Source organism: Argiope bruennichi, chromosome 10, assembly GCF_947563725.1.
Source record: "Argiope bruennichi chromosome 10, qqArgBrue1.1, whole genome shotgun sequence".
Taxonomy (NCBI): Eukaryota; Metazoa; Arthropoda; class Arachnida; order Araneae; family Araneidae; genus Argiope; species Argiope bruennichi.
In genome coordinates, this window is record NC_079160.1 from 82,404,322 (window position 1) to 82,465,641 (window position 61,320).

Consider the following 61,320-nt stretch of genomic DNA (forward strand, 5'->3'; position numbering starts at 1 on the left):
TCCCAGAAAGATGAAACAACTCGAGGTGATAATCACTGTAATTTATTAATGAGCCGGAGTGAATTAAATATCTGCTGTTCGAAATGGAACAATGCATGATTCAAATGTTATTTGCCCATTTCATTCTGCTGCGGCAGTATGAAAAAGGATGTGACCATTACGTGGATGCGACAGTTAGCGTCAGAGAATGTTAATTCCAGTGACATGCGTGATAATGTTTACCATGTGACTTTAACGTCACATGAACTAATTCATCGAATTCAAATTAAAACATCTGTTTTCATCTATTTTTTGTTCTGTTTTGCAGTTTCGAAAGTGTAAGTTTGAATGAAGGTGCAAAATACTTTCATTTTCATACTGTCCCGTCAAGCATACAGGATAATCAGACATTTTATATGAAGTAAGTATGAATATTCTTTTTAAGTTTTTCGCATTTGATGACGAAAATGCTGGATATTTGTGCTATAAAATGAATAAATTCTTTTATTTATTTTGTAAAAATATTAGCATCACAGCTTCCATGTTCTTTTTTTAATAATAAAAATTGTTATGAGTTGAATAAGACTGAATGATAGTGCATTACACTATCAGGCCTGGCCTATAATTATGTTGCATTACAGGCTAGGCCGTTAGACCTAGAATGCTTGTTTAAAAAATCTCTATGTCTACTAATAATAATAGATGAATGGGTATTTACCTCTCTCTCACTCTTTGTGTGTGATAGTGCATTACAGGCCAGGCCTTTAGACCTAGAAATGCTAAATTTGGCAAAAATATACGTTAGAGGGTAAAAGTGTGAAATTCATATCGGTGTGAATTTTTTAAATTTTTAATAAGAATTTAAATCAATAAAAAAATTGATCAAAATGTTGTAGTTTTTTTACTGCAATTTCTTATAACGTAGCAAGAAAGTCTGCGTTTAAGAGTTACAATTAAGGTTCAACTTTTGAATCGTGCAATGCTAAAATTTTAAATGCACCAATTTTAAAATGAAAATGCAATCAGGATTTATTTTTAATATTCAATAGAAAGAAATTTATAAATAAAATAATAATTATAATTTGAAAATTTGAAATAAAATTTCAATAAGTAAGTAATTTTTAATAAAAAAATAGTAAGCGCATTTTGATTGCAAGAATTGTGTATTGAAGTTTAAATTAAATACTCAATTCACATTTATTATATTCAAAGTTCTTTAAAAATTGTAGATTTTTTATATATTTTTTCTAAATTTAATATATTATGCAATCTTTGAACAAATTAAGAGCTTTAAAGTTAACCAGAATCAGTTAAGAACTAAATTACCATTAGCCAGAATCAGAATACGTTAATAAAGTTAACTTCCAAAGCCTCCAGAGAAAAAATGAAGATAAGGCCGGAAAGGCAACATAGTCAGCCAACGAGGTGAACGCAAAACGTACATCCTCCACCAAAGAAAGAACATGACCCGAAATCGGTATGGAGGCAGTTCAAATCCACGCTTTTTCTTACCTACTGAAAAAGCGAGAACCTGCTTATTTATACGGCAACTTTTCATCGCCATATCTGAGGTATCTCCAGTGGGGCTTAAAAGGTTATTCAATGAGGATCATTGAAGTTACACAGTATGGTCACAAAAATATGGTATTTAAAATTAAAAAAGTAAAGTATATATAATTTTCGAAATGTTTTAGCTTCAATTTCGAAATGACTAAAATGAATAAGAATTGTAGTCTTAATTTTAAAATTTTGTCAATAAAAAAATTCAAGAGTTCAAAGAAAAATTTGAATTAGCGATAAACTTGTACCCTACCCCCTCAAATTATCCAAATTCCACTGTAAAATTCTAATTGAAATCACACCCCTTCCTTTCACTATAATCTGTATTTAACTGCGTCTTTTGTTTTAAATAGATTCAATGATTTATTTAATCAATTTGTACTTGAGAAAAACCTGTTATTATTATTTTCTTGCGTCATAACCTTCATTTAAAATGTTAAATTCATACTAATGAGGATGATGAAACGGTCTACTATAAATACACATGTGAATAGGTTAAAGTTTAAGTTAAAAAACATGTGAATATTTCGCATGATTACATTAGCATCACGATCTCTGACCTCTACCAGTTGGGAGAGGGCCTCTTTGGCTTCAGAGACATTTATTATTCTCTTCAATCAGGGGAGATTTCGTTGTTTGGGAATTACAAAACAAGGAAGTTCGAATGAGGTCAGATGGCAGTACAATAATTTCTGTTAGGACCGTAGCAAAAGTAGATGAACTCTTCCGTGGATACAGCATACAGGTAGGTTCTATGTCATTGTATGAATATATAAATTAATATTGTTATAAGATTAGGTGCCAGGATGTTCTGGATTAGACAGCACAGTTCTGAATTTTGATTGTTTATTTCTAATTGACATCCCGGATTAATTCAATATATTGATTAATATAATAAGATTAAGTAATAGGATGCCCCGAATTTCGTATTGTTTGCCCTAAACTTAAAAAAAAATATATATCCTGGATTCAACCGCATTTGATTTAAATATTTCATCTTGTATTAAAACACAAGTAATTCTTATTGAAAAATGAAGAAATACGAATTTCTAGTCGGAAACATCGTAGTAGGATAAGGATTTAGTATTAATTTTCTGTCCTTATGCTATTTTTTAAAATATGCTTTCAATTATACTTATGATAAAGATTACAGAAAGACTATATTCATTATGTTGCAGCACACTTTACTAAACAACAAAAAACAGCGTTGTAAAATGTATTTAAAATATTTTAAGAATGTATTAAAATTAGAGAATTGTAATTTTACTGTCCCACTGTATTGAAAAAAAATTATACTGAAAAAAAATTAATATAATTGAAAAATACTTGTTTGAATTTTAAAATAATGTAAAAGTAGTTTTTATGTCCTGGTATGATACAAAATATCCCAAAATTACTGGAGAAGAAACACTAAAATTCTGATTAATTTTTAATTTAAAATCTTATTTGAAAATTCAATTTCTTTCTTAGTGAACATCTACAAACCGTGAAGTAACTGTTGCCATATTCACCAAATAATAATTGCAAATAGTTTCAAAAATGTGCTTTATAGAAAGTTTTGCATGATTTTAATCACTCGTATCACAATTTCTAGATAAAATGTCAAATTATAAGGATTATCATGTTAAAATCATTGAAGTGAGTTTGATTTAAAATAAACATTTCATTCTCTCATTTATTCTCTTTATTAAAAGAAAGCTTTGATTTGAAGTAGGTCTTGTATATGCTCCAAATGTTTTGATTGTTTTATTTTATAATTAGGGAATATTTCATACTAATAAAAGACAAATAAGAATTAATTGTTTAATAAATTAGCCTCTGAAAAATTCTTCTTTATATCTTTAACTAGAATAGTATCTTCTTAATATGACTCAAATAGATGAGGTATTCTGGAGGGAAAAAGTGGAAAGATAATAGCGAAATATTTTATTTTACTCTTCTATTTTGGGAAATTTTTATAGCTATAATATCTAATGTTAAAAAATTTGTATTTTGGTTTGTTTTCAACTTTTAATAAGCATTAAAGATTGTGTGTTGAGATTTTAGATCATTTCGAATTGTTGCTGAGAAAAATCTGCTCACTTTAGACGATTTCTTGTGTTAAATTCTTTTAATTCATTCTCGAGTAATATTCAGATCATTCTTCAATTCAAAGTAAAATTTTTAGAAACTAATTAAAAAAATCAAAATGCCAGAAATTTTAATTGATTTATATATTTTTCTTACGTAGAGATTAAATAATCATGTATAACTGTGTAATTTAAGTACACATTTTAAGTAAAATAGATTAATTTAAAGATGAAACTGATAAGCAGGTTTCATTTATTTCATTGATACAAGGGTTGTTCAAATGAAAAGGTACTAAACGACACTGTGAGTATAAATCAAGACTTTATTCAAAACATGCACCATACCCCTGAGCACACCGATCCCATTGATCAATTAACCGAAGGATTCCTTGTTCCCAGAATTCCTGTGGCCGTGACGGGACCCAGTACTTCACAGCTTCCTTGAGTTTGCCTTCCGAGTTGAAGCGCTTCTCTGTCAGATGTTTTTTCAGGGTACCATCTCATGAAAATCACAGGAAGACATATCCGGACTGTAGCACTGATGGTCGAGCTGCTTCCACTTGAACTTGGCCAGTCTCCATGTGTGTGACTCTGGAGACGCGTGAACGCGCGTTATCATGGAGAAGAGCCAGATCCTCCGCGAGTAGCCCCGGCCTTTTGTTCTTGATGGACCTGCGTAGTCTTCGGAGTGTCTCATAATACACATCGGAGTTAATAGTTCTTGTGTACTCGAGGAATTCAATAAGTAGTGGATCTTAGATGGCGAACTCAAGGAGGTTGTGAAGAACTGGGTCTCGTCACGGTCACAGGAATTCTGAGAACAAGGAATCCTTCGGCTCGTTAATCAATGGGATCGTTGTGCTGAGGCCTATGATGTATACTTAGAACAAAGTCTTCATTTTTACCCACAGTGTCGTTTCGAACCTTTTCCTTTGAACACCCCTTGTATATAGGAAGGCCCCCAAAAGTGGTAGAAGCCATTATCTTCTTAAATTAAATATTTTATCACCTGTGTTAATAAAATTGATAATAATAAGTTTTTAAAAAATATTACATTTTTATATTGCCTATATAAAAGTTTAATCAGTAAAACAGCCTATTACATTCACTTATGGCCATGCAACTATTCATGCTTATATCTACAAAATTTAAAGTGTGGCAATTTTTAGATTTAGAAAAAATTATTACAAAATTAGATGGTAACATTTATTTTAGAATGCGAACTTGTTCAATACAGCTGCATATATAAATATTCGTCTAGAAGGACATCATCCAATCATCACGATTTAAAAAATAACTTTAATAATCACGCCTACTGTTGTTTATTTTGATTGGTCGACAGTTGTAACTTCGTCTTCATAAAGAAAGGGATTGACATATAAATATTGCATTGAAAAGAGTTTGTTTAAGATATCTCAGAGAAGTCGTGAAAGAAATAAAATTATTTGTTCATCGTATGCGTGATATTAAGCTTTCTAATAGAAATATTTTGTTGAAGAAACTAAGCATCTGTAAACACGCAATCTTTTACGAAATATATTTACAGAACAGTTTAGCGATTGCAGTCTATAGGATCCTTACTTCTTCAGGGAGGAAGCGGTGTTATACAACTGATAAACCGAGAATCGAGAAATTGATATTTTGGCTTATTTTTCAGGTTATCCTCATGTTAAGATATGAACAGTCAGTTTAGAATTCACCATTCCCAAGTTACAGTGCAGAGAATGCTTCAAAATAACTACTGGCATTCGTGTAATATTCGAGCTTTTCATTGATATGTATTATAAGATCATGACTGATGTCTAGGATTTTGCGCAGTTTCAAACAGATTTCTAACTTCTTTCCAGAGAAATGCAATTTGGACAGATATGTGCCGCTTTAATTGAGATGTCAAAACAATCATTTGTCAAAACCATTTTTGGAACCATGGGAATCCATTCTTAATATAATATGTTTTTCATTGGTGACAATTTTTAAATAATGTGTGGCGTGACATTTTCAGAAATGTTCTATTTTGTAAAGCAGTGCGCTGAATTATGAACGATACGTTCTGTTAGGTGTGAATCGTGTTCACTTTTTAATTACCTGTAGATTTCGAAGATCTTTGTCGACGAATTCAAGAAGCCTATTTTGGGGGATTGTGATACGAGAGGATAGAACCTGGGACCTTGTGGTTTGCAGTCCAGTAACATAACCATGATACAAAAGCAATTGCTTGTGTAGCGTAGTTGTTAACTGGCTTATATGCTATTCACCACAGACTCTCCCTCCAGTGAGTCGGAGGTGAGACGAACGATATGGCTGTTGAGTGATGATGAATTAGCTTTTGATTCTAATGCGCCTGTATGGCGAGAGTGTTTGGGTTGCTGCGTCAAGTGAGTCTGACGACTTTGGTTGCGGGTAGATGGCGCTACAACAGCTGTACGAAGGTTGAAGATTCATCGTCCGAGATCACCAATTTAAGGGATTGATATGAGTAAGAATAGAACCTGGGACCTTGTGGTTCGCAGTCCAGTAACATGACCAGGATACAAAAGCATATGCTCGTGTAGCGTAGTTGTTAACTGGCTTATATGCTATTCACCACACTATTTTAATCTTACATGTGATGAAGTGAACCACATGTACACAAGTATTGTTTGAAAAGCGCAGCTTATTATATGTGTCCTAGGTATTCATTTATACCGAGTTTTGAAAACATTTAAATAAATGCATCATTTCACCTTCTTAAAATTCAATAAAAGTTGATAAATGCATCATTCCGATTCTTCTCTTTTGATAACCTATTGTGATATATGTACTATTGCTGAAATCTGCAGCGATAGATTCATTCAAATATCAGTCTGAGGTACGAAAAAGTGATCTGAGTCATTGAGCTAGTCATTTAAAGTTCATAGTAAATTTTGAAGATAAAAGCTATAAACTTCATGCGCTTATTGATGAATATAAAAAAAATTACTAAATGGCATTTTTTACTAGGGACAGTCACATAACCTTGTACTAGCAACCACTATCGAAAAGTATTTGCTTACACTTGCCTACATCATTTAATGAAACCTTGTAATTATTAATAATTATATTACAAGGTAATTTAATTATTAACCTTGTAATTGTAATAATTACAAGGTTTAATAATTACATAACCTTGTAATTATTAAACCTTGTAATTATTTGTCTAATTACAGTATTTAAGGAAATACAATTTGACAGATTTGATTCAAAATTTGCTAAATTCCTAAACTTTAGGTGCTAACACTGTATCAAATTTTATTGAACTGCGTTTCTTTGCATGAGAAACAAATATACGACAGACTGTCGATCCTGTTTTTTTTAATATGGTTCCAAATTTGATGCAGGTACATGTGTCTCAAATTTTTTACCTACATAACTCTTTACACTTTGTACTGAGTCAGCCAGATCGACAGGTTTTCTCATAATGAATTTTCATTCGTCTAGTTCAAAACATTTTGATGTTGTTATGCTTACAAACAGAGATAAATGCAAAAATGTGTTTTTCCATATTTGATGGTATTTCGTGTACGAGAAAGTAAAACAGTGAACACTTTGTAACTGCTCAAAACTTTTTCTTTGATCTCGTAGTTTTTTAATCATTTTTGACAATAAAATAATTAAAAATAGTCTCAGATCCATGTATTTATTTCTGATTCCAAGCTAGGCAAAATTGAAAAAATTCAAAATTTTCTAAGCAAAATTAAATTTGAAATGCAAACATAAATATCCTTTGTATTTCTTTGTTTTAAGTATTCGAAGTACAAACATGCATTTTAAACTTTCAAATAACAGAACAATATTCTAAACAATTATACAGTATGTACAAATATGCTAAAGAAAAATAACTTTTATAAAAGTGAAAAATTCAACAAAATTATTCAATGAAATTTTTAAATTGGCTTACTTTTAATTTTTTTAAAAATTAATCCTTTTTTGTATATTGAGAAATTGTATTATAGACAACCTTAAGCATGGATCACCTACAACTATACATTTTACAATTAATACAATTATAAAATAATGTAAAAATAACTTTTATAACAGTGAAAATTCAATAAAATTAACATGCATTTAAATAAATACAGCTTTTAAAATACAACGCAACAGAATTCAAAGTTACAATGAATTAGATTAATCCAATGCTATGTTTATAATCTTACTTTTTCTCTTGGAACTGGAATAAAAAGGCATTTTAATGAGCTAGCATTGGAATAAACTAAACTCTTTGGTGGAAAAATGAGGATTCTAAATTAGAATCACAGGGTTCAATACATAATCTTGACGACTAAAAACCCTTTTAAGAAGAAATTTTAATCGTTTGAAACTGATGAACAAACTGATTGAGATCAATCAAATAGGGAGAATGAAAGCATCATAAACTTTTATACTTCCCGGTTCATATTGGAGATTTTAAAATATCAGTTATTTTACACTGAAACTTTCTTACATTTTACTTATGTTTCAAAGTTTTATTGGATTTAAATTACATAAAATCATAACGATAGAACCGATTTTAAGCTGGAGAAGATGTCGCATTCCTGGAAGAACTAGTGAGTTTAAAAACGTTATAAAAAATTCTGTACAACACCAGCCCCTTAATTTTATCTACAGATAAACGACATGATTGGGTCTAGTTACTCATTTTGAATTAAATCGTTAAGCTCACTGTGCAGAACTATTTTTTATTTCAAGAATTTTTCTTTTGTATGGCCATTCATAATTTTTGTACTTTCTGAACATGCCTTCATGGATATTGTGAAAGCTGCTATAGAATCATTGTAATCTGAATACAAATATAATCAGGAAAGCTGATTTAACCAATTGATTTTGTTAGAAATACGCCTTTCGTGATTCGTTGGAATTTATATGTAAAATGATGAGCTTTCTTAATTCCAAGAAGATAAACTCTACTCCTTGATTTCAATTTGTGTCTTTTAGCGAACTTTGTTATAGCCGACATTCTAAGACAAGAACTGAGCTTGAGGTAATTTTGGTATAACTAGAAAATATTGTTGAAATTAATAGCAAAAAGCCAGGTCCTGCTAGGGATTGAAACTTTTTTCTTGGATCTCAAAGAGTGAAATTGAGAGTTCCATGAGACATTTTATACATCAGTGTATATTTATTTATCCTCCACAATAATTCTACATTTTGTAGAACTATTTCTTGGTTATTCTTTAAAAAAATTGCATATAAGTCATACTACAACTTTTAATTTTAGAGATAATCTCAGTGGCAAGTGCCTGATTCGGCCACCATAAATGAAGCAGTTGCTATATCAGTGGAAGTCATTGCGAAATTCTATGTTTTTTTTCAATCGAAAGTTTGACAATTAACAGCTACTCAGAAATGTTTTTGCCATCATGGAATGTATAGAAAATGAAATATTTTCATTTCTGTATGCATACCATAATATGTCCCAAGTCTTGATCATCTATTAACATCAGTACATTGAATTCACCAAATTTTCCGAATTCTTTGCCGTTGTAATTTCCTTCTTCTTTTTTACAAAGAAGATTCGCAATATTTTTACTGCCAGAATTTCCTTTCGGAACCCATAACTTCAAATGAAACTAATTTAACTCAGTTAAATGGACATTTATTATCTGCGCAATGAGGAGTTCGTTTAATTTTTCTGCAGAAAATTTATGTAATTGACATAGTTTTGCGAGACGCTTAGCAAGGACACTTTCATTCATGTTTTCAAGGAATTTAATCCATAAAATTCTTTGGGATAGATTTGCTGTAATTTTAAATACCCGGTTATACTCAGTGGAAGATTTTTAAGTAGGCAGACTAGACAGTTGTCTGGGACCGCTGGATCACTGAATGGTTGTAGGCAGGTCGATTAAATTATGTTATTAGCCTAGTTGTTAACGAAGCAGTTTTGTAAAATATACAAAATCTATGAATTTTAAAATGATAAGGCCAGAATTTTTGTTTACATCGAGTTATAAAATTATTATTAAATTAAAGTATAATTGATCATTCATAATATATGTTTCAAGGAATTTAATCCATAAAATTCTTTGAGATAGATTTGCTGTAATTTTAAATACCCGGTTATACTCAGTGGAAGATTTTTAAATAGGCAGACTAGACAGTTGTCTGGGACCGCTGGATCACTGAATGGTTGTAGGCAGGTCGATTAAATTATGTTATTAGCCTAGTTGTTAACGAAACAGTTTTGTAAAATATACAAAATCTATGAATTTTAAAATGATAAGGCCAGAATTTTTGTTTATATCGAGTTATAAAATCATTATTAAGTGAAAGTGTAATTTATCATTCATAATATATTATTAATTTAACTGGTTATATTATATTTCCACTTAATTATCTGTTATATAGTAATTTTTAATGCAATATTTGTTTGATGTTTATTTTTTTCCTTATAATATGTTAATAATAAATGTCTTTAGTTGTAAATATATAAATCATTACGTAATAATTTTGGTTAATTTTACAAAGATTTTATAATTTTAATTTTATAAGAATTATCATTTTAGTCCTTTTTTATATATTTGTATATATTACATATAATATAACAAATAAAAATATGCATATTTCCAGCTGATAAAATGCAAAATCAAATTAAATTAATCTTTAATATATTTTTAAAAATAAAAATATGTTAAACTGGAAAACTAAATTAATCATTTATTAAAAAAGAGACCTCGTAATGTACACAGCCTAGGGTCGTGAAATACCAAAGTCATCAGTAGTTATACTGACTGCTAGAATTAAAATTTATTTTATATTTGACAATTTGTTTATATTAGATGCAACAAGAAATCTGAATGCGTATGTTGGGCGGTTTGAGTTATTTCCATTTCATTCTCAATATATTTTAAATATCAAAGTTTCTCCTTTATTTGATGAATTTAATTTTTATTTTTAAACAGTTGAACAATGATGAAAAATAAATAAGTTTTCCTAGGGCATTTTTGAATTTTTAAATGTTTTTTTAGATGGGCCTATGTATTTAGTTGATATTTAATTTAGAAAGTTACAAAATTAAAGAATAAATGAATAAATTTTTAGGGGAGCAACTTTTTGAATCTTAATTTTTCATATTTCAAAGAGAAAGTATTGTAACCATTAAAATTTCGTTCTCAAAATTTTTGCGGAATCTCCAAATTTTTGATCTTTTTTAATCCGAAAAAGATCACTTCATAGTCTGTTTTTTTTAAATATAATAACTCATAGAGTTTACAGGTTTTATGTATGAAATTTGGCATGTCATATTTTCACTAAAACTTCAGATTTCCAATAAAAAGTGCGAAGTTTAATTTAACCTCTTAACCGGGTAATTCAACTCTTACCTCAATGAAATATTTCGCCATGCCCTTGTTAACAGGTTAAAGCAAATGTTTAATTCCTCTGTATTTCTTTCATGCGGTAAATCAGAAATGGAATGAGTTAGATAACTTCATTATGCTGCCTTTTCATCAAAATCGTTGGTCTGATTTTGTCAAAATCGTCGTTCATGTCTTTTTGTTTGTTTATCCGAGAGTATAGAAACACAATTTCTATTAACAATAAAAGAGAATGTTTGACTACATGAAGCCAAATTTGACACAAAGATATTTTGAAAGACAGGAATGTGCACTTTAAATAGAATTTCCCAAATTTAATTAGAATTTCAATTAAAAGTCAAGTCAGCATTGGCGTTTTGTCTCGGTAACTTCCGAAAATATTATTAGCGAGACTTTTTTTTACTACTTTAAAAAAAAAAAGTCTTTTATATGATATCAGTTTTTTGTTGTGTAATTTTCCCTGTATCATGGCAATTTTTAAATTTCTCTTTTTGGTACAATCTTCAATAACGAGTTTTATTGTTGTTCGACCTTTTAAAACATTTTTAATTATTTTATCAAATGTTTATACATTGGATTCTTTCTTAATTGTTAAAAGTTAGGAAATAGATATATAAGGAATCAGAAAGTGAAATTATACTGCCTCTCATGACAACGTACCATTAGAAAAATAATCCGGACTATCACAGTTTTAATTACACTGCAACTCCGTTGACTTGACCCACGTAAGACGAAGCATGTAGACATGAAGTAGAGCAAATATAAGACTATTAAAGTAAAAGGATTTTAGTGTACATCATAATTTGAGGCTTAAAAATGCTTTGTTGTGGTAATTATAAACATAACCACGCATGGCTACTCCGCACCTCCTAATTACAGGCATACTGATTAAATTTGAATGACCGAACCGCTGCAACAGCATTGGCGGGACTGAAGGTTGAGCCCTAAGGATCATCACCCTCTATGGTACAACCCTTCTCTCCAGAAGTACGTCCCGTCATTGATAGAAGGTTATTCTTTACCCACCAAGGTTGCGAGAACCAACCACTATTTCCACTATTTCTTTACCCACCAAGGTTGCGAGAACCAACCACCATACCGAAACCATCTTATCCTCCTTTCTGAGGTGCGGTGGAAGATCAACCTCACACATCAGTGATTAAATCGAAATTATGCACAACCAGTATTCTCGCAGCTGGTCCTCAAAGGTGGCTAATAATTAAAAACACAGCAGTCAATGTAAAAAAAAAAAAAAAAAAAAAAAAAAAAAATTAAAGGGTGTCCGTTACACCAGACTTTATATATATATATATATATACAAAAGTATTAGAATCAAGTTAATAGGAAAAACAAAAAATCAAATAAAAACTAAACACAAAAATTATAAAAAATATAAAAAAAGAATCCGGCCTGAAGACTTTTTCAAGGGTCACCCTCAGGCAGGGATTCAAAGAAAGGGATTTTTTTCTGTGAGGAAATACAGACATTGTCTAATAATGATTCCTCGTGACCCGAAAATCCCCTGAAATTATGCTCAAGAGATATACCATTTTAACAGAAAGGAAATATAAAACAACAAATTAGAAGAAATTAACCACAACAAAGTAAAAATACAATAACAAAAATAACAATAAAAACAAAAAATAGCACTAAAATTAAAAATTAAAAACGAAAAGGCCAGTACATACCATCAACAGTCAAGGAAACTTTAAACTATCGATTGTGATTCCCTGTTTTTAAAAAACTAGCGGTAAATTATGTAAACAGATGTAGGCTCCCAGCGCCATCTATTATATATATATATATAATATAAAAGTGCAACCCAATTTCATCATATGGAGGAGAATTAAAGTTCATATTCGATTGTCTTTATGCATTACGAAGCAAAACACAAAACGTGCCATATTGTATATGTATGTTAGACAATCATGAAGAAGGGATACTTTTTTCTTTAATTCCTTTTGATATTGTTAGTGAAATTTCTTTCTTCCCTTTTGTTTTTCTTTCTCACCGATTTTCAGTCATACTGTCTTTATTTGAATTATTTAAAAATAAGCAAACGTGTGAGAGTGTTTTTCTCCTCATATCGTTATCAACATTGAAATAAAATTATATTTCTATAACAAATCGATAAATATTTAGATTAAATTCGCAAAACAGTTTTCTGAGAACTATTTTGTTTATAAATCCCTTATAAAGTCTTTTAAATGATTTTGAAAAACAAAATCCGACTTCCTCGTGAATCTAAATATCTATTACTACTAAAAATCTATTACTATTTACTCTAAATCTACGTCATTTCTAAAAAAAAGGAACCCGTCCTTGAAGTGTCCAATAAATTTGATGCAGAATAATACATTTAAAAATATCTTATCTTTCATTCTCTGTTTACCTACTAACAGCTGCCAGGAGACATTTCTAAATTGAATTTTATGAGGAGTTTAAAAGGTCATTTCTGCTTCTTTATTTTCTTTATGTAAAGCGTATCGAATGATTGCACAAGCAGCTGAAAATTGCATGAGTGATTTTAATTTGACCGAGCTGTAGCAATCGTGTAGGGACACTTGTAAGGGCATGAAAAAAATATCATTATGATCTTTTTAAATAAGATGTAACAACTTAAAAAGTGGTACTTTTCTTAAATAATTAGATTTAAACCAGCGACAGTGGTCTCCATGAAACTTTCTCGCGTTTTCTCTAATAAAGATGTTATCTTAGTTTACGCCTTGTATGGCATTAGCGTACAATTGTTACGAAGTATTAACCTTTGGTGTGAATTTAACATTTTTACTGAATCTATCGTCTGATTCTTGGCGAGGTTTTTGGCGATTAATCTCTGGCATTCGATCAAATAATTATTAAATCGAATTAGGGTTACCAGACACATTTTTCACAACTTATCGAAACAAAAATGTGACATAAAACTACACTAAAAGTCACAAAATCGCGTATTTAATGTGATATATTTAAGTCATTGCATTTTTGAGTTATCACGTGAATGTTTTTCTGAAAGTACAGACCGACAGACTGTCAACCTTTTGTTGGATTTCGTTCAAAATTTGGTATGCGTCTATTCTAAAGATATTAAATCTGTGTCACGAATTTTATTTGTCTAGCTGACTTCGTTTTTAGTCATAGTGTCAACTTATATTCGAGCAGCCGGACTGACACACTATCTATGAATGGAATTTGCTCAAGATTTGATAGAAATAGAAATATTTGGTTTCAAATCAGTATAACAAATTTCATTTGTCTAACTCAAAGTGTTTTTGAGTTATTTTTGTCACAGACAGACAGACAAAGGGGATTTTCCAGAAATGCGTTTTCTAATTCAGGGAGATCTAAAGGGAGTGGCGATTTGTAAAAATCCCAGGTACGAATTTTTTGACGATTATTATACTTTTTCTTTATTTCGTATACAAAAAAGTAAAAAGTTTAAATTTGCAGCTTTAAATCTTATTGAAGGTAATTGTTTTGATATTTGGCAAAAAATACAGCCCTCATCTTCACTAATTACTTTCTTATATTAAAACTTCTTTTATGAAATTGCTTATTAGTTGCATTTATTTCAAAAGGGCACACATTCTATAGAATAGAATGTTTTCACCAAAAGTTTTGGAAAGTCTATCAACCTGGAACAGAGATTTATGTATATGCTACAGCCAAAGTGATTAATCGATTATTATTAATAATAACTATTATATTATTAATATTCACGGTTAGTATAAATAATAAAGGGTAACTATTAAAAATAGAATTTTAAAATTGGTTATTGTTAATAATTGTCCTGGTTTATATTAATAATAACAGATTATCAACTTTGATCCTAAGATATATATGTTGAGAAGTAGAAATGAGGATTTTGGTGCAGTCTTTTTTGAAAAAAGCTGAATCCATTTTATAATTGAATCACCAATGATACCATTTTTATTACTGCACAAAATTTTCCTGGATTTTGACAATTATTAAAAATTTTTTTGTTTCTTTAAAAAATTTTTTTTAAATTCTAAAAAATTTTTAACAACAGATTTCATTGTAGCGGTGAAATTCAAACCATTTTACTTGCTTTCTTAAATATTTAATTGTATGAATTTTTTTCCATCCCTGAAAGGCCAAGGACGAAATATTGTTTTGCTTATTATTTGTGCATTTTATAAAAGGAATCAGAAAGTGAGATTACAATATCGCAAAAGTTAATGACATGTTAGAATAGATTATTCTGATAATGTTTTAATGCCGCTATGATATCATAGGGCCCAAGCAAGCTTGATCTTTAACTTTAAGCGAACTTTTCCTTTGTGAAAACAGTCATGGACATCAAGTTTATAAGATATTTAACTGAAATTAATAAAATCAATTTTTGCGTTAAATCAGTTGGTCATCAAAGATCCTTTTTACCAGATAATTTAAGATGCGAAGAGATGATTTCAGAAGAAATACTCTAAAATTACTAATACTCAAAATACTCTACATTACATGCAATGCATTTATATAATCTTTTTTCCAGTCTTCATACACATACTGGAAGCCATTTTTTTTAGCAAAAGCATCAAATTTTTTTTATCGTAATTATCCTACCTCTAATGATAGAAAATACTTACCTCAGATGTGGTTTTCGAATTCGTTAAAAGGAAGAGTGGCATAGCGCTAAATATAGGCTATAAAAAGGACAGGTAACATATGCGATGTTGATTTTTGAAAGATAGTGATGAGTAGCATTAAAACCCAAGACTGCAAAAAAAAAAAAAAAAAAAAAAAAAAAGAAAAGAGCAGTGGGAAGTTCTTCTATGAGTATGGTGACACTCAATAAAGTCAGTTATTCTGATAAATTTTTTTCATGCGATTCGATTACTTTAAGTCACTATCACACCAGCTACGTTGATGTTTATTTCCATTAGAATAGTTATTGGAACACTCAATCCAATTTTCAAATCTTTTGTCTTTCCTCTTTATATATTTTAAATAGCTTCAAATTTTGGCATAGGAAACTCAGACTCATCTTAAGTTCTCTGCAGCATCAAACAGTCTACAGCTAATGATTTTTTTAAGGCAAAAATAAAATTTCAATTTGTTTGTCGCTCATCACATTAATTTTTAATATAGGTTAAAATGAAACAATGTGTATTTTGCTACTTAATAAGATCGCAAAATGACGTTATAACCGCGAAATATGCGTCATGTTTTTTTCCCCTTATCCCGCTACGCATGTAATAACTATTTAATTTTTCTTAATTTAATCGCTTTTAAAAATTTTGATAGTTTTTTATTGAACAGAACTCGAAGGACTCAGACTTGCTGCACAAAAATATTTATTCTAAAAATTTTATCTTCATGTTTCATTCTGCATTAGTTTTTCATACATTTGACAACATCAACTCACAGGAGAGCTCAGAACACGTGATATTATTTTATGATTATTTTAATGCGTAATAACTGTCAACCAGACTTGCGTTTTATGAAACGAAAGCATCTTTTAATATATTTTTTTAAATACGGAAGTAAATAACATTAGATCAATCTAATAAACTCGGTGAATCAATAGATCGAACAATGTTTATGATGTAAAAAGCAATTACAAATAGAGTAGGAGAGCTCGGACAAAGCTTTTAGGCACGCTTTTTTTATCCTAAAAACACTTAGGAAGGATTTACTTTATTTGTAAGGTTAAGCAAGCCGAATAGTAGCTTTTTCCGGAAAAAGCACGGATGTATTTTCTAAAAAAATGCTTCTCTTTTCAAAGAAAACCTTCATTTTCAAGCGTGCTTCAAGAAAACTTCATTGTTACAATGTTTTAAAGTAAAGATCCAGGTAAAATGCAATTATTTCTTTTTCTTGATATAAAATTCTCAAAATTTAATAATAAAAGTTCTTTTAGCGGTTAAAACTGGCAAGAATTATGGTCTTTATTAAATAGTTAGAAGATTTTAAAATATTTTATAAATTTATAACCAAATAGAAGGATTTCACTTTTTTCTACTTTTAAAAATGTTTTTGATTTAAAAACGAAAAAAAAAAAGTGTGTGCCTTTGGTTTTCTTCGAATTTCAATGTATTTCAACTGCTGCATGCATTTTACTTTTTCAGAAAATTATATAAAACTTTGACAAGAATTTCTTTATACATTAAGTTAAATGTTGGTATATATTTTTCAATTTTAAGAAACATTCAAAGTTCGAATGAAAATTCTGTACTTATACAGATTGGTAAACGAAATTGCCCAAATTCTTTCCTGATGCTTTTTATGTGATAAAGATGAAAGTTAAGCAAAAAGTAAGGGCGTCTAAAATATTAAAATAAAAAAGAATAGAATTTTTAGTTTTTACATTTAGTTTAAAAGAGTCGCTTAAAGATATTTTTGCACATTTATAATCAAATATGTATGCATATAAAATTTAGAATGCAAAAAGTAATGTTCAAAGACGATTTAATAATGATTTCTACTTGTGCAAATGTAGTTATTTTTGGCGCCTAGTTGGCGTTACTGAAAAAACAAGTCACGCTCACTTGGCTTAAATCGCTGACAGATCTGTCAGCGAGCTTATACGGTGCCATAAGCAACAACAAAATATATCTGAAATGCATTACACTTATATATTTTTGGAATCCATCTTGCTTCTTGAAAAAAAAAATGAATCCATTGTTCCTTTCGTAAAAGGGACTTGATAGCAAAGTACAGAGTAAATGCAATAAAGAGGGCGGCGCTTAACACTAGAGAAAGTATCAAATAATATTTATTACGTTTTAGTGATGTTCTATGAATTGCTATTATTATTTTAATTGTATCATTTTATGAAAAGACCGAAGATTCATTTTATGAAGCGAAGATTTACATATCAAAGTTTTAGAATGCTATTCATAGCTAAAATTATATTCTTCATTATCTATAAATAAAAAAGAAGTAGAAATTTCAAAATTTGAAAGGAAAAAATGAATATTTAAGCTCTAAATTAATTATTTGTATCAATTCAAAAGTAATCAAAGTAGAATTATCTGTGATATTGCAAATACTTAAAGGATTGAATAGCTTCTTTTTTTTTCACCACAGTTGCATCAGAAAACTTTCTTCTTAAATTTGAATTTAAGGTCTGTATAATAATATCAATTATAGTAAATATGCGGCATAAAATAAACTAATTCTGAATAATTTGTCGAGCAAGGACTTCGTATTTTATAAAACTAAACGACTAATAACAATATAGCAAATATCAGGGCCGCCGCGTGAGGGTCGTAAAATTGTTCACCGCACAAGGGCGCTTGGATCAGGGGGGCGCCAAAATTTATAGAACTTAGTTTTTTTAATTTAAATAAAAATTGTTAATTATATGCTTGCAAAAAATAGCTTTTAAAATCTAATAATTTGTAACATGTAACAACAGGAATTGGGAATGTTTTGTATTGGCATAAATTTATTCTTTATGTGTTGTGAAGCTGTTGCGGCTCAACGTCGTTGTTTAGTTTGCTTTTTTTGGAATGTTGGTGGCTGCGCCACCGTGCGTGTGTGCCCTTGAATTAACAGGGAATACCTTTATTTTTAATCATATACGTAGTCGCTGCTCATAAAGTGCGTATATTCTGTGAATTGCTTCGCAAGCAAAGTACTGTGATTAATTGTTTTCAAATATTTTTTGTTTATAATTGCTCTAAAAAATAGGATTATTATTTAGAGGTAAGTGAACAATCTAAATATATTATTAATATTATTTTCATAACAGTAAAGATTCATAAAAAGAAACAATTCACTAAGAAAAACTTTTATCTTTCAAATTAACAAAATAATTTAAAAAGCAACTTTTTATTTATCTCTATAAAACCCAGATAAATCTTACCCTTAATCGAGCAAAATTTGAATTGAAAAAAAATTCTAAAAAATTACTAATGATTATAGCTCTTTTTCATTAAAAGTTTATAATTATTATGTACCCGAGATGTTTTCAATTGCTTATAACAAATGCTTTTTAGTAATTTGTATTAATATTGGTTTAATTTACTTAAATAGTTTGAATCAGTAGAAAAAAGAAAAAATTTCATACTAAATTCTCAGAAATAAATTTTTCGCGCAAAAAAAAAAAAAAAAAAACTCTACATTTTCAGTCAAATTAGTTTTTCTTAATCTGAATCTTTATTTAGTAGCAAATGACATAAATGGGCTTTCAATTTTCAAATAGTATATTGAGAGAAAATCATATAATGCATTTTGTATATGGAATGAAAATTAAATTTTTTATTTAGTGCAATAAATATTTTTTGAGAAACATATTCTCAAAAAAAAAAAAAAAAGTCTGGAGCACAAAATAGAAAAAGAAAATTGCAACGAGAGGAACCTAATCAGAAACTGGCGGGATCTCTCAATAAATATTTCATAAACACAATAGGATTAGACGGACAAGCAATTGAACAGGTCCATCAACAACATCTGGTTTGGAATTTCATAATGAAAAATTTTCAGAATATGATCAAGAAGAAGCCACGAATGTACCAATAGAAAATTTTGATGTTGACGTAGAAAATTCGCCTCTAATAACGTAATATCTCAAAACAAAGATTTTGACTTTGAATTAAACGATCCAGCTAACTGGCATGATACAAATTCTATAAAAATTAGAGATTATTTAATTGAAAATGGCTCTTTCCGCTTGATAACCAAACATTTTCCGATAGATAATTCTGGCGGAAAGTTTTCAGAATCGTTCTATTATAGAACATTATCGAATGGAGAAAAAGTATTTAGAAATTATTTAGTATATTCAAATTCCCAAAAAGCAATTTTTTGCTTCCCATGTAAACTATTCAGAGAGAAGCTTTCACAGCTTATTAAGGATGGATGTAATGATTGGGCACATTTAACCCACATTTTGAAAACACATGAAAGCAGTGCATCTCAAAATGCAGTGAACTCAAAATGGCTTTCGGAATTTATGTACCATGGATGCAGTTCAACAAAGATATGATGCAGATACGGTTTACTGGCAATCGGTTATTGAACGGCTTATTTATTTAATTCAATATTTAGCCCGGTAATACCTTGCATCTAGAAGTTCTTCGAAAGAGTTGTATCATAGTGATAATGGAAATTTTTCGAAGTTGGTTGAAACCAGCAAAATTTGATCCAATAATCGCTGAACATCTCCACAAAATTCAAACGTCTCAAAAGAAGAACATTTCTCATTACTTAGGAGATCAAATTCAGAATGAAATTATAGGCATTATTTCAGAAGGAATTAAAAAGCATTTATTACATATGATTAAATCGTCAAAATATTACTCACTAATTCTGGATACTACATCTGATGTCAGTCATATTTAACAGTTGACTGTTGTAATTCGATTTGTTTATAAGAACGAGGAAACCAATAAAGCCCAAATTGAAGAACATTTTTGAGGATTTCAATCTGTCGACGACACTACTGGACAGGGTCTGTTTGAATTCATGGGCCGCGGTGGCCTGGTGGTAAGGTCTCGGCTTCGGAACCGGAGGGTTTCAGGTTCGTGACCCGATTCCACCGAAGAACCGTCGTATAAGGGGGCCTATTGCACGTTAAATCCGTCATGACCAAACGTCCTCCTGCTGGTGTGGTGTGGTGTGGTGTGGAGAGGGGGGTGCCAGCTCAGGTGTCGTCCTCGTCATCTAACCATGGTTCAAAATGACGAGGTCCGCCCCAAAATAGCCCTAGTGTTGTTTCAAACGGGACGTTAATATAACCAAACCAAACTTTTTGAATTCATAAATGGACATTTAAAATCGTTAGAACTAAATTTATCAGATTTAAGAGACTAACTGTAAGATAATGGTGCTAATATGAGAAGAAAGCTCAAAGAATTGCAACAAAAATTATTGCAAATAATTCAAGAGCACTCTATATCCCTTGCTCTGCCCATTCTCTAAATTTGCAGAGAGAATTTTGCTAAATGATGCAGCTAAAATTTCCTTCGAAACAGTTAATTTCTTCGGAGTAGTGCAGGAGCTTTACAACTTTTTTTCTTCATCCGTTAAACGTTGATCTATTTTGCAACAGTATCTTGAAAATATAATTTTACAGCCACTCTCCAACATCAGATGGGAAAGTACAATTCAAGCTTTAAGACCGTTGAAAAACGATTTGAAGGTAATTTTGAGAGAGTTAATAAATACTCAAGAAGATCAAACAATAGACATGGAATTAATAACTAAAGCAAAAAATTTGATTTAGAAGGTTTTCTCTTTTAAATTCATTTCCATTAACATCTGGCACGATATTTTAAATTTAGTAAATGTGGTAAATAAAATAATGCAAAATTCTAAATGTGATTTACAATTCGTGACTGACAATTTACAAAATCTTATATCAGAGCTAAATAATCGTATGTCAGATGAAACGTATGAACATGCAATTGCCATTGCAAGTATCATTGTTGATGATTTGAGGGTGGATACTGATTTTCCACAAAGTCGAAACAGGTTTAAAAAGAAACTATTTCAAGATGAACAAACCGACGAACCAATCAACAATCCAAGACAAAAATTTAAGGTTGGATTTTACAATATAATATTAGACACTGCTATTTCAATTATTGAAAGATTCAGTCAATTAAAAGAACATTACAATTACTTCAAGATAGTACACTAGATACCTAATTTAATAAACTGGAGTGACAATGAAATTTTAAAACATTGTAAAGAATTAGAACAAAAATTAACGGATACTAAAAATGTTAATGAAAATCACATTGATGGATTAAATTTGTCCGAAGAAATAAAATCTTTGCGATGTTTTACCAAACAAGATATGTCACCTATTGATGTTTTAACCCTTTAAAGGGCCATTTTTTTCTAGTCATATTATGTTAAAATATTTTTAGGTTTGAAATTAGAATAAGAAAATCGATCCATTTAGCTTATTAGATAAATTTAATTTGATTCATTAATTAATTTTGTTAATTAATAATTAAGTAACAAATCAAGACACATCATTTTGTCTGAGATAAAGAACTGAAGCATCTAAGTTTCTGACTTACTAAAAAAATGTGTCAGAACTTATGCTAACCTACATAATTTCATACAAAGATTGATAAATGTGGTGGGAAGCATACTTCCCACGGCCCTAGGCAGGGTTAAATTATATTTATGAAAACAATCTTACCGATACATTTCCAAATATTGCAATAGCTTTACATATTTCTTTAACCCTGCCAGTTTCGGTGGATACTGGAAAAGGAAGTTTTTTAAAACTTAAAATTATAAAAAAACTACATGCGATCTACCATGGCGCAGGAGATATTATCGGACTTGTCAATTATATCCATAGAGAGCGAAATTTTTGGATAAATGAAATATAAAGGAATTGATACGAGCGTTTGTAGCTGCTAAAGCTAGGAGAATCAATATTTGGATATATTTTCTAATTTTATATTTTATTTAAAAATGTTTTATCATTGTTTTACTTTTAAAATTTATGAAATAATAAAGACAATCAGACAAACGTGTTTTAATATTATAATTTTAAAGCTTTTCAGTTCGAAAGTCAAATTTTGAATACTATAAAAGAGTATTTCACATATAATTTGCAGCACTTTATAATAGTGCAACAGAAAAGAATTAAGGGGCGCCAAATTTCAATTTGAACAATGGCGCCTAATACCCAAGCGGCGACCCTGGCAAATATCCTGGCTTGCTTTTTGACTTAATTTTTAAGTTTTAAAAATACAAGAATACTTTTTGTAATTGTAAGATAATCAGCACTGATAACAAATTATAACACATAAGATTTTGATTTATGTTTCCTTCCATTGTGTTCCTATAAATCCATTCGAAAATTCCAGAGTGATACGATATTTGCGTTTTCAAAACTCTCATCCAAGTTCAGAAAATGTAGTTTTTAAATATAAGAATGTAAAGTAAAGAATAACTTACTTAACTCTTAAATGTAGAGTTATTAATTATGGATTATCGTCTAAACTAATTAAAGGCTTAAAATGACGCAAGCTACTTACAGAATTTACTAATACATAATGCGTTTAATACCTCTTAAAAATAATTGCCATCCGAGCAATTTTAAGATCGTTTTACGTACAAGGTGATTATAATTAAAGAGGTAGTTATTTAGACCTTCGTAGAGCCCGTTCTGGTTGTTGTACTTTATTGAATTTTGGTTAACGTGTCATATGGGACACGGGAAAAAGAAATACGCAAAAGAATTATTGTTACGAGCGCCTTTGGCTAAAAACTAGTTTTAACTTTAAGCATACTAGAGCTATAACTTACATTCAAAACTCTAAAGTCAGAATTAATTGCTCGCGAAACCAGTATGTTTTTGTATTTGGCAACTATACAAAGCAAGCAACTATATATATAGCAGGTAACTAGAGTTGTAGATAAGAGAGAATAAAATTGGAGTCAGATTAACAACGAGTGAATTATTTCACATTACGAACCCGCATCTTTGAATCTTATTAGAGGAGAAACTGAATGAAATGAAGTTCAGATAGTCTCTACAATTATGGTTTGCATTTTGACAACTAGATGTCGCTTTTAATATAATATAGAAAGGTTGTAACCGCAAAAGAATAGTATAAGGGGAGTCGATTGAAAACGAGACAGACTAAATAACGACCATGGCGCGGAAGTTGGTAACGCAGGTAGGTGTGTCTAGAGTAGTGTCATCTATCGAGAATCAGGAAGGAACAGTACGAGCGGTCTGCACTGTGCCATTTGTCTGTCAGACGCGCTCGAAGTGAGGTAAGCGAGCGAGTTGTGTGTGCTTCCGACATAACTATGGAGGCCAGGAAAGAGAAACAGAGAGGTATAGTGCGTTTTTTGAATGCAGAAGGAGTGTCAGGAAGTGAAATAAATGCCAAAATATCTGCTGTGTATGGCAAAAACGGTATGTCACGTGCGCGTGTATTTAAGTGGAGCAAACGATTTCGAGAAGGTCAGGTGTCATTGAAAGACAATAGTCGACCAGGACAAGCTCATTTTGTTATCACCCCTTCTGTCATTGCTGCGGTGGATGCTGCCGTTAGAAATGACGGTGGAAGAAATTCGGCTCATGATGGGTATTAGTCACGGTAGCGCTCACGCCATCTTGACAGAGCATCTGAAGTACCGGAAAATCTGTGCGCAGTGGGTTCCCCATAGCCTGACGGAGGAGCAGAAGTTGAACAGAATGTAGACATCACTGCAGCGCTTGAAACGGTATCGCATTGAAGAATTTTCTTCCTTTCCTCGAATTGTCATAGGATATGAAACATAGTGTCATCATTTTGAGCCGGTGAGCAAGGGTCACATTCAACAATGGATGCATATGGATTCACCCCCACCGAAAAAGTCCAAAACCGTGCATGCCAGTTCCTGGAAAGTCATGATGACCTTTTTCTTCGACTGCAAGGGGCCGCTGCTTATTGACTTTCTGGAATATGACACTACAACTAACGTACAGCGGTATGTGAAAACTTTGAACAAATTGAAGCGCACCATCAAGTCCAAATGTCTAGGAATGTTGACCAAGGGCATGATTCTGTTGCACGATAATGCTTTCCCACATATTGCTCATGATGTTGCGACTACGCTGCATAAGTTTCACTGGGAAGTCCTTAAACATCCACCATATGGTCCAGATCTCTCCCCATGTCAAGATTACCACATTTTTGGAGCTCTGAAGGAAGACTTGCGTGGCCGTCAATTCGCTTCGAACTCAGAGTTGCAATCCTGGATACAATTAGGGTTCCACAGGCAACCGCAAACATTTTTACATGATGGCATTGACCATCTTGTCTCACAGTGGGATAAATATATTAACAGTTATGGCTATTACTTTTGAAATAATAGTTTACTTACTTTTTCCCCCATCTGTTTAGTTTTCAATTGACTGCCCCTTATAGTTTATATTCTGGCAACTAGACGCATTTATTATAATGTAGAAAGTCTGCTATGCAAACTTGGGACGTTTAAAAATACCAGTAATCAGAGCAATAAAATCATTCTTCATTATGACTTTAGAGAATAAGGATTGGGATTTACTAATTGTTTCGCCAGAACTGCATTTATGGTTTAGATGCATTGCGAGATTATCAGCACTTGAAAGGTTTGCAAAAAAGATAGAAAAATAGATTGAAAAGGATGATTGGTAAATTTGAAGAGAACGGAAATGGATCTTAAGTGAGGAAGTAGTCACTATTTATTTGGTGAAAGAGAATCCGGTTCTCAAAAATACTTGGACAAGACGCTAGAGTGGTGTTGAATGGTGTATTCCTTTCTGGTCTATGATAAGAAAGGTTCTGCTATCCATTTTAAAGTGGTATCAAGGCCTGGTCCACGCAATGCAAAAGTTGAACCCCCAAGATTACAAAATCAAGACAACGCATTGAGTTCTCTATTTTGTTTCTATCTCCTCAAAACAGTTGAAATTGTATAGCTTTGAAAGATGTCGCGGTCAAATTACGCTGACTACATGGAGAAATGAATAATCAGAACTATCACATATGAGTCTTAACGTTAGTACGCATTAACATCCCCTGCACTCTGATACATTATTGTATGATGTAGATTTGCCATTGATTTCATATTTGGTTCTTCACTCTTTGAGTAAAACACCCATCTAGAGTCTAAAATTCATGAGACCTTCTAAGACATTCCGATCTTACATGAACGCGAATATTTAGGAATATTGTCTTCATGCAAGGTTTTTAATTTCTGATTATGGGCCATCCTGAAAGATCGTGTCTGTGGAGATAGTATACAAATTCGAAAAGCAAAAATAAAAAGCAATGTTGGTGCAATTCCTCAAGAAACACTTTGCACTAATACACACGTGCTTCTCGTGATGGGTGCTATTGCTAAAAAATTGCCTGTTTAAAAAAAAAAAAAAATCGATGACGATGCTGGTTTGTATGATCTTTTTTTTTTTTTTTGGACTTACGAAAGTCTCCGAAACTGGATGTGATCAAATGGTGTATGAATGAGAAATTGATTGCTAATGAGTATGTGTGTTGTAAATGTGGGAAAAAGATGAATTTGGTTGAAAGGATAGATTCGAATGATGGATGGATTTGGGTTTGACGTGATAGTGTGCACTACATTAAAAGATCTGTGAGAAAGGGTAGTTGGTTTCCTCGAAGTCATTTATCTATCCCCGAAGTTTTAATCTTAACCTATATGTGGGTGAAAGAGACACCCACAAAATGGATACTTGATGAATTTTCGTACTTGAGTAAAGCAACTTTGGCTGATTGGAAGAGTTTTTGTCGTGAAGTGTGTATGAGTATGCTTGTGTTTGGTGAATATAATAAGATTGGTGGCGTAGGTGTGATTGTGGAAATTGATGAAAGCAAGTTTGGCAAAAGGAAGTACAATAGAGGTAAAAGAGTGGAAGGGAAATGGGTGTTTGGAGGAATTGAAAGAGGGAGTAAAAGGTGTTTTTTTCAAGTTGTGGAGGATCGAACGGAAGACACGTTGATCGAAATTACAAAAAAATGTTTTGCCAGGGAGCATCGTCCTCTCATATTGTTGGAAATCTTACAACCCATTAACGGCCGAAGGATATGTTCACCACACGGTGAACCATTCTAAAAATTTTAAAGACCCCATCACGGGTGTTCACACCAACAGCATCGAAGGCACCTGGAGCAGCATCAAATCCAAAATGAAAAAGGACGGAACAAATAAGTGCAAGGATCAATTTGATTCGTATCTTGCGACTTACATGTTCCGCCGCACCTATCAGTGCAGTTATCGGGCACTATTTAAAGTGTTTCTTCGAGGTATCGGCGAGCTGTATACGCCGCAAACCTGTGATTTGCCCGGCGAGGAATCTAAGGCCAGTGCTTCTCCTGACGAGGAATGACTAGGTTAGTTATTTCGTTCATTTCTTGACCATTTTTATGTATTCTTTTTGTGCTTTAAATATGTTTAATATTTGCTAATCGGGGGGTTGGGGGGGATGGCCCCCCATTAGAATCGTTAAAAGGGTTAATGTTTTGTCTGTTTTATCATTTTTTAAGTAAAAACTGCTTCATTTCGGCTTTTTAATGATATTTTATTTAATAATAATTAATTATCCAGTGTAATAATTATCCTGTGTTGGGGGGGGGGGCTGCCCCCCCATTAGAATCATTTTTTTTAAGTAAAAATAGCGCCATTTTGGAGCAATCTAAGATGGAGGACAATTGGCGAATTTTGTAGAATTTGGCGATATTTGGGCGCGGTTTGGCGAGGGTCCGTACCTTAAACTTTACTTTACCCCTGAACACATTATAACCAGCTTTGAAAACGTGCTTGACGCCAGTGGAATGCTCATGGAACAAATGATGTGATTAATATTATTTTGTATTCCGAATTTGTACTTTTGTTTTTTATATGTCGCCTTTTAAACTTCTAGTCGATAATTGAACTACTTTTGTATTGCCGATATCTTTTCCCCATGATCCAAATAATTTATATAACAAGTTTCATCAAATTGTATTAATCTGAATTGTGTATACATAAACTTGAATAGAATCATTTTAATTATAACTACTTTCTATATATACAAGGTAATGAATGCCAGAATTTCAGAGCGTTACTTCATAAAATGTAATTTATGTATTTATTCGAAAAGGTATACATTTTAGAGATATTAAAATCAAGTTTTAATGTAGTCATTATAAATGCTTAGTATGCGCTGCTTTTGTTACAGGATAAACATCAAATTTGTAATGCTATTCTAATCAAAGTGTGTGTAGCAGAGTTGCATCGATATTGCTGATAACAGTTTCGAAACAAGTTTTCAAATCAGTCATCATAGTTAGATCTGGAGGTATATAAACACGATCGTTTATCGGTTTACACACAAAAATTGCACAAGGTGAGATTTGAGACCCGTGTTTGTCAAGATAATAGTGCTTTGTCTTAGACGGATACTCGAGAAATCCACCGTTGTGATAACCTTTTTTAACTCTTTTCTTTCTGTTATTTTTCTTTTAGTTATGTTCGTAAAGCATTGCAGCAGATTTTTATAAAGATGTGCCCCCAGAATGAACCATTATTAACTTGACAGCCGATGCTACCAACAATCCACTTTTATCGTCTGCATCCATGCAGACATGCTCTATAAAATATGGCAAGTATTACTGACTTGATGCATGCCATATAATTAAAGGAGCATTTGTGAGGATTATATTCAAAACTTTATTACAATACCTGTACATTATGTATCTTAATTACATATTGCAGTTTAAAGTTCTGAATTCCTTTTGATTTTTCTTAAACAGTATATAAAGAAGGAAATATTTGTGGCGATTATTTTCCTGTCGGCTATCTCATATAATCTATAGAGCGCATTTTGTTACGTTTCTTAATACAATAAAAAGACCTAATATACATCTTAGAATTCTTAAAATTGATCGACTTCGTTACAGGAGTGCAGTTTTTGATGTCAAGATAAAGTAATAAATTTTACTTATTTCTGCTGCACTCTTTTGCTGTTTTTTTCACTTACACAAGAAAAAATGAATAAATTTTTTATGGCGCAAGGGTCAGAATTGGTCATGCTGCTCTGGCTATCCAAGCAATGATGTAAAATTTATGCTATTATTAGATAAATTTGATAAACACATGCAAAAGAAAATCCAGATAATGTACTCGAATGGGTTTGGTGCAAAAATTGAATTCAGATATATATTTGAATAACGACTACATTCTAAAATTCATCAATCTAATCCCTTTTTTTTCGTTTACATGCTCATCGAAAGACATAGATTTTTTTTCCATGCATTTTATACAAAATTTGATTAACAGATCCAATTTGGGTGAAATAATTATGTATAGAATTCGATTCGTTTCATTTGGGCCTTTTTTTTTCTACTTATCGTGTTAACAGGCAATATTAAAAATGACTTTTGGTGATTGCAATATTTTTCTTCGCACACTTCGTATAAGGGGAAAAAAGTAATAAATTTTAATAGCAAGTAAAAACTATTTTTTTAACTTTAATTAAATTCATTCATCATGATTTCTGAGTGAAATAGCAGAAAAAAAATCTGAAATCGGGTTGGAATAAAGTTATTCTAAGCAAATAGCAATTTCGTTTTTATAAATAATTAAAAAGATTTATCGTTGATCCGAATTAAATAATCTTCCTGTTTTTTTTAAATAGAAAATTAGAAAGATTCACATAATAATCGCAAAAACTTCATTGAAACATATTTTAATACTGAGTATTTGTGAGCAAAATTTGAAATATTTGAAGCAAAACTTGAAGTATTTCATCTAAATTTTTATAATAAAAGGTTAAAATTTTGACTCATTAAATGGAATGTTGAAAAATATGGTGGTGCAAACGTCGTATGTGAGAAAATAAAATATATTTAATATTATTAACTCTAAATAAAACTTCCGTTTTATATTTAATTAAAATGTGGCTATCGTTGCATGAAAGAATTTCTTTGAAAAATTAGTCCCAAACGACTTTTTGAAAAACCACAAACACGCAAATGATTTTATTTGATATATTTTTTACAACAATGAAATTTGGAATTCATTTGCGGTAATTTATTTTTTTAGATAAAAAAAAATCATTCTATTGTCTTTTTTTCTTTCTACAGGAAAATAGAAGATAACAAATAAAGAATAAGAGGATAATAAGATATCATTTATATACTTTCCAAAAGATAGCAAAAAGTAAATCGCTTTTGTATTTTTAAAGACTAATAAATATTTTTTCGTAATATTTATAGTTTATTTTCTATTAATATTTTCATTTTCTTTCTAAATAGCTAATGTAATTTATAGTCATTTAGTATTTATTTACAAAATAATTATTTCAATCCACTGTCTCAAATATAGATGCATTTATTTTTCTTTCATGCGATTATAAGATCGAATTAAAGTTTGATAAATTATATTTAAATTGTGTTATAATTGAGACCGAAGAACTTCTTAAAGAAGTGAACTTCAAAAAATCCTGGTATATGTATACCTTGATTTCGTTTGTACATTTTCACACGAGCAATATATATATTGAGTACTCTGCAAGAATTAACAGACAATCTTTTAAATTATTTTAAATGAGCTTATAATTCAACATTTAATTTTTAATGATTAAATTTAGTTTTTATTTACTATTTTTAGTACGGATAATTTACTTTCCTTATGAAAACCAATTAATTTGGGTGTAATCGTATTTGAAATTATTTTTAGAATGAATTTTTATTTTCAAAGTTATTTCCGTGTTTAAATATTATTTTAAAAATAAAATCAGATTTAATGAATGCAGATTTATTGCACTTTTAATTCCAAAAGTATAAAAATAATGCTATGTACAAACTTGTTGTAGAACAACAAAAACTGTTATGTTAACATGTTAAGAAACATCTATTTTCCAGTGTTTGATTCTTAAAAAAAATGCTTTAAGAATTTTATTTCAATATTTTAATAAAATAACATACACTTTTTTTAAAATTTATGTTTAATAATATAACATAAATTTAAACTTGAGTACTATATATATAAAACTCAGATATGTAGTATTGAAAGTTTTATTAAATGATCTACTCAATCACGGAAAAAAAAAGAGATAACATAAAATACGAAAGAAATTTGTTCTTCTATTAATAAATTACTCTTGACCAATAATTTATGTTATCCTTAACACTCATAAGCAAAATAAAAACAAACGATAAGCACTTTCCAGTAAGGGGTGGACGACTTAGAAAATCACGTGGTAAATTTGCGATAAATATCTCGAAATCAATGTACGTCTTATTCGCCAGCGTTGAAGTAATCGGGTGGAATTTGCTAGCGCTTCCTCGATAACTGCTAAGGTCATTCCTTCCATTGATTGATATTTATTTCCTTTAATTTTCATTATTCTAAGTTGTTCTTTTTATTTAATAGGGAATTCTGGTGGCTGAAATTTGAAACGTTGTTTAGTAAAGGATGGAGTTATGCAATTAAATTTCTGGTTCTTTGATTGCGTTTGATATGTAAGTAATAAATCTATGTGTGGTTTGCATATGTATTTTTCGGATATAAAAATAACAAATATTAAATCCGTATATTTGATTGAATTAAAAAAAAAAATTTTTTTTTTATGAATCTTGGATTAAAGCAATTATACTACCGTTCATACAATTTTAATTATCTTGAAAAAGGTTCGGAGGTATTTTGGTTTGTATTTTATAATTTGATGTATACTGTAGATAATGAATCATTAAGTAATGTAAAGAAATTATTTTATTCTGAAAATTTTCTAAATGCATATATTTTTCATATACATTGCTCTAGCACATTTCAGTAATGCGCATTTTATTTAATTTTTTTCTGATTTGTTTATAGAAGTAGTAAATATAATATATAATTTTGAAAGCTCATAATGTTCAATTAATAATAATAATGAGTAAAACAGTAAAGATATAAAAAGAAAGAATGAGATTGTAATTTTTTATTTATGAAATTCATGCCAATTTGTACATATATTAGAAATACAGGAATTTTTGTATTTTGCTTTATTTTAATTTCTTTCAAAAATATAGCTAATTAAGCTGATTTTGTAAAAGAATTGATGGCTATGCTGTAGAATATCTAGTTAAAATTTGCGAAATATTGTACCTCAAAATATTTAGAAGTATATAATGCAGTCTCTTTATACCTACAGGATAAAATTAACCTCACTAATGGACCTGCTAAGCATGGTACAATTTTTGCTCACGAAGTTAAGAAAGCTTTTTTGCATTTAGTAATTATTTATTAATTTTTATTTTAAATTTTCTTTGGCAATAAAATATATAAAAAATTATTATTTTTATTTATTAGATCTTAAAATTTGTCTGATTAATTAAGATTATTTTCGCGCTTATTTTGTCATTTTGTAATTCAAATTGTACAATCTGTTTTTAAATTTTATGATGTATTTTATCTAGTCTACTTAAATTAATTACATTTCTCTTTACTTTTTATAAATTATTTGATAAATATAAATAATAATAAATATAAATGAAATAATAAATAATTTTTATATTTAAAAAGTTTTGCCCAAAATATCAATGGTCTGTCATGCCACAATTTACGAGGTGTGATGACAAGTTTATGATAATTATATCATACAACTGTATGTACTTAATAGGGTCGGTAATATTTGTCTTGTGTCTAAGATGCCATGAAAACTGATTCCATTTTATTCCTTTCTAAAGCAATAATTCCATGAATCTTGCAAAAGAATATATTCTAATTTTTTGGCATTCTTTACCATGAGAAGTTTTAATTAATTTTTAATAACCCTCATGGCAGTTTAATACTTTTACATTAAATCTTTTCTTATATATTATAATGTCGAACCCAGCCGGCCGAAGACTCTTCCTGTGTGTGGTGGCTGGTGCACGTGTAAATCTGTCGTGGTCATAAAGTCCTCCATATCGAGAGTAATACCACTGAGGGTACTGGTTCAGAGGTGATCGTTATCTCATTCAGGTCTAAATTACGATCTGTGGACGAATGAATGAATGAAATGCATGAATGAAGTCTGCCCCATAAAAAGGGTTGTGACGTGTGAGTAGCTAAGTCGTACTCTTGGCCCCAGTTTGCGCTACTGAAAAAACAAGAGACGCCCATTTGGCTTAAATCTGACAGATAACTGACAGCGGGCTTGTAAAGTGCCATAAGTCACAACAATAACTTCACACAGTTTCGAATACAGGCATTTTTGTGGCCATAAGCGGTCTAAACTATGAGGGTTCTCTGTATATAACTGAATCAATATCAAACATTTTATAATAATTCAATACATTTTTAATTAATCAATATATTAATGATTAAATTTCTTATTTTTATTTTAGTATTTTTGCAAAAGTTTTTTAATATGCATATTATTGAAAAAAAAAGGCTAAAATAATAAAATTTATAACCTGTAACTAGGATGATTACATTTTTGATCACCTGTTTGCTTTCCCTTTTTAGAAATCCTAAACAGCGTAGTCTATGCAACCTGCCATTAATCTCACAGGCCAAATGAACAGCTTAATAGAAATAATTTTAGGATGCATTGGAAGTATCTCTTTATCCCCCCCCCCCGGATAGCTATTTTAAGAAGACATGAAGGATTTTATCTCACCGCATGCTAAATGTTTAAGCTAAATTACAATACTAATAAGTTGTTTGAATAAATTTGGACTTTTTTTAAAGAGAAGAAACACCTTGACAAATCCATTATTTTTGCAAAGAATGAATAAAGTGGAATTATATTTTAGAATAAAAATAGTTGTATAAGATGCATAAGAATTTGCTTTTTCCCTCACAGTTAAAATTTTTTTAATAACATTTTTAAAACTTGCCACATTCGAATATATTTTAGATTGCTCAAAGCAAATGGAAGGCTATGTTATCAAATTTTTAAAAATTAAGTGAATAAGTTAATTGTGAAGTAAATGATACATGTAAAATGCGTCGAGCTCATTTCATTCGATCTTTGCTTATTTTTATAGCCCATGCGATAAATCGCGAAGAATTTCATTATCATAACATTCTTGACATAAACATCTGAAGATCGCCATGAAATACAAAAATTCAATCATTGGCAAAATCTTGGCATCTTAGAAGTAATTGAACTTGGCAACCTTAGTGTAATCTGAAAATCGCCAAACAAATACATTATCTTGGCTTTTTAGCGTAATCTGAAAAAGTAAACTCAGTTGCCGTAAAAATTAACTAGTACTACAATTCCTTACGCTACAATTCCAAGTACTGCAGTGCTTTTTGTTTCGAAAAAGAGAGCACAGTAAAAGAAGTGAAATACACAATAACGATTGGTATGTGGTTATAATGAAACATGTATTTTCCTATAGTAGACAACATCCTTTAATTTTCCACAGTCTGAGGCATCGTTATTTTATAGACAATACTAAACTAAATATCTCTTTTAGTTTAAAAAATACTAATATTTAATAAAACTTTCGATTTTGCTTACAGATTCTAACCTTTTAAAGCAATTTATTTTAGTTTATAATTTTTATCTTTAAAAAAGTACTGACAAATGGAAAATGAATGTAAAAACGTGATCAATTGATTTTTCTAGATTTTTTATGATATGTCGAACATAATTTGATGTCATGTATTTTAGGGTATAACGGAAGTTCTCCCAAAAATGCTAATTCTTGAGATTTATCCGCTATCTCCATGATCACGTGACTCTAATTGATCTTCCTGTTTACAACCGGAAGTTACCTAACCAATGTGACAGGAGAAACGTCTGGCATGTTCAAAGGAAAACTTAAGTGAGAAACTCATTTTGAAGAAGCATTCCAGTTTGAGTGTTTTTACGAACTGGAACAGTTTAATCTGAAAATGGGGTTAAATGTTTTGGTTTTACAAGAAAATGCATATCGTTTTTGGAATTCAAATTACGTTTTCTTCATGTTATGGATAGAAATCCATATAGAATCGATAATTGTTTACATTTTAAAGAACAAATTTGGACTTTATTTTGCATAGCAGTGAGTAAGCCTATATTGTTTCATATAATTTTCAAAAATAAGTATTAATTATTTGCTTTATTTGCTAAGATCCTCTACTGTTTAATTATCTTTTGGATATTAGACTCGTTTTCTGAATCGCGACAAGTGAACATTTTAGCTTAGATAAGTCATTATTTCCACTAATAGCAATGCAAAATGGCGTCTCTTTGTGCATTGGCTCATTATAGAATAGAACGTTGGACTTGCGTATTGATTTGTAATCAATGTGTTCCTTTATAGAGACTTCATTGTTTTTATTTTCAATATCCACACTAATATAATTAAATAAACAGACATTTTTATCTGGAATACCTGTATTCAAAGTATTATGTATTCTGAAGTCTCTAACTTGTATATGTTAAAGGCTGGTTTTAAGGAATTATTTTTTTTCACTAGTTTCCCATCTCTTCGAATGCTATGCATCTTTCTAACTCGAGAACGTTTCGAACGTGATATTTTCATAACAGATCATTGAACAAGAAGCAACTAAACATTAAGCTATAATATTTCTAAGTAAAACAATCTTTGTGTAAAAAATAATGTTGATATATCTTTTTTACAGCTATTGATTAGATAACAATGAAATTTTAAAAAGAATGCAGAATTTAAATATACAGAAATAATCTGAGTAATGTAAGATGATAATTATTTTATCTTAAGAAATATGTTTACACAAAAATAATTTTAATTAATTAAATTTAAGAATAGAAATTTAATTCAAAAGGGAAACAAAACTAACGACATCCACTTTGAGACCATAAACACTCAGAAAATTTCGAATATCTTTATATCTTTTTAGATATAAAATCTAACATTCAGAGTCAAGCTTTCTAACCACATGAAGAGTCGAAAAATGCAAAATTCTTTTTCAATATTGTTGTCATTTTTAATTTATTTTAATATTTTTGGCATTTGTCGTTTCATTTTTAGTCTTAATTTTTTTCTTTCGATGTCAACGATTTGTAATATTCAAATATTCATTTTATGAGGTTATTATAAAATGCAGAAATTCTGGCTATTTCTAATTTCTTATCAAATTTCTAAACACGGGGAACAGTATCTCATTAATCGTGTCTCCATATAATTTTGTTTAATTTAAATGTTTTTAATATATTGTTATATTAAATATCTTATTTATTATTTCATAAATAAAATCAGTATGTTTTTTTTTTCAAATTTAAAGCTCAGAGAATTATAGAAGCTATTTCTATTAACCTTATAAAAAGGACTAAATTAAATTTTTTGAATGTTTTATTTCGGATATTGCGTAAGCATATGATTGAATAAAATAACTTTTAGATACAGGCGTCAATTTTTTTCATATAAATAAGAGATCAATGGGTTTATTAGCTGCAACATTATAACTAATAAGATGAATGAATTATTATGCTTCTTTGAGTAAGAAAATGTAGCCTTGATCGGATTTTTATTTTGAGGACATATTCATAAGGAAAGGTCACAGATGAAGGTTTCTCTATTTTCTTAGTCATAATTCGGAGATAGAGTTAACGGAAAGAAATAATTTTAATAAAAAAATTTTTAAAAACAGTTTGACGTAGTAACTTTATTATTTGTTAATAATAATGGCATTCTGTGGAGAAATTGTGATGAATGCTGACAAGAATTTAATGAATTGATTTCCTTATAATTATACAATAAAAATTATTACTTTTGAAAAATCATTGGAAGCTCTTTAATAAAATAACTGATTAAACAGCAGATTTATATGAAGAAAGCTCAAATACTTAAATAATTTTGCTCCATAGAAATTCAAACTTCGAAATAGATTTTGATCAAATTTTTCTCACAGTTACTGCGGAACATAAGGAACAAATTATTGAAGATTTCCCAATAATTAATTAAATAGTTAAAATTGTATCGATTAATAAAACAGTTTTTATAGTGTATGTATAGTATTATTATTCTAGAAATAATATGGCTGTGTACGCTTTGTCAAGATTTGTGTAGTACGCTAGATTTTAAATAGGCAAACGGGAAAGAGAAAGAATAAAATCTTTTTTGATTTTAAGTATATGTAGGATTTTTCTCACTTTGTTGAGAATTATGTAGAGATTTCTTATTATTTAAAAATTAATTCAAAACTCGATTACTTGTTTTTGATAGTTAATGAAGATGGAAACTCATGGTCGAAGATTCCTGATTTCATATTCGATATTCCAAACACATAATTAAGTTTCAATTCATTTCAGATATTATCATTTCTGAAAATTTATTGATAACTTATAAAAGAGATAAGTTTTCTAAGATTTTTAAAAATCTCTGGGGACAGTCTGTGATAGTCCGAAAAATTGCAATGTTTTAATAATTTTGATATAGCATTTATTTTATTTTAATTAAATTAATGTTGCAAACGATAGGAAGATTTTATGTATTGTAATAATTTTTATAAATGTAGAAAAATATTGCAATAAAAAATTAGTAATCTTTTACGTAGAAAAAGGGCTTGTATAAGTAACAGGGAAATAAATGTAGCCTGTAATATTTTTAATATAACTGTTGTTGCTTATTGTTTGAATTATAGAAGTGTAAGTTAACACATGAGAATCAATAATGATATTAGTGAATTGACTTTATTACATAACGCTAATAAAGTCACTGCATCTGCAATAATTTACTGTTCTAAGGAATTAAAATATACAGTTATATCGTAAACATTCTCGTGTGTTTTCTGCAATCATTATTACTTGTTAGACTAATTTTCGTAATGATATTGAAACATTTATTTTGAAAAGGTGTCCTCTCCTATTTTTGATATTTTTCATGTTTTGAATGAAAAAACATGAAGAACTTTAAGTTTTTGTCCTGTATTTTTTTTCTTTCATTTTTGAAGAAAAATGCATTAAACATGATTTTGCTTTGGATGATCAAAATGGATTTGCAGAGTCAAAATTTGTAAAAGGGTTCATTTTTTAATGTTTAAAAATATAAAAATAACTTAAAGCATTGTCACCATTAAAATTTAAGAATTTGAGTTCAACTTCCAGAATCATTTTAATTTTTATAATTTCATATGGGAATATCAATGCTATGATTTTTTGGAAAGCGGCTTTCTTTGTATTAAAAGATAAATTTAAATTGTATTACATTTTTGTAAAAAGTGTACATTGGGCATTTTTTAAATATTACATGTATTCATTTGATATTATTTTCGTAATAAATTTATTTAACTTTTTTCCGATATTACTAGCTTTCCATAATTTGGATGTAATTTAAAATACAACATATTTTTAAGTATTATATTTATTCACATGAGCAATGTGGTTATACCCAGTAATGATATTAAGTTGGATAATTAGTTGGAGCGAAATGAAGATTTCTTTAAAGAAAATAAGCTTGCGATTTTCAAAAAAATAACTTATTTGTCTGAACATAAACATAGGTTTAAAATATATTACACAATAGATATACAATAGGTTAAAATGGTTGAGAGAATCATTTAAATTATGATTTCCAAAGTTAGCCAAAAATAATTAAAATTACAAAAGAAAAAAAAATCGATGTTCTTTTTTGCAATTTGTGAACTAAATAAAATTTACTACAATACTTAAACTGATGTTTGTTTAAATTCTTGGTAACAGTATTGTCAGAATACTGTGTTGTAAGAAATTGTTATATTTCAACGCAGAATTCTGACGCCGAAGCAAGATATTTTAGCATTCATCTTCAATTCTTTCTCTCTTGCAGACAATTAAAGTATGAAGAATGCCTCCCGTGAAAATTCGAAGAGCTGGGTGATCGCCGCAATATGCTGCTTCATCAACTTCCTCCACCTTGGCATCGCCAGGCAATCTGGCCTCCTATATTTGGCTGCCATCGCCAGATACGATGCCAACCGAAATCAAGCTTCTCTACCTTTTGTTTTGTGTTACACAATCAGGAATGTTTCAGGTGAGCTGTAATTTGAGCTTTCATAGATCTGCCTTCTTCGAGAACCAAAAGCAATATGATCTTTACACCAAGAATATCAAATTTTCAGATTAAACCAGCGTATTTAAGTGCAGAAATACAATAATGTTTGAATGATGTTATCTTAAGCTGAGTAGTTGTGGGAATTTATAATTATGCTTAGATTTTAAGGTGATTAAACTATCAGTTACGAAGCCACAAGAATATTGTTTTCGGTATAAGCTCGTAATTTTGAAGGGTGGTCAGAAAATGAGGGTGCATCATTTCTTCCTAAATTTGAACGTCAATTACCAGTTGGAATCCGCTGAACTGTATACATGGAAATTTTCGATGGAACCAAGTGCTGGTTTTGCATCTTTTCTTCGAAGCTAATATTCCATTACTAAGCCTTTACAACCATCTTAAGAATGAAAGATCTTTTATTAAATTTCACGTTTTCTTATTTAAAAATTTTTTTTTCTTTCTGCCCATATACGGCCTGACTCTGTTCTTTTTTCCCTGCTCATCCTGGATTTCCTATTTTATATACTTGGTTTACATTTTCTGCATTAGAAACTTGTATCTGGTTCAGGCAATATTAGAAAACATATTATCTTACAAGCTGTCAACAGCTTGTTCTATGACTCAATCTATCCAAATATTCACTGTCGCAGCAATGCTGGTATTCTTAAACCAAAGGGTTTGTTAGTAGTGACCTACTAATTGACATGTTGCTTAAGCAATAACAGCTTTTGATGCAAAATGATTGTTGATTGCCTTTCGCATTATTTTCTAAGTCGTTAACAAACTATTTAAAGAAATATACCATGTAGTTTTATTAATTTTCTACAAATATTATGTACCTGTATTATGTATAAAATATTATGTATTTTCGACGCAGCGCATCCTAATAAAGGTTATTACGCCAGTGAAAATTCACATCCATCACTACTATAAAGTATTCTAATTTATTTATTATTTTTTTTTACATTACATGTAATTGGATGAATATATGCATTCTCAATTTTTATCTGCTTTTAATCGTAGCTTTGATTCTATCTTGCATATTAAAAGCTTTGAACAGCAGTGATTTTAGAGCAATTTTTACTGCATAATTTTTATTTTAATTCATATAAAAGCCTAAATTTTGATATGCTTGCTTAATATCTTAGATATAATGGATCAAATATGTACTGTATAATAAAAAATCTAACAAAAATGTTTTTTGTTATACTTCAAATGCGTCATGTACAGCTGTTGCATACTGTGAAATAAAAAAATTTTCTCTAAAAAATTGGGGTATTAGGTTCTTTAAAATGTGGATATGCACACAATTAGACGATTATTGCTCACAGAAAAGTACCATTATATTTGTGCATTTCTAGTTAAGACAGTTTTGACATTTCTATATTATTAGCGATAAAAAATAATTCAAATTTAACGAAAAGAAATCTATTTCTTAGGCTAGAATTTTAATTATTTTGTGAAAAAAAAAATATAAGCAGAAAAATAAACTTATGTCGAAATTACTTAAACTTGGTTGCAATAGAACAATTTCATAGCTGAACAATTAGTTGTCGATAATTTGGAACTAACAGTTGAAAAATTTCATTATGTCGATAATTTGGAACTAACAGTTGAAAAATTTCATTATGTCGATAATTTGGAACTAACAGTTGAAAAATTTCATTATGTCGATAATTTGGAACTAACAGTTGAAAAATTTCATTATGTCGATAATTTGGAACTAACAGTTGAAAAATTTCATTAAGTCGATAATTTGGAACTAACAGTTGAAAAATTTCATTATGTCGATAATTTGGAACTAACAGTTGAAAAATTTCATTATGTCGATAATTTGGAACTAACAGTTGAAAAATTTCATTATGTCGATAATTTGGAACTAACAGTTGAAAAATTTCATTATGTCGATAATTTGGAACTAACAGTTGAAAAATTTCATTATGTCGATAATTTGGAACTAACAGTTGAAAAATTTCATTATGTCGATAATTTGGAACTAACAGTTGAAAAATTTCATTATGTCGATAATTTGGAACTAACAGTTGAAAAATTTCATTATGTCGATAATTTGGAACTAACAGTTGAAAAATTTCATTATGTCGATAATTTGGAACTAACAGTTGAAAAATTTCATTATGTCGATAATTTGGAACTAACAGTTGAAAAATTTCATTATGTCGATAATTTGGAACTAACAGTTGAAAAATTTCATTATGTCGATAATTTGGAACTAACAGTTGAAAAATTTCATTATGTCGATAATTTGAAACTAACAGTTGAAAACTTTCATTATGTCGATAATTTGAAACTAACAGTTGAAAACTTTCATTATGTCGATAATTTGGAACTAACAGTTGAACAATTTCATTATGTCGAGAATTTGGAAAGAAATAATTCTTTCAAAATAATTTTGGTTATGCAAAAGACAGGACATGGGAGATTTCCTGCATACTTCCAAAGATTTGGAAGAATGCAGGACAATAAATGCATTTGTGGAGGAATCGGTACTGTTTACCACTATTTAAAGGAATGTATTGAAATCTCGGAGTTAAGAAAAAATCTGAAAATTATAAATAATGACTTAAGTACAGTACTGATGGTACCAGGTAATCTTAAAACTCTGAAGGACATGATGTCAAAAATTGTCTGTTTTTTACCAACTATTTGAGAATTTGTAGATAAGGAAGAAGGACAATAATTGACCACTTTGTGGCCAATTAACTCGAGGAGAATGTCAGTTTGACAAATCGGTCAATGCAAGGATGGACAATACTCAAGATAGCAGTCGGCCACAACAAATCCTGCCGATACTGCTACGTTCAGTGGTGGCGGGGTGGTCGGCTGTACGCAACAAGAAGGTTATGCAAAAGAATTTTTGTTGATATTTTATGTAAATTACTTTCTGTGATTTTGCTTGAGATAAAAAGTAATATAAAATTTATTACCTTTCTAATTTTGTCTCTTCAACTTATAGGTCCTTTTGTCGGCTTCCTAGGACGAAAAGTTGGACTGGAAAGAGTGACTATTTTTGGATGCGTTTTAGCATCACTCGGAATGGCAGCTTGCTTTTTGGCTGAAGACATTATCACAGTAACAGTGCTATGGGGAGGTGTGTTTGGTAAGTAGATGTACTACATATTCTCTAATAACGTTTGATTTGTTAATTTGTAATTGTATTTTGTAAAACGTTTTGGAAATGGATATGTTAAATGTGAAATGGTTCAAGTGGCTGTATATGTTCATTTGAGATTCTTTTTATCAACAAACATTACATGTCAGTTGAAGGTAGAGATAAAAATGCTTTAATTAGTAAGGTTCAATTAGATTTTAACGGCGACCGAAAAGTGACAAGAAAAAATTTCGCCAAATTGTAAAAATATGCCCAAGTCGCGAATCACATGCTATATAGTTTGACGATTGAAATCGCCAAAGTGGCTTAATATTTTCTTGGCGCTTGTTGATCGCCGTTAAACCGACAAGTACCTTTAGTAATTAAATTAAGATTTTCTAATTAAGTAAAAATGTTTTTCTACATGCTTCTTTGGGTTTGTTCTGTACAAAAACTTATCTAATGAAGAAAGAATAAAACTGAAAAGTTTCCGGTAAGTGAATTCAGGATATAAAGTGTTAAATTTTCTTTGAGTTTCAGCTATAATGTACATGAAGTCAATATATATTAAGCAAGTAAAAATAATAATTGTTTCCAGTTGACCATTATTTACATGTTGCTTTCATTTTCTATTGCTCATTTTATTTTATCTGTCAGGTCTTAATAATAGGTAGGTTTACGGTTTTGAATTACATTAGAACCTTCAATACGTTCATATCGAAGGTTTAATGGGTTAACCTTCAAACACGTATTGTTCCCCTTTTATGATTCAGAATGAATAAGAATTATAAAATTCCACTTTTACACATTCTATTCTATTTTCTCCTAGGTTTAGGTTTTGGAATGGGCTCAGTGCTGATACCAGTGGTGCTGAATCAACATTTTGACAAGCATCTCTCCAATGCAAATGGAATAGCTTTTGGTGGTGAATGTGTTGCTGGTTTCATATTGCCAATTCTCGTGAAGATTCTTTTGAATGCATTTGGTACATCTGGACTATTTCTGATTTTATCTGGACTGATGCTTCACAGTGTGCCTGCAGCAATGCTGTTGAAGATATCTGCCACCAAACCTTCCGAAAAATCTGCACATAAACCTATTTGGGTTCATAATGGTTCTAGCGATGCAGTACTATTTCCAACAGTAAATGGAATTTATAATAAATCTTTTAATTTAGAAGTGTGTGATAAATCATTACAAGTCAATTCGACACATATTTTGAATGGACCAAATATGATTTCCGTAACAAAACTGGAAACGCTAAACGAAGACAAATCTTTGTACAATAATTTGGCACCTGAAGAAAATACTGAAAGGTGCACTCATGCTCATAATGGAAGAATTGCTGATTCGGAATCTGTTGACAGCAAATCAAATTATGTGCTTCAAGAGCAACATTTGAATGCAATTATTGCACCTCAAACAATGGTAATAAATCCAAATTATATCCGGAGTGATAATAAATGTCAAAACAGTGAATCAGCCTTATCAACCATACAGTGCAATGGAACAGAAAAGCCTTTCACAAAAGAATCTTCAAAATCTTCTGCATTCAGTTCCTTTCGAGTATTCTACGATCCAGCCTTCATTCTCATGCTTCTCACCCAAAGTTCCTTCATCTTCATTGGAACTATGATTATGACCATCATTGTTGATTTGTCCAGAGACGCAGGCGTCACGTCCAATGAGGAAATATACATTTTGATGTGCCTTTCCATATCTGATATGATTGGACGCTTTGGACTTGGATGGGTGACAGACAGTGGCTACATGTCGACGGTATCTTTTTCCGCGTTATGTTATTTCAGCCTAGGGATTATATTGACGGCATTAGTCTTTTTGAAAGGTTTCATCTTAATTATGTGTGCAGCGTTTTTTATAGGACTCTTTTTAGGAGGGCTTCTAATTGTTTGTCCTGGAGTTGTGTCTAACCATATAGAAAAAGAAAAGATAACAATGGCGTTAGCTTCAAGATTTGTTTTATACGCTCCAATGAGTCTAACACAGTCATCTTTAATAGGTAAGTAACCAGAAAAACACTCCGTTTTTTTTATACCTTCTTGTTTAGCTTAATATTTTCATGGTGATATAAGTGGAATTTTGTAACAGATTGTTCACTCTCTTACTGGGGGACTGGAATTAATTCTGTTTTGTATAAACGTGTATTATCCATGAAAGTGTAATATTTTGATATTTTCAGAATTATTTTTTCTATTTCTATTAATAAAACATTTCTACTTAAAAAAAAATGAAATTTCAGAAAATATTCCCTTTTTTTACTTTTTTTTTTGTATATAAAGAGAATTTTTTCACCGTGAACACGGTAATTCAAAAACGCTTCAAGCTAGACAAATGAGATTTAGCATCTCGTTTTACACCAAATTTGTACATTTTTACCAAAGTTTGTAGGAAATAAATTCAGAGGAAGTCTTTTCGAGTATCCGAATATAAGTTAACATAATGAAGACAACTGAATAGATAAAATTTGGTGCAGAAATGTAATATATGATATTTAGATACCTATCAAAGACGCAACCTTTAAATATTATGAAATTTTGTATGCGATTTTGTGATTTCAGTTTGTTCTTTGTCAAATTTTAGTTTCACTCAGTCGTAGAAAAAGATATCCACTATACACATTTGTGGTTAATACACATACTTGTGTATTAGACACATTCCAGCGATTAAATTGCTAAAGATTGTATACAAGTAGAGTTTTTCGTAGCTATTGCTCTCGAGAGGTTTGCGGTTAATCATACACAAGCATATTTATTACAGAATTTGCGGGAAAGTTTCGGTGAAACCAATCCACTAGTTTAAAAAAAAAGTAGGAAATCTGGAAGACCGTGTTCTCTTTTCTATTCCTACTATTAGCTCACTCTCTCCCTCTCTCCCTATATATATATATATCTTGTTCAAATTTTCAATCGTTAATAAAATACTTTTTATTTAACCACTCAAGTTCAAATACATTGTTTTTAAAACTTGTAGTGGATGACACTTGATGTTAATACAGTTTTTTCAAATATTAATTCATTAATTAAATTTGTCCAGTAATTTCTATTTGGTCGCCAAATCCGTCGCCATGTCGCAAAGTTTGTCACCAATTTTGTAATTATTTAATAAAAAGTAACTAAAATAATAAAAAAAAATTGTTGACCTAAGTAGAAATTGACTTAAAATATTTTGTTTTATATATTACTTGTTTATTGTTATTACTGCTTTTATATCATAAAAGAATATATATATATATATATAAAATTTTGATCCTATATTATTAGTTCCTTGATAGCTTTTATTTATTGTTATACAAATAACATTTTCTTATGTTTTTATTTGTTTTACCGTTTTTCAAGAGATACAGAAGGTCAAATATATCTTTTCCCGAATCATATTTTGAAAACAATGTGTAGTTAAAATAAGAATGTTCTTACAAATTCTTTATTACAACATTCTTATTCATAATTTAAAAATGTTTATAATGGATTATAATAAAATTTGTTCCGTCTCATGTTCCGTTTGTTCTGATAGGTTGAAGTATTCTGTAATAATCGGAAGTCTTTTATTCTTTTCATGCAGTTTTTCGCTTAAATGCTGCTTAACCAGGGAGGAATATTTTATCCCTTAATAATGAATAAAAACGAATGTGCTTGTTGAGATTCTACAAAGTATATTTACGAACTTTACTTTCTCTTATAAAAAAAGTATATAAAACATTGCAATTGTCAAATATATAATATAATAAATCGTTCTCGAAATTTTGATGAATCTCCACATTTCAGTCCTCCCAGAATTTGAAAAACACATTTTTGAATCAAATCCCTCTTCGCATTTCTGCAAACACGGTTATTAAAACACGATTTAAGCTAGATAAATGCGATTTCATGCTTGAATTTTTGACAAAATTTGTAGATTTTCGTTAAATGTTGAACGAAATCCATTTACAGGATGTTTGTTTTCAAGGTCAACTGAGCCTGATCGCTTTAAAACTTAAAGAGTTAGATAAACAAAATTTGATACACAGATTTAGTATCTAAAATGTAGATTCTTATCACATTTTAAATCAAATATGTTAAATTATTAACTATTGTTCGCCAGATAATAATACGTATATACATTTATTGGAGATTATGCGATAAAGTTTCGTGGAGACCACATCCCCAGATGTATTAACTGTATCTAAGGCCGCGGTGGCCTGGTGGTAAGGTTTCGCCTTCGGAACCGGAGGGATTCACGTTCGAGACCCGATTCCACCGAAGAACCGTCGTGTAAGGGGGTCTGTTGCACGTTAAATCCGTCATGCCAAACGTCCTCCCGCTGGTGTGGTGTGGTGTGGAGAGGGGTGTGTCAGCTCAGGTGTCGTCCTCGTTATCTGACCGCGGTTCAGAATGACGAGGCCCGTCCCAAAATAGCCCTAGTGTTGCTTTACAACGGGATGTTAATATAACTAAACTAAACTAAACTAAACCAAACCAAACCCAAGAATTAATCTCCAAAGATAGCACGCTTATAGGTCGCTACTGTTCAAACTATAAGTTGTAGGTCGCTACTGTTCAAACTATAAGTTATAGACGCTACTATAGACAAAGCTCGCTACTGTTCGCCATTGGTAAGCAGTTGATAATACATGAGTAAATTTATTGGATAGCATGTGAGAAAGTTTCTGATAGACCACTACCATTGGTTAGAATTATTTCTCTTTGTCTATTGCTCTATCTATCTATCTATGTGCAACTACGATAACTCATAAATGTTCTGTAGCTCAATACTCTGAGCTACATGGATGAAATTTAGAAGTGATTTTTAAAACACATTTATAGATTTTTGTCAAATTTTGAACAAAATCTATTCATAAAAATTGTCTGCCTGTCTCTCCGACTATAAGAAAACACGATAACTATAAAATGTAAAAAACTATGAGGATAAAACTTGGCACATATATTTAGCATCATATTTGGATCCGTATCGAATTTTGTTCCAGATTTGACCAGAGATTGACCATCTGTTCTGAGTTTTCATATGCACGATATTCAAACATGATAATTCAAAATGCATCCATTTAGATAAGTTATATCACTGACTCTCCGACCCTCCCGAAGGCACACGGATAACAAAAACTGAATGACCGGACCGCCGCAACAGTTTTTAATCAAATTTTGAACGAAATCCTATTAAGTCTATCGATTTTACAACCTTACCTTACAATCGACTGTCTATCGATTTTACAACCTTGTATATATAAATGCGATAACCCCAAAATGCAAATTAGATAAATGAAAATTTGTATGTAATTTTGTTATTACAATTTGAGTTTTTTTAAAATCAAATTTCAGTTTGAAAAGGTAGAAAAAAAAGTTTTTCGAAATGCACCGTCGAATTTCTTTACTATACTACAAAGAAAAAAATGCTCATGTCCAGGATTCTGAAAAAAAAAAAAAAAAATGAGCATTCATGGCCTTGTCCAAAGTCCTTACTTCTATTTGGGGAAAAGGAAGATAATATTTTTATTTAGGTTGGCTGGTTGGTTGTTCCGGTATTTTTGGCGCAAAAGTTCTGTTTGGCCACATTGCGCCAAGCAAATGATAGGAAAATACAGCAGACAATAAAGCTCACATATTAAAATATAAAAGCAAAAGGAATCAACATAGAAATGCAAAAAAAAAAAAAAAAATTAACGTGCAAAAATGTGAATAAATTTAAATGAAATACTGATGCGATGAAAGCGTTGCAATGAAGCAAAGTAGAAGGTAAAACATGAACAGAAGTCAAAAATTACCTAATACAAGTATAAAAGCCAATGGTTTTTAAAAACTTAAAAATATTTAGATGGTATGTTTCACCCATCGGGTCTTGTAATTTAAGAGAAGACGGGTAGAAAAAATTACGACGATGAACATTAAAATCGGGATATTCAATTAAAATATGTTTAACGCTAAAAGCAATATGACAAGTGATACCCTTTCGCCGAAGATGAGATGATGGTGGGTATAGCGAGTGTGTCCTATATGGAGGAGAGTCAATTTGAATCAACCTCTGGTATTGTACGTACAGGGCAAAAACCAATTGTGGATTTTTTTGAATGTAGTTTGTTTTGGATCTGCCGATCCCATGATTCTTGTCAAGCAGTAAAAAGTCGACAAACAAATGATCTTTTAGTGTCACAATATGGGAGTGTCTCTGGCAGAAATGTTGACGCAGATTTAGCTGCAAAATAAGCTCTTTCATTGCCCGAAATATCCACATGACCTGGAACATAGCAGAAAAGAATATTAAAACCCAGTTTTATAGAAGCTGCCAGTTAAATAATATTTCGATAGCGACTGGATGCAACTGGTTGTGAAAATGAGCAAGAGCTTCTAAAGCACTCATATTGTCAATATATATGATAAAATTAAGCTTAGAAGAAAAAATTTTCTGTTTTATATTAAGGAATATGCAAGTAAGATTTGGAGAGTTAGCAGCTCTGATTTTAAAATGTTGAGTTGAAATTCTTGTTTCAATAAAGCACCGTTTATGCCTTGTTTGTATTTAAACGTCGTTTACTCAATGCCCAGATTTTTTCCTAACTTTCTAATGCGAATAAGTCGATAAATGTCGTTATCTTTTTTTAATGATAAAATTCGTTTATATGACGCACTATTTCAGTCACAGTTCATTCCTCTCTTCATAACATTTGCAGATTTTCTGATTCAGTCATTATTTCTTCATTACTGCTGAGACAAACTTTTCCTTCAATGGATGAATAAGGAGAAGTCATATTATGTGGCACTAATTTAAGATATTATGACGAATATGAAGATGCCATTATTTTTTTCTTTAAAGATATAATGGATTCCATAGAAAAACTGCGATCTTTTTTCCGTTTAACAAAGTAATAGTAGAAAGAGCATTCAATAAACTTAATTTGATTCATAAAGCCGTATTTAATACTCATAATGTAATCCATACATCGAATGAGATTAAAATTTTCTTTAATTAAACACCTATTTGTATGTACAAAAATAGCATAGAATAAGAAAATGAATAATTAATTTTTCAGATGGGTAATAATACGATTTTTCTAGCTTTTTACTTTCCTATATGCAAAGTAAAGAAAAAGTATAGCAATCTTGGAAACATTCAAAGTCGTCTAATATTCGTGAAAAAATAATTCCACGTTTTAGAACTCCCTAATTTCGAAATGTGTATATGTGACAAAGATAACTCAAAAAATGTTGTGATCTAGATGGGTGAAATTTGGTATAGGTCTTTATATCAAATTTGTAGATTTCTATTAAATTTTAAGTAAAATCCGTTCAGATAAAGTTTGTCTGTCCAACTGTTCGAATATAGTTGAGCACGATCATTACAAAACGAAGAGAGAAACGATAGATAAAATTTGGAACGCAGATTTAACATTTATAAAGTAAATATCTTTCAATTTTTGAGCTATATTCAATTAGGTGTAGACTTTCTCTGGGTTTCTACTTTCTGAAACATTTAAATACGATAACTCAAAAACGGATAACTTAAATGTATCAAATTGAGTAAGTGTTTTTTTTACTACAAGTTTAGTTTTATGTGAGATTTTTATTTCAATCTGTTGTGAAGAACGTGTCTTAAACCCAAATTCGTTTTTAGGTTTCGTTTAATTACTTTCCAAGGTTTAATCGCCAAGAATGACCCGATAGATTCAGTAAAAATGCTCAATTCCCTCCAAAGTTTAATATTTTGTAGCTATTGTTCGCCAGTGCCAAGCAAGGCGTTATCTGGGATAACCTCTTTATTAAACAATATGCGAGTAAGTTTGTAGGGAACACTTCCCCTGGGTTTCTCTAGAAGTTTTAAAATTCATTTACTGTTTTTCAATACAGTCTAGTAATATAGTTTTTATAGAATTTTAAAATTATTACTTTTAAATGAATTTGCGTTATAGTAGCAGTAATTTTATAATAATCATATAATTTTTAATTCGAATTTTGATTATGTGGTTTTTTAAATTCATTCGCTGCACCAAGAAAATCAGTTTTTAAAAAAAGACGGAATGCATAGAGATGTATTGGTATGTGGCATTACACTTTGGGAATCAAGAAATTTTGTTCCACCAAATTGCAACTTTAGTTATTATATCCAACGACAGGTGGCGCTTCAGGCAATCTGCAACAGTTATAATTAAAACTAAGTACTTGAGATCGCCTTTCAGTACTTTGTCAAGCTGATAGCTTGTATCGTTCATATTGCAAGTTTTCTATGCCAAAATGAATTTACTTTCCTTGGAGCAGCGAATATTTCTTGTTTTGGAGTTCCATCGCCTGAAACACAGTTTTGTTTACACGAGGTGCAGTTTGAAAAGAAAATCTCGTCTGCGGCGCGGACCACCAGACAGTGCAATAAAAGCTCTATTCCAAAAATTAGAAAAATGGGGAACATAAACCATATTGGAAAATGTCGGCCTTCCACCCATTTCATTTACAGAATCGAATGCTGAAATCGTACAATAGATTATCCTACATTGGCACCGGGTTTCCGTACGACGTGTTGTATCTCGTTCTGAACTCCGAAGAATGACCAAGCAACGTCTCATGCTTTACAGCCTTGAAATATTCCTGCACAAGATCCAGATTCGCCAACCCCTGAGACCGAATGTCATTAATGCAAGCTAGAATTCAATGAACGATATGGCGTAGCTTGTGGATGAGGGTGAATTCGATATTAGCATCATATGATTCTCGGATGAAGCGTATCTTTACCTTCACTACCTATGTCAACAAGCAAATTTCGAGAATTTGGGGAGCTAAAAATCTTCATATTTCTGAATCTTCATCCCTGTATTCCCTAAAAATCCTGATCTGGCCATGGCTTCCTCCAGAAGAATAATTGACCCTGTTTTTCGAGAGAAACTAATAAATGATGCACGATATCTTGGGAATCTGGAAGAATTTGTTGCTATTCATACTACTTTGAAGGACCATCCGAATGCTTCTTGGTTCATGCAAGATGGTGCTCGTCCACATCGAAAGACTGCAGTATTTTATTCTCTAGAGAACATTTCAATGATCCTGTAAATTGCCTTGGATTACAGCATGCATACAGGACGTGACATGTAGCCTTATTCACCAGATTTGACGCCATGTGACATGAAACTCATCAAAGAATTGCGGAAATGAAACAACACATCTGTACTGCATGTGAGACAATTCCAACAGACAATTTTTGACCAATTTTTGTTTCAGCCTGTGCCACTTTATTTCCTTCAAATGGGATTTATATTAAAACATCATTATTTAATTTTTTTGTAGTATTCCTTGTGGCATTTTTATACCGTTTTTTTATATATTTCCTATTTTGAAGCGGCACCCGTCAGTAGCCATACTAATTAAATTTGAAATTTGGTGGCACAACATTCTCCGATTTTTCAAATGCAAAGTAGCAAGCATAATGATACATTTCTGTCGCATTCCTTTTTTTAAAATTGATTTTGAGAATACATGTCATTTGTGGGACAATCAGTAAATTTCACATTTCATTCATTTACCACTTATTCACTATGTCAACGATCTTTTAGGTTAATTAGTTAAGTTAGCAATTATGTGAAAATGTCCACATTATTTTATCATTTATTTGTGATGACTCATGATTGCATAGCATCCGCGTTTAAACATAATACTATTTAAACAGAAACCCAGTGAATATAAACATTGTAATAACAAAATGAACATAATGAAACAGATAAAGAATTGTCTAATTATGACAAAGAGTTAGTATTATCTTAATAGTTTATAATTCAGACAATTTGCATTTGTCTCAAGTTTATTTATTTGGCAACTGAACTGATAATTTTTTTAAATAATTTGCTTGAATGTTCTCTCTCATCCTAGAGGCTTTAAGCAGCTGTCTGCCTAATCGAAAATATGCTACTTATGCTAAATCAGTTATGAACATGACCAGCATGCTAAATTTAAGCATAACTGCAGAATAACAGATGAATAACATCATATAACAGATGAATAACTTCATTCGCTAGGATCAATGTGATGATAAATAAAATGTCCAAAATCAAAATTAGAAATCTTGTGCGGTTTCTACTAGATAACGAAGATTTGATTTCCCCAGACCGAAATCCTGAATAAATTTTTTTTCTCCTTCCTCAATCAAGCCTTTCTCCCAGAATTATAGACTTCATCAAAATTCTTGGACCTATTTTCCTCATTAAACATTCCTTTTCTTCATTATTATTTAGTATATAGTTGTTGTGTAATATATGTAAACTTAAAATAATATTTGTTTCTTAATAAATTTTTGTACGTTTACCCATTTAATTGACAAGAAATCCTAGAAATTCCCAGTTTGGGGATATTCCATGGCGTAAAGAAAAGATGTTAAAAAAGAAAATGAAAACTAATTTTTTATCTAAATTTATAAAATTTTAATTTGTTTAATTTGTCCTGAATATCTATAAATCTAACCATGCTAAATTATAAAATATTCCAAAACTGGTGACCATATCTCTAGAATTTCCTCTTCCATATTGTATCTCTTACGATGTCTTTCTGGTCATTTCCAGAAATCCCCATTTCTTACTTTATGGCTTTTTTCCCTAGATCTGTATCCTTTGACCACGACGATGCACTCTATACTATTGATTGATTGATTGATACTATTGATTACAATACTATACTCTAAACTATTGATTGATTGATACTATTGATTACAATACTATACTCTAAACTATTGATTGATTGATACTATTGATTACAATACTATATACTATTGATTGCACTCTATACTCGATTGATACTATTGATTGCACTCTATACTCGATTGATACTATTGATTACAATACAATACTCTATACTTTGACCACGACGATACACTCTATTCCAAGTACTGCTTTCGTTAAATGTTTTATCGCTCAATTATTCTAATCAACTGAACAGTCGCGTGCCTGTCAAGAATATATAAATTCTAATTTTGATTGCGTTATACATGAGAAATTCTGAGTAGAAGGTACATAAAAAAATCTTTGAATTCAGGTTAATTGTTTGTTTCTAGAATCGAATCGGTCATATATATAAAAAAAACCAAATATTTTTTGCTGTTATATTCTATTGAATAATAATGCATTTTATTTATAGTGCAATTTCGTATAAATTTAGAATGCTTTGAATTTTGAGTGAATATGATCTGCTTGGATTTATGACTACCTAATTCATGAGTTTATTTAACGAATTTTGCATAATTAAATTAAAACATGTTAAATTAATAAAAAGGGTATATATATTTATAATATTTTCAAATGTAATAATAAGACAGTGGCGAATTTTGCATAAATTTGGATGCTCAGTATTTTCTATAAATCTAACATGTTTAGGTTTATGAAAATTTATATCATGAATTAAGCATGCTTAGAATTTGTCGATTTTATTAAAATTTGTTTTTAGTTCTTACTTTTAAATTTTGATGATCGATAATACTGAAGTGTATATGTTTGATTTTTATGATTACAATCATAATTAAATTATTCTGCTTTTGTTTTAAGAAACGTGGAAGTGTGTAGGAAAATATTATGCCTTTATAATAAAGAGTACAAACTGTCAAGACGTTTCCCCTGGGATTCAATTGGAATATACACTAAAAAAAGATTAAAAAATCCACATTAAATATTACTTTTTATCTAAGTGCATTTTGGTTGATTATGAAGTTCATTGCCATATTAAGCACAGATTTAAGATAATTTAAAATCCAATAGTTCAATCTTTAATTCAGTAGTGAGCTATTCAAATCCACAAAATGAAATGTTAAAACTGATTTTCTATGATATATTTTTTTTTTTTGAAATAACAAGTTATTATCTAAATTTTTTAAAATCCAGTTTTAGTTTCAGATTAAGAAGTAAGCTTGTAAACAAATTCACACCTTTGTTTAAAAAAGATTCTTAAACACAAAATCATTCATGCAATGTTCTAATGAATGCAACACAAGAATTGTTTAAATCAGTAAGAAAAAGGTTTAATAATAGCTGGGTTTGAGAAAATAATGAGTATTATTGATTTTTTGGGAAAAAAACTTATACACTGATGAATTAAGAAAGCTTCAAAGGTAAAGTGTCTCGTCATCGGACCACTACTTTAAATGATTTGATTAATCCCAAAATGACTATTGTTACCGTTTCGTTGGCACCTTTAGTTAAAGAATGTTGCAACCATGCGCTGACTTGGCTTCAGCGATAAAATTTATTGTAACCCTGCTGACATGGGATGAGTTTTCAAAACAGTTTCGTACTGAGTCGTTGCGGGGTCGGTGAACCTCGATGAAATATAAAGTTGGCTTTCGAATTGTCGTTTGATTTTAAATAATATTACAGTTCACTTATTAAAAAATTGAAATGAACCAGCTTAAACTTATGGTAAATTCGTATCAATTATATATCATTAAAACTAGGTGTTAATTTGATTAAACTAAGCTAAATTTAACCTGGAAGAAACCTGTAAAAGGTCCCAAAGTAGATTTTAGCATATTATTAAGGTAAAGTAAAATGTAAAATCAAATGATAAGAAATAAAAGGAGATTTTTACTTTCAATTCAAAAACTTGTTAATATGGCGAGAGAGACAGTATGATAAGATTTACAACTGCACCTCCAGCACCACTGGAATAAAGAAAAAAAAATTAAGAGATAACATATAACGCGCACATAAAATCCACAAAGAAATAATAGCCAATAAAAGGTTTTAAAGACATACTTGACAGACAATAATGATATCATGTATCAGATCATGATTATAACATTTCTGTAGAAGATTTAAAATTTCCTTATTCGTATCCTGAATTTTGAGTATTATTCTGGCCTCGGGCCGGGAAAATTCATAAGCTGGGCTTGGTGAAATTGAAGAATTTTTTTTGTCATAGGGATGGTCTGGATCACTTTTGTTTCCACATAACTATCATGAGCACATAAGTTCCACTAGTGAATATATAACGCCGGATTAAAAGAAAACGGACGAGGAGTTCACTGAATGAAATAACATTGTATATTTTTAAAAATAATTCCCAAAATTACACAAGTAACTTGACTTATTGATTTATCAAGTGCTGGATAATTTGATCTCAGAAGTTGATTGATTGATATGGAAAGCACATTTGCATAATGCTCATAATTTTACTATATGCAAGTATGATGTTTCATCCGTCTAGTTCAAAGCGTTTTTCAGTTATCGTGTTTTCAAATAGGCAGACTGATCGACATAATGCCAAAAAATTGTTTTTCGAATCCAGAGATGTCTGAAACGCGGATATATTATTTTGTCGACTGCAATACTTCCTCAACAGTTCATATACAAGAAACTAAAATTTCGACTTTATATGATTGATAAAATGTAAAATTTTACAGTTCATTATCCCTGCTACGATTGTAATTTATATTTTTTTGAAACTCTTTTCAGGTTTCTTTCGAGGAACAAAAGGTTCTTACAATGGAATTCTATACATGCTGACAGCTGTCTGTTTAATGTGCTGCGCCATGTCGCTGTCGATTCCTTTCGCCACAAGGATCAGAGAAAAGAGGAAACACAGGAATAAAGAAAGCCAAGAAAAAGGAAAAACATAACATGAAATTTCTACCATGCCTCCATTCATTACATTCATAAAGGAACTGGTTTTTAACGCTTTTACACACATTATGTATTATAAATAATTTAACCATATCATAAACGCAAAATAAATGTTTTGTTAGATAATCAGAAGTACTATATACTCGACATTCTTTTATCTTTTGACTATATAACAACTTCTTTTCGACTCTCTATTAAAATCTGCATCCTCTGGAAATATCATTACAATAGAGGATATGGAAAAAAGGAAGAAAACCATCCAAGATCATCAAAATTCCACAAGAGCGACTTCCGCTTGATGTGGTTCAATATTTCGTTTTCTGTTTCGGAATACAAAGTGGTAAAATTAATCTGATAGTACTCGTAGCAACGTTTCTATTGAATGAATTCGAATGAAAATTCATATATTTGTTATTTGGATTATATCACCGAGGTTTCAATCCGAAAAAATAATAGTTTGAAAGTTTGTCAATAGATGGCACTTTAACGAAATAAAAATAAATACAACAATTTCAAAAAAAAACAAAAAACATAATAGTTTACTTTTTACACACCTGTGTTCTTTATGTGCATTCTTTGTAGCTTCACTTCGTTATTGATGCTCGCACGAAATATTTCAGTAGGAATAGAGGAGATATTTAGAAGGATTATTTTTAAAGGATTATATCAGGCCGAAGGATTATTAATGGCCTATAAATTCTTTTAATTTAGTTTTATGCACGAGATCTTTGAGAAAATCTCGCATCCAGAAGTCTCAAGGTTAGAGATCTGGTGAGAGTGTTGGACAGACAATTGGAAGGTACGCGAAATGACAAGTTCATCAGGGAAGTGATCTTGAATCACGTTCTTTGCACGTCTTGACGCCTGAGCCGTTATATCATCTTGCATAACGCTGCTGCGGCCAAACAGCCTCTTTGTTCTAAAGAGGAGTCAACATTATACTGGTGACTATATATAACGAACCCGTCCGCTGCGACTTCCTCGAAGATGTACGAGCCAGTATTGAAATTTGTCCTGAATCCACGCCTCTCCACTATGTGGGAATCCACTTCTTCTTTTGTATAGACGACCACCTCGATATCATTTAATTAAGCAGCATCGATAGGATTTGTTTGTGGCCAATTGTTATCTTTATCATAATCCACCCATATCACAAACCAATTCTCCGAACTGGCATCCTCTTTGAAGCGGTTAGCCTCCTGCCACAAAGTAGTCAATTTCTGACCCGTCTCCTCATCTTCCCCTATACACATAACGCTGTTTAACAAGAATCATGTATGGAGTATCCATTATGGGGAATGTTGCAACTTTTATTGCATGGCTTAAGGGTTAGTGGAAACCTATATGCGGCAATTTTGTGTGCTCACAGCATCATCTATGTGAAAATGAGCCTCGTTTGTCCATAACATTATAGATAACATTAACGATAGAATTACTCGTCCGCTTGCATTTTCGTTAGAAAAAGCAAGGCAAGTTTTTCAGAGCAATCTTGTATTTTCAGTTGTTGCACTAAATGCATCTTGTAAGAGTTATAAGTAACTTCAGAATTTTGCATAAAATTATGCGCATGGTTGCCCACGGAATGTACAATGTTCGTGCTATTTAGCAGCCATTTACTTTTGCATTTCAAGCAATTGAAGATGTTTCAGCTTTTGCGATTACAACTTCCAGCACAATTGCAAGCTCCATTGCACGACGTCCTTTTTCTGCGCAACATCCAGTCAAGAGGTTTCTTCAACCTTAAGGTGGGTTCACACGAGGTCAACTATTTCGCGCAATAGAAGGTCACGCCTACTTCAAGAAAATCACGCGACTGCAACGGGACAATGGCAAATAGTTGTCTCGTCGAGACAACCATTTGCTGTTGTCCCATCGGCGTTGTCTCAACTGTTCACACGGGGACAATACAGGGACAACAGCTGAGAGACAACAATTGCGCGCAACTACTTGCCTCGTGTGAACCCACCTTTACGCATCATGCAATTAACTGCATTTATGAACATGAGTCCTTTTCTTATGTTTTTCATCCGCCAGTAAGCAAAGTAAATTGCTGAAGCATTGCTCGTATTTTTATAACAAGTTTTAGATAAGTGTATGCTCTTTCTTGGTCAGTGGCATGTTCTCAGCAGATGAAAGTTTACTTCAAACCATGCATATAGTTTTTATAGCGAAATTAAATGAGTTATTCATTATCATATGGTTTTAAACAGCACAGCGACATCTATTGTTACAATTTCAAACAATGTTTCCCTGAAGGCAATCTCGGCCCATGGATTAAGTAACAAATTTATGAAGTTTAATTCGGATTCATTGAATAGAAACGGAACCATTAATCTCTGCGAACCGTCAGTTTAATTTTAACCATCCTGTACAGTAAAGAAAACATAATTAAAATTTTTAATGCATTTACGTCGATTGAAAGGATAATCCAAATTTTAATGCAGATCTGCAGTTTTGATCATATAAGGGCATAACAAATTTCATTTACCCAAGTCGCTGCATTTTGTATGTAGTTCGTTTAGATACATGTTAAAAGACAAATAAACCATGCAAAAAGATAAAAATCCTTTGGTAAAATATCGTTCAAAATTTACTAAACATAAATATTTCTAACTCTAAAATTATATATCAAATTTTATTCCCACGTCTCAATTCGCTTTTGAATTATCGTTTTCTCAGACAGGTAGACTAATTCCAAATATGCGTTTTTTGAACATATGGAAGTTCAAAATTTGAAGATTCATCAAAATATCACAGGTGAAGGTACTTTTCCATTATACCGGCGTAGACGATAAAGTCGCCAATAATGATGTAACCAACGCCAAACATAATATCACCGCTGTGTTTTGGCCAATAAAGTCTGCTTGGTGTGATTTGTTCCAGAGACTGTGTACTATCGCCAAAAAGTCTGCTTGGCGAGATTTGCGCCAGTATAATGGAAAAGTACCCAGCTGAATTTTTTTGGGGGGCGGTTACAATAGTTTCTCTTTGGTTTTTTTACACATGAAATATACAAAGTGTGCCCGAGCAACAAGCATAGAGAAATAGTATGATATATTAAATGGAAAATAACTTGAAGATGTTTTTCTTAACCGACTGAAATAAAAATTTGACATCAAATTGTGCTTCTCGTCACAAAATACAATATAAAATTCAATATATTCAAGCCATCGCGTTTTTGTGTTATAGCGTTTATTGTATGTTCTTGAAACTAACAGACGCTTAACTCCTTGTTGGATTTTACACAAAATTTGACAGTAATAAATTGTAAAATCTCTGTACCAAATTTTATCTATCTAGCTCTCTTCGGTTTTTAATTATCGTGCCAACTTATATTCAAATAGCAAGTTTCCTCACAACGGAATTTACACAAAATATGATAGAAATCTACAAATTTGGTATAAAGAACATACATCAAATTTTATCTGTCTAGAGCAAAGCGTTTTTGAGTTATATTTTGCCATAGACAGACATTTTCCAAAAATGTGTTTTTCGAACTCAAAGAGTCCAATCTTTTATGCTGATGAATTATACCTTTAATAGGAAGTATGCAAGAAAGTTACGGAGAGAGGACTTTTGTTGGTTTTAAAATTCACTTGAAAAGTATTTCTACTTTTCACATATTGAAATAAAAACAATCCTCATGCAATAAATCAATTATTCAAAATTAATTTTTTTGAAGAGACAGAATGAAATGAAAATTGAGACTAAGCGTAAAAACACATCTTTAAATTATTGGTCTTATGATGATTGAGAATAGAAAAAAATAAGTAACCAATATATCTATCTAATATAATGCAGAAACTTAATTTTAATCTTAACACTTTGCACTCAGAAAAGTAACTCGATGCATAATTATTAACGAAATATAGCGATTTGTTTATTGCTTTAAATAAATATATATATATATATATATAATTGATTTTCTTCGTATAATTAATTTACATCTTTGTGACAATTTGAGGTTCGAACTCGCAATGTTAGGGTTCGTAGCCGAGTAACATAACCACTAGACAAAAGTGATAACTCCAGACCGGAGATTGTTATCTGGCTTATGAAGTTACCACGACATCTTCTTACACTCTGTAATGTATTTTTAACAATCGAAATATTTTTCAAAAAATGATAATATAATGCCAATATGATGCATCGTCGTAAATAGTGCCTGAGAAGAGACATTTGATGGCCAAGGTTTAAAACGATAAATTTCCAGCACACTTTTCTTTGTATCCTTCATTCTATTATCTCAGTATTTTAAAAATGTAGCTTCTGAAAATTCTGGCCAATTCCTTCTACTTAAAGTTTATTTTTTTCTTACGTTGAGCCTACCAAATAGATGAGTGCCAAACTTTGTCCAGTGTCATCGTTTCGCTATTTCAATCAATTAAATCACTGAGAATTTGAATAATTGAGTTCTCACACATGAAAATGGGCAGACTGATAGACTGTCAACTCTTCGACAAATTTGGTTCAAAATTTGAGATATATCTACATTTTGGAAGCTAAAATTGTGAATCAAATTTCCTATATTCAAGTTGTAGCTTTTCTTAGTTATGTTTAAATGCACAGGAAAGTATAGATCTATAGGCGGTGAATGTTTGAACAGATTTGGACCAAAATATGGATCTAAACTTTAGATGCTAAAACTTTCAACTAAATTTCATGCATGCGAAAGTAGAGATTGACAGATATTCAAACCTTTGATAGATTTGGTTCCAAATTTAATGCAGATTAAAATGCAAAAAATTCTAAAACATATCTGTCAAAGGATTGATAATAAAACCCTTTCCCTAAACAAAATTAGTCAAAGAATTAATGTGGTTAAAATTTTCACTTGAATTTTCATTTTAGATGCTAAAATTCTAAACTTAATTTCATGCATGCAGGAATGCAGATTGAGAATATTTCAATCTTTTACAGATCCATATTTATATAGATTAAAATAAAAATCTGTATTCAATTTTGAAAAACTGTATTAAAATATCAAATTTTAAAACTAATCTGCTAATCATGTGTTAGATTCTGTTCAAGATTGAATATGGATGTACAATTTAGATGCTAAAACTCCAAAATTGCAGTCCTTTGATAAATTTGGTTTTCAATTTAATTCAAATTTCCATTTCAAATGAAAACTCTGTACTCATATTTCATTCTTTTTTTTTTGCTGGATTTTTTATTGTAGTTATCATGTTTTTTTTATATTGAGGCAGCCGGACAGACAGATTTCCTATGAATGAATTTTATTTAAATTTTGATAGAAAAAAAACTAGTTTGGTGATAAAAATCCATATACTATTTTTCAACCGTCGAGTTCAAAGTGTTTTTGAACTATCATATTCATAGACAAATAGAAATAATTCTAAAAATGTATTTTGAGACTGTGGGAGATCTGAAATATGAAAATTCCTTAAAACTGGAGTTCGAATTTTTTGATAAATACAATTTACCTTTGTAATTCTTTCTTTTCGTGCACAAAAAAGAAATGAAATAAAAAAATTATCCAACTCGGTTTATGTTTTTCGATAAGTTTTTAGCATAATGCTTTTAACTGCAAGAAAAATTCGGAATTTTCCTTGACCTTTTACTATATAATGCTAAAACTTTCAACTAAATTTCATGCATGCGAAAGTAGAGATTGACAGATATTCAAACCTTTGATAGATTTGGTTCCAAATTTAATGCAGATTAAAATGCAAAAAATTCTAAAACATATCTGTCAAAGGATTGATAATAAAACCCTTTCCCTAAACAAAATTAGTCAAAGAATTAATGTGGTTAAAATTTTCACTTGGATTTTCATTTTAGATGCTAAAATTCTAAACTTAATTTCATGCATGCAGGAATGCAGATTGAGAAAATTTCAATCTTTTACAGATCCATATTTATATAGATTAAAATAAAAATCTGTATTCAATTTTGAAAAACTGTATTAAAATATCAAATTTTAAAACTAATCTGCTAATAATGTGTTAGATTTTGTTCAAGATTGAATATGGATGTACAATTTAGATGCTAAAACTCCAAAATTGCAGTCCTTTGATAAATTTGGTTTTCAATTTAATTCAAATTTCCATTTCAAATGAAAACTCTGTACTCATATTTCATTCTTTTTTTTTTGCTGGATTTTTTATTGTAGTTATCATGTTTTTTTTATATTGAGGCAGCCGGACAGACAGATTTCCTATGAATGAATTTTATTTAAATTTTGATAGAAAAAAACTAGTTTGGTGATAAAAATCCATATACTATTTTTCAACCGTCGAGTTCAAAGTGTTTTTGAACTATCATATTCATAGACAAA

At 30.5% G+C, this 61,320-nt stretch overlaps 2 protein-coding genes across 10 annotated transcripts; both read left to right on the plus strand.

Annotated features, from left to right (window-relative positions):
• Positions 1-241: 241 nt before the first annotated feature.
• On the plus strand, positions 242-55,151 carry LOC129989148 (monocarboxylate transporter 9-like). Of its 9 annotated transcripts, XM_056097487.1 has the most exons (8): positions 382-400; positions 2,161-2,284; positions 29,491-29,566; positions 30,782-30,870; positions 38,098-38,301; positions 41,297-41,440; positions 42,261-43,451; positions 54,852-55,151. In XM_056097487.1, exons 5-8 carry the CDS (start codon positions 38,109-38,111, stop codon positions 55,013-55,015), a joined length of 1,692 nt encoding a protein of 563 aa, XP_055953462.1. In that variant the 5' UTR covers positions 382-400; positions 2,161-2,284; positions 29,491-29,566; positions 30,782-30,870; positions 38,098-38,108; the 3' UTR covers positions 55,016-55,151. The 9 variants fall into 9 exon arrangements, with proteins under 9 accessions (XP_055953461.1, XP_055953465.1, XP_055953462.1 ...); XM_056097486.1 differs by lacking the exon at positions 2,161-2,284 and having other exon boundaries at positions 242-400; XM_056097489.1 differs by lacking the exons at positions 382-400; positions 2,161-2,284 and adding an exon at positions 26,587-26,757.
• LOC129987616 (histone-lysine N-methyltransferase SETMAR-like) lies at positions 24,216-24,731 on the plus strand. Its single transcript, XM_056095577.1, has one exon. It carries the CDS (start codon positions 24,216-24,218, stop codon positions 24,729-24,731), a length of 516 nt encoding a protein of 171 aa, XP_055951552.1.
• Positions 55,152-61,320: the final 6,169 nt, after the last annotated feature.

What these genes read in the sequence shown, in the direction of transcription:
- LOC129989148 (XM_056097486.1), top strand. Translation starts at nt 38,109, where the DNA reads ATGAAGAATGCCTCCCGTGAAAATTCGAAGAGCTGGGTGATCGCCGCA. An exon ending in GCTATGGGGAGGTGTGTTTG is followed by an intron (nt 41,441 to 42,260) that starts GTAAGTAGATGT and finishes ATTTTCTCCTAG; the next exon opens with GTTTAGGTTTTGGAATGGGC. An exon ending in AACACAGTCATCTTTAATAG is followed by an intron (nt 43,452 to 54,851) that starts GTAAGTAACCAG and finishes AACTCTTTTCAG; the next exon opens with GTTTCTTTCGAGGAACAAAA.
- LOC129987616 (XM_056095577.1), top strand. Translation starts at nt 24,216, where the DNA reads ATGGATTCACCCCCACCGAAAAAGTCCAAAACCGTGCATGCCAGTTCC.